General features: G+C 37.7%; 1 protein-coding gene across 1 annotated transcript; it reads left to right on the top strand.

The window, feature by feature from the left end:
* Window positions 1-4,853: 4,853 nt before the first annotated feature.
* DHX15 (DEAH (Asp-Glu-Ala-His) box helicase 15) lies at window positions 4,854-46,859 on the top strand. The gene is given in 14 exon segments (XM_010007303.1): window positions 4,854-4,875; window positions 5,486-5,898; window positions 11,125-11,318; window positions 12,442-12,601; window positions 13,002-13,220; window positions 23,527-23,694; window positions 30,010-30,096; window positions 31,634-31,783; window positions 31,945-32,053; window positions 33,189-33,380; window positions 36,383-36,505; window positions 38,028-38,218; window positions 44,944-45,113; window positions 46,294-46,859. Coding segments are annotated over 14 exon segments (2,316 nt in total). The 3' UTR covers window positions 46,412-46,859.
* Window positions 46,860-54,435: the final 7,576 nt, after the last annotated feature.

Below are 54,435 nucleotides of genomic sequence, written 5' to 3'. Positions count from 1 at the left end.
GGGGGGAAGGGAGGAGGGAGGGAGCCGCCGGCCCGGGCGAGCTGGGCTGGGCTGCGGGCGCGGCAGAGCTGGGGGCGGCGCGCTGCTCGGCCCACTCCCCCTGCCCGGCTTTGTCTGCGGCTCTTTGCCTTCTATGTCGCTCGCTCCTTTTTTTTTTTTCCTTCCTCCTCCCCCCTTTTTTGTTTATATTCTTCTTCCTCTCTCCGGTTTGAGATGTCTGGCAAATGTGGTCCTAAAGGTTAGCATGGTGTTTGTTTCCGTGCGTATAATTAGCGCCAAGCCTGGTAGGAACGTTATTCCTTTGTTAACGTCTTTCATTCATTAAGCGGTAGGGATATGGTTGACTCTGAGAATCGATAGTGAGGTGGATTTTGGGGTAGGAGTCAAGGGAGGGATTATGGTGTTTTCTCTTAGTTTGGGGAAAAAGAAAGTTTTAGGACTACACTGCACAAGCTTTAGCAGATTGTCATTAAGGTTAATGAAATTGCAGGAACACCGATAATACACTGTTACTGTCCTTTTATGCAAAGTTATTTTAGACTTCTGTATTATCTATCCTCTGGGGAGTGGTGGGGACAGGTGGGAAGCTGTTAAGACAAGTAAATACCGTGTTTATCTAGTCTGTCCTTCTTGATGGAGTCTGAAAGTATCAATTTCTAAAGTCCAACAGCATCATTTTGGACTAGATTGAGAAAAACGCTTAAGCTCAAGGCTTGAAATAACTAAAAGTTTAGCCTAGCAGTTAGTGGTTGCTATTAAACAGACTTTGCAAAACTTGCCTGTTTTTTTAAATGTGTGGTTATACAGCTTCAGTTCTTAGACCCTGAAGTTTGATGCGTTTTTTTCTCTGCTAAAAAAAGTGAGTGTTCATTATTGAACTTCTTTTTCTTGTATCTAGGATCACCATAATCTTATTTCTTAAATAAATGTATTGAGTTATCTCCTATAATACATTTTTGCATGGTTTACCACAAGTTGAAATAGCTCTTATGTATCCAGAAAAGTTGTACATAGTGCAGCTTTTTTCTACATAGATACTTTTGTAAAATTTGCAAATTGTTATGCCAAAACTCGGCATAAGTTAAATATGGTAAAACTGTTAAGATTGGCTATAAAGATGAACACAGGTCAGTATTTCCTTCTATGTCAGTGGGTTTTGTAGTTTTATTATGGTTTTATTTTGCATTGTTTTTACCGAATATCTACTGTCATCCTGAGCTCTTAGTATTTGTAAATACTATAATAATGAGTTCCCAGCAGTGGTAAAACTTAACTAGAAGTCCTTGACCTTTATGGCACCTAAAAACAAGTGCTGGTCTAGTGTCCCTTTACTGTCCTCTCCTCCTCTGCCAGTAAAAGCATTAAATGGCATAGAACTGAGAACAAGTCACTAGAAGCATAATTATTGAGCTTGATTATTTTTAATACTAATTGAAATCTTAATTATTGTAACACAAGCCATACTAATGTTACATTGTCTTGATTTTTTTAGGGTAGTTTGGTTTTACAGCTTATAGAAGGTTGTAATGAAGATGCACAGAGAGATTCTTGCTAATAGCATGTGTGTACATGTCTTAGTGCTAGGAGTGCCTTTGTGCAATTTGGTTGGTTTTGGAGCTGGATTAAGCTGAGTTAGCTCCTTGGATAGTTACTACTTCCCATGTAAAATAGTACTTTATCTTGCTTTCAAACTGGACCACCTGACTAAAACTGAAAGATGTTTCAAGGTCCCTTGTATTTTTTTAGTTCCTTTTTGAGACCCGTATTGATATGTGTGGCTCTACCTGGCAGTGATGCCAGGCCAATAAACTTGTAATCGTTAGTGTAACCTTAAGCATTGGAATGACACTTCTCTTCCAGTCTTGAAGTATTAGCTATGAAGGCAGAAACTTTCTGGAACAGTGGGGGTTGTATGGAAGGGTTTTGGTTACTGTGTTTTTGTCAATTGCATACGTGCAATTTAAAATATCTAGTTTTTTCCAAACATACCTCAGTTGTTGTCTAACATCGTGGTTACAGTGTTAGTGGGATGTCATTCAGACTAATTGTAATTTGTTTAAGTAGAAAATAAAAATCTACTTTAGCTTCATTTGCCCTTTTACATCAACTATTGCATGTGCAGTAATGGAGAGAAAACGCTGATGTTCTGTTAGATGTTCTTAGACTTTCACCGTGGTGGTCAGTGGTTTCACCTTGTGTTCTTTGTTCCCATTTTCATTTTTATGTGCTTTTCATCCTCTGATTTGGTGATTGCTGCAGTGTTTATTTTGTATCCATGTGTGTATATTAGATCTGTCTGCACATGAGGAGGTGAAAGCAGATGGACCAGACTGCTTCACCTGAAAAACAAAGCAAAAAACTCCAGCTCCTGGTTATGGAGGCTGTTACAGGACTCAGAAATGAGACAAATGTGATTGAATTATGATTATTTTATTGTTAATTTCTGGGTTTGAGATCTGTCTTCTCCGTGCAATAAAGAAAAGCAATTTAGCAGTTCTTAATTTTATGCACTGTTAAATCTAAGTTGCATTTTTAGTGTAGTAAAGTTTAGTAAATACATATGACAGCATAACTGTCATTAGGCTTATCCCTTATTGATCAAAGGAGTGTGGATGTGTCTGTTATTTCAGTATTAATGGGAGGCTGGGAAACACTTTTAGGGAAAAAGAAGTACTGCTGTAAAATTATAAGTATTAAAGACTAAGTTTGAGAGTGTATTATATGTTAGGTTTTTTCTATGTTGAGATTTCGTTGCCCCCATTTCTTTCTTTTTTAAAACGAGAGAGACAACTCGATTAACTTGTAAGTAGTTCTGAAAGATAGAACTTGATGGTTTAGTTTTTTTATTTGTATGATTAAACAGCTGTAAGAGTTCGTTGAAGAAACTGAGAAATGGAAGATTTAATAGGACTTTCCATTCTGGATTTTATTTGTAGTAAGTTTGATCCATTGTCTTGTTTTTGAGGTTGTATTTTTATCTATGCCTTAAGCCCTCCCAAGTTGCTACCAACACAGAAAACAGTACTTCTTTCTTCCTCGTTCTGCAAGTGAGTAGTTGGGAGACTAGATCGGAAAACTAAACCCGAATCAGAACCGAACTGAATCAGAGAAGATCAGTGGAGAAGGGTCTAGGGAAGGCTGATTCTTCACAAGGCCATTGAAATGCTTATACCAACACACAGTAGGGACTGTAAGCAAGGTGGGTGTGTATTCATTTAAGCAGTAGCACCGCTTTATGCGAGGATGAAGCATATCTGAAGGTGCATTTTCATCTGTAAAGTGGAAGCTTATGATGTCTTACTGTTCAAGGAAGTGGTTATGGAATAGTTTGTTGATGTGTGTGTTTTTTAGACTTTGACTATATACCTACAAAGAACAAAAATCCTTCAGAAAAAGACACATAAAACGAAAACCAAACAAAAAAAATCTTTAGTTGTGTCTTCCCTTCAGTGGAAGCTACCAGCTACCAGGTTGTTACAATTTACCTTGGTTTTGCTATTCTTATATTGCTTTTATACTTTTATTTCCTTCTCTTTTTAATCATGTTATGGTCTGACTATGCACTTGTTTATCCCAATATCTGCAGATATTTAATAATCTTATTGTGAACAGCTCAATTAACTACAAGTCCAAAGCTTCATTCTTTCCTGTTACGTGGTATTAGTCTCTTCTTCCATTAAGTGTAGCATAATGGAGCCTAGTTCCTTCAGTTTTTAGTAGGAATAGCTTCCATACTAGAGATGGTAAACCATTTGGGTTCTGCAGTATTTGCCTGCCATTTTACAGTAAGATGGAATGTGGAGCTTTTACAGTATTTGACTGTGCTGGAAGTAATGTTGAAGCTATGTTATCACAGATTTAAGCAAATTATCTAAAAGGTACTTCATTTTCAGACAATTCAGCACTCAGTATTTTAGGAAAATCTATGCATCTGTGTTAGAAGAAGTAGTCTAAAAAAAACCTTACTGCAACAACCTCTGAAGCCATCTTATGTTGAAATATAGAGGGGAAAAAAGTCAGCCTGCACAGAATAATTTATACAAGGATAAGAGTAGTAGTTGTTTCCAATGTGCAGCACATATTGAATTACAATTAATAGAGTCCGTACTAATATAGTCTGGATTACTTCATCCTGCCTGTAGGTAGGCATTTGCTTATTAACTTCACTAGTTATATTTGAATGCCAGCTGTAAAAAAACACAAAAGCAGTTGTGAAGAAGAGTGTTGAACAACAGTTTTCTTTAGAAATGCTCACTACTCCTTTTCAGGAATACCTCAGTGCTGCTAAAGGAGAGGGAGAGGTTTTGTTTTCCCTTAATGACTATTCCTAAGAACTTTTACATGTGCATTAACAGTAAAGCTGGTGTTGACTTAGTTCCGTATTTTGCTGTTTTTATGGTATTTCAGTTAACATGATGCACATAGTAAGCTGTAACTGAGGGTGTCCTCACTTTTACAGGCAAAGATACTGCTAGTGTTTTGACTTGCTTTGGCTTAAAATGTGTTGGGATGCTATTGTTAAGTGGGGCTTATTTCAAAGTCATGAGTTAGCGTTAAGTTTGGGATTTTTATTGAAAGCATGTAGCTACAGTCCTTTGGGTCAAACGGATTTCTTTGCAAGTATTTAAGTGTTTTGTAGGGAGGGTGAGGTTATGTGCAAGAATAAGTATAGATTTGCAAAATCAGAAACTGCCACTAAGACTGGGGCCAGAGATTGACACTTGAGTGGATAACTGGTGAAAAGAATACTGTTTTTCTTTTGTGAGTGCAGTGAATTTTTATTTGACTTAATATTTGGAACAAATGGTAATACATAAATATAGATGGTTTTAAGTGCGTGGTAGGAGGCGGTAATGGAGAAGATGGTACGAATTGGTAGGGCTAGGTTAACAGTTGGACTTGATGATCTTAAGAGTCTCTTTTCAGCCTAAACTATTCTGTGTACTATAGTGGCTGGTTTTTGGTCTGAAGATTCAGACTGAACAACCTATATATCAAAGTTGTGCAAATCTGAATTGTATGGGAGAGTTTGACCAAAAAAATGTACAGAGTGACTGTTTGATGTTAAAAAAAAATTTTCCAGGGTTTGCTTGTCCTCTTGAGTGAGTTTTTGTGGGTTAGTATGATTCTCTTGCTAGGTAGGCAGTAACACTTATTTTGTGTTCTGGTATTTTTCTGCAGCAGCAAGTAAAGATAGGAAGAATTGTGAGAGGAGTGTAGAATGTATGGGTGATTTCTTTCTAGTCATTGAATTAAGAGGGTTAAGATGGTGTTCTTTTCATATGTTAGATTTCTTCAGTTTTGCTTGTAGATGAGGAACTGTGGCAGTGCTTATGTGCAATGAGTGTGTATTTAATGTTCAGTATGCATCATACACTGTTACTCTCTGCTTATCCTTCCAGGTAGCTGTTCTCAAGGCTTTCTACAAATATTAGTTCATGTCCACTTTGTAGTAGATATTTTTTTAAGTTCTCATGTATTTCAGTTCCCACTCTGCATTAAAATATTCAAGTATCTCATTTTCTTCTGTGTCTCTTAACTTATTTTAGGAAAGATCGTGACCGGGACAGGGACCGTGATGACCGTTCTAAAGATCGTGACAGAGATCGTGACAGAGATAGAGATCGTGACAGAGAAAGGGACAAGGAAAAAGATTTGCGACCCACGTCTAACTCTACTTACTATGGGGCTGCTGGGTTACAGTCTATAAAACCGGCAATGATTCCACACAGTATTAACCCTTTCACAAATCTACCGCATACACCACGATATTACGACATCCTGAAAAAAAGGCTTCAGCTTCCTGTCTGGGAATATAAAGAAAGATTTACAGATATTTTGATTAGGCATCAGTCATTTGTGCTGGTTGGAGAGACTGGGTCTGGTAAAACAACACAGGTAAGTTCTTGTCTATATGATACTGAAGTTTTGTTTTAAAGTTGAGGCTGTTGTCAGGTGTGTGTGGTGGTGCAATTTGGTTTGTTGTCTTGAAGTTAATTATGAAAGAACACCTCACAAATTGTGAGTGAAACTCATCTAGTGAGGGTTTTATTTGCTAAATGAATACAAAAGTGAGGAGAATCTGTCAGTATTTTCCTCTTTCACGTCCAGTCCTGTTCACAGAATCACAGAATCTTAGGGGTTGGAAGGGACCTCGAAAAATTAGTCCAACCCCCCTGCCAGGCAGGGTTACCTGGAGTGCATCGCACAGGAACTTGTCCAGGTCCTGACACTCCCCTTTAACATATTTGTAAACATTGATGAGGTTGCCCATTAGTCTCCTTTTCTCCAAGCTAGAGAGACCCAGCTCCCTCAACCTTTCCTCATAAGGGAGATGTTCCATTCCCTTAATCATCTTTGTGGCTCTGCACTGGACTGTTTCAAGCAGTTCCCTGTCCTTCATGAACGGAGAGGCCCAGAACTGGACAAAATATTCCAGATGCGGCCTCACCAAGACAGAATAGAGGGGGAGGAGAACCTTCCTTAACCTACTAACCACACCCTTTCTAACACACCCCAGGATGCTCTTGGCCATCTTGGCTGCAAGGGCACATTGCTGGCTTATGGTCATCCTCCTGTCCACCAGGACCCCTAGGTCCCTTTCTCCTACACTGCTCTGGCAGTCTCTCTACACTGTTCTCTGGCCTTTACTTCTGTTAGGCTTTATGATTGGTAGTTAGCATTTTGATAAAGGAAGATGAAGGTATTTTAAAGACTAGATAGGAATGTACTAATCCACAAACTGAGGTGATTGTTCCAAATTTACATCTGTACTGAATTTAACTGTTTGAGTAAATAGCAGCTGGAAAGTAGGAAAAATATTACAGAAGTAGGTACTTTTTAGTCTTATGAAATTTACTACTACAAATATGAACTTGAAGGGAATTGAAATGTCCCACATCATTCTGACATTATCTGATTGGATCATGTGTTCTGTTTTTAAACTTAAGAGGAAGACACTTGTGTTTCCCTGGTACTGAAGCATCTCAGAGTTCATCAGGCTCATGGGTTGAGACAAGGAGGGTTCACTCACCATTTTTACAGTCATGGACAAAGCGGTCTCAACTTGGGGAGAAATAAATTTACCACTAATCAAATGCAAACAGGACACAGACAGACAACACAGACAAGGTGTTAAAAAATGGGTAGGCATGGTGCTTTGGGAGATGGTTTAGTGGTCACAGGGGTGTAGGGCTGATGGTTGGACTTTATGACTTAAAGGTCTTTTCCAACCTTAATCGTTCTATGATTTTATGATTCTATGATACAGCTTTCCAGTGCTGCAGTTTAAATAATGTTAGTTTTTTTGGGTTTTTTTTGTACTTTCATGGATTTAACAGTCTTTCTCAGCACTGAAAACAATGATAACAGATTTGTGGAGGCTTCTTGACCTTAAGAATTTTGAGGACCAGTAAACAGTCAAGATCTAAGATACAAGGAACACCACCACTTTGTGTTTATAACAGGACAAACTTTCTCCATCTGTCCTCTAATTTGCTGTTTAAAATCTGTGTGGAAAAGTGCTGTAAAAAGTTATTTGTTCTGTAACCTGAAATTTCTTAGGCAGAAAATAAAAAAGGAGGATATTTTAGTAATTATAAAATGGATTATAGTTAACTTACAAGTGAGTATTACAGAAATAAATTCTTAGTCACAACGTTTGAATGTCTGCAAAATATGATGTAGTACATTGGGTACCTTTTATAGGTACATGAAATATTTGAAGTTACATGCTCGTCTTGTTGAAAATTTTAAGAGCAAATATCTTGTTTGAAATTTTTCTTACCACATTACCTGTATTTGTCTTTTAATGTGTGTAAGATGAGACCAGGATTTTATAGAATTCTTCAGAAAAAATGATTCCATAGTTACTTAGAAGAGACAGTATTCTGAAGATTTGTATAAAAAGAAAATTTGTACTTACCTATATGAAAACAAGATTTCTCGTTGCATGATCTGAGAATTTGACAATCTGAAGCGTGTGTTCTTAATATCTGACACTTCATATGTATCTTACTGTCATGTCATTCCCCAGGCAAAAAGCTTTTCCTAAATTGTCTTTACTACTTCTTATTTTCTGGAAGGTCATAAGAAACTTAAGGCATATTTCCTAAGAATAGGACTTAAGCTACTGAAAGCACATAAGCTATCTTGGAAGCTTCACCGCTTCTGCTGAATACACTTAGCTTGAGCTTGCAGGTACATTTTGAAACAGTTAAGTCTCTGTAGGAACGTATCACTGAAAATTATCCTGTTGCCTCCTAATGAGTCTGGTTTTGCATGTGATAATATCAATTACTTTTTGTGATGAAGGGCTGTCTTAAAACTAGTTGGAGGCCTTTTAGTCTCCTACTTCCATGGATCAGAGCAAGGTAAATTATCTGTGGTTAAGAAACCCTCTGATTCTCAAACTGAAGGTGTACATGAGCTATTCTTTCATTTGTATTAAGTTGGCATTATTTGAAATACAGAATGAATGGTTCTTCCAAAATTATCTTCTCTTTCTTGGCAATAGTAGAAGGCTATACAGTAGTAGATAATCTTTTTGGGAGTGAGCTGCTGCTTGTCAAGTCCCCTTTCCTCATTAATATGGGCACATTTTCCTGTTAAGCCTTGGAAAATACCCAGGTTTGGGAATGCTTAGCCTTGACAGTGAGAACAACAGGAGATAAAGCTTTTCTGAAGGTGTTACTTTGCATAGACATAAAAAAGCCCACAGCACTGAAGAAGTATTTTGAAGTCAAGACCATTCATTTTAAAATCTTCAGTATTTGTAATGGCTTGATTTGTAACTTAAACTTTGCCTTTTAAGTTAACTGTTGTGTTTAAGTGATCTCAGAATATGCTCAGTTGTGGAATGGGTGAGCTGAATTTCTTTTATAAAGAGGTTAAGTACTTGCTATAATTGCAATATGTGCTCTGTTTTAAATGTGGGATCATATGCAGTGCTTGTATAATAACTTTATGCTGTATTTTATATAGGGTAGCATCTGCTTTCAGTTGAGAGCCTGTAAAGAGTAGGGTGTTTGTGGACATAACCTAAGGCATACTACTTTGTCGGAAAGTTTCCTTGGCAGGTGAAGCTTGAAGTAAGGTGTTTTTGCATATAGCTTGGTCTCCTGCTGCTCTTGCAGTCCAAAAGAGGACTGACATGGGTAAAAGTCTTGACACCTTTTCAACTAATGAAAATTTTGAGAATTCTACCATACAACTTTTAACAGAGAAAGTTTTAAGTAAATTTAAGTGGCTCAGAGAAGCCAGAGGACAGTGCTCTTCCCTCTCTTTACACATACCTTTATACTTTTAAAAACGTGTTCTTCCTTTGACTTTTGAGTAGTCTTTAACAGCCTGCAGTGCATTTATGTGTAGTACCTGCCTACTCATGTTTATGGTGGATGTATTTGAGAAAATGTCTCTTCATTGAGAAAGTCCTTGATTAAGGACCATGGTGCTAACTAAAGCTGTTCCTCATGCTTTTGATAAAATGTTTTGGTTTGGTTTGTTTTAAGGAAAGTCAAGGGTTTTGGTGATTTTAGGGTGTGGGTTGTTTGTGGTGGTGATTTTTGGTGTTTGTTTTTTTTTTTTTCCTTTTTTTTTTTTTTAGGGGTGTTAACTTTGTTAGGTTTTATAAGAAGTATTCAGTGTATTCCTGGCCATGACTGAAGTAGAAAATGTGTAGCACAGCCCTTTTCCTATAGTGTTTGTATATATTTTAAAGTTGGACATAGAAAGTGTGCTGGTAGTCATCTAAAACATCTCGAGATGTTGAAGTGTATATAGGCCTTTTGTTTGACACCTGTGCTGTAGGTTTTGCTGCTTACTGGAAAAGTACTTCTAAATTATTCTTATTTCAGACTACTGTGGCCTGGCAGACCTCTTGTTTTAAAGTTTATCTCAGGACATGCTCTGTTTAAAGTCAAGGAGCTTCACCTAATATGCTTAGAGTTGAGATTATATTAGTGTCTTGGGAAGTAAATTCCTTTCTCTACAGGGCACATTAAAGGAGTGTATGTGTGTTTCAGGATGTGGTTGCAGGTCCATGCTATCAGTGTTCATGAACTGCTGCTATTTTTATTTTTGAATAGGGTTTATAGAAATTTAAAATGCAAGTATGTTTTCCATTACAGAAATTCATTACAGTCTACACTTCTCTGCTTGTGGGTATGTTTTAGTGTTCACTTATGTCGATTTTGCTGTGGAAAAATGTTTCTAGAAGAAAGATTTTCCTGATTTAAATTATACTACTTTTCCTTTTATTCTGCATTGATGGAACATAGAAATTTATTTTCCTCTCTGTAAATGTGAGCTTTTAAGAGTATTTGAAAAGTAGTTTCTAAGGAGTGGATTTTATTTGATCTGTAGACTTGGAATTGTTGTGCTTAAAGATGTCCTCAAAAAATGTCACACTGAGAACATGTTAAGAAGATTCCATCTTCATGAAACTGTTACTAACCTTAGATTAGAAGTTATTCTGAATAAGGTGCTTATTTTGGGTTTTTCTTACTGTTTCCAAATTCCTAACTGGAGCAAAAACTGCTGACAAATTAAATGAGTGCTAATAGGAAGGAAAACATAGGGGTTTCGTATCTCGTTGATAAAATTTCCAAAGAACAATAATTAACCAAATGAATGTAATTATTAATTTTATTTGTTGGGATTCATGGCTAAGACAATTTTGTATCACTGAAATGTTTCTTTTTGCTTAGTGTACTAATAAGCATAACTTTTTAAAACGACAAGATATTATTTGCTTACTGCAAAACTTGAAAAAATGAACTGTACTGCCAATCTCAAAATTCTGAGTGTTAATTTTGATGGCTTTAGAGCATGTTGGCTGGTGCTAGATATCTGTATATGGTACCACTCTTAACAGTGCTTAACTGTACTGTGAACCTATGAATTTCCTTGGTAACTTCAAATATAGTTATGTATGTGCCTAATAGGAATGTGCTTTGGTGGGGTTAGGTCCAGCTAACGAGTCTTACCTTCTCTCATGCGTGGTTTATCTTTATACATGCAGTTGGCATCTTTGTAGAATTAAACTAACTATTTGATACAATACAAGGCTACAGATTCCACCTGGGCATTTGAAATGTGTTTAAAACTGAGTTTCATTCTTGACAGATTCCTCAGTGGTGTGTTGACTACATGCGCTCATTACCCGGACCAAAGAGGGGAGTAGCATGTACCCAGCCTAGGAGAGTAGCTGCAATGAGTGTGGCACAGAGGGTTGCTGATGAGATGGATGTCATGCTGGGCCAGGAGGTTGGCTACTCTATTCGATTTGAAGACTGCAGTAGTGCAAAAACCATTCTGAAGTAAGTATGACAACTGTCAGGTAAAGGTATAACTCTCCCTACTCAGAGGTGGAGGGAATCACAGGGTAGCACAGAGGGTGAGTGAAGTTTTGAGAGGGGTAATAAGTGTAGTGGATCTACAGACAGACACTTTCTTTGAGTGTAGAAGAGAGACAGGATCCGTAGTGTGAGCTGAGAGAAACCTGGAGCGTGGGCCTTTTGGTGGGACTTGTTTTCAATCAAAACAAGTCATTCTTCCTAAAGAAATCGCTGCATTCTATGGAAATTAATTTTAAATGATCCTTGAATAGGGTTATCTGAAGAGGTATTTCTGTTGTTCAGGTGCTGTTCAGAAAAAAGCCCTTCGGCGTTAGCATTCAGATTTTATTCTGCATTCCAGTGTCTTTTGTCATATCTTCCTACTCAGGATAATCCTGGTGAAGTTCAGTAGCTTGCTTCAGTAAGGAAGACTCCCAGAAAGTTTCAAAACTGGCATATACCTCACTCTGGGACACAATCCATAGTGTTTTACTGTGATGTGTAGATGGAACCAGGCCTAATTAATATGTTGTTTGCAGTGATGTTCTGAATGCTTAGTGAAAAAGAATTTGACTTAGTGTTTAAGGAGTAGTATTTTTCTATCAAAAAATGTCTTCCTTTTTTTTTTTTTGCTTATGCAGTTGGAGGCTGGCAATAAAGTAAATGTGTAAAAAGAAATCTGAGACAAAAGCAGAAAGTAAAGAGGTGATCTGAAACAAAAAACTGATAATTACAGAAATAGCATTTCTATGATAGCAGAAAGGGTTTATTTCCCTTTCTTGTCTCTGTAGACAAGAATTCTACCAGTAATAGTCTACAGACTATACAGTTATAAATGTTGCTAAACTATATTTCCCCTTCCTTTTTTTTTTTTAACTTCCTTCTCTGCTTTTCTCCCAGATTTCACTTGCACCCCGTAGTAGTTTCTCTTTGAAAACTTCAAAATGTGCTTGTTACCTTGTCAGAAAAAAGCTATGGATGTTGCCATTTCTAAGAAGTTGATTAAAAGCTTAATTCAATCAACCTAGTGAATAATACAGAAGGGGATTCTGTATCAGACTTACTTAATAAAATTTGCGTTGAAATATTTTTTGTTTGTGTTCAGGTATATGACTGATGGTATGCTGCTTCGTGAAGCAATGAATGATCCTTTGCTGGAGCGCTATGGTGTTATCATCCTTGATGAGGCCCATGAGAGAACACTGGCTACTGATATTTTGATGGGAGTTTTGAAGGAAGTTGTAAGACAAAGATCTGATTTAAAGGTCAGTAATGATGGAGCCCAACAGCTTCTGCTTTCCAGGTGCAGGCATACCAAATGAGGTATCTTTGTGCTTACCATTAGTATATTTTTATCAACAAAAGTAGATCAACTGTTTTTTGATCCAGTGATCATCTGTATTGGAAAGATAACCCTAGGAAATTCTTAATGCAGTTTGTATTGAGGAAAATACTAGAAACAATATAATTGTAGCTTATCCATTCAGTATTTTGACTAGGAATTTTTTGGGGCCTTTGTAATGAGTTTTATATTCAGATGATACAGGCATGCTTCAATTAGTCAAGATTTGAGTTTAGCTTCTGGATATGACATATTGTATGCGTAAGTTGCACAAAATCTTTTTAACCTTTAGAATAACTTTTGCCTGTTTTCCAAACCTACAGGTTATAGTTATGAGTGCTACTTTAGATGCTGGCAAGTTTCAGATCTATTTTGATAACTGTCCTCTTCTAACTATCCCGGGTCGCACCCATCCGGTGGAGATATTCTACACTCCAGAACCAGAAAGGGACTACCTTGAGGCTGCCATTCGGACAGTGATCCAAATTCACATGTGTGAAGAAGAGGAAGGAGATCTCTTACTCTTTCTTACTGGACAGGAGGTACTTTTTTTTTTAAATTCATCATTCCATACATAAATGTTTTAAATAATTTGTTTTGATGCACATTCTTGCAGTCAGTCCTCTTGAAAAAATATCCTTTAAAGAATGTGGAACACTTCATTGTCTTTACGCAAGGAAAAACAGTACAAGTAATGGTACAAACAACAAGGTCATGCTAAAGATACACAGGCTTCTTGGGAAGTTTTGCCACTTATGGCCTCTTAGTTGAGTTTTAAAAGACTTTGGTTAAAATGCTGCCATTAAAATGGTGGGTTGTTTCTTCCTTTAGAAAACCAAAACGGTGACTGTCACTGTAAAAGTGAACACTCTATCTTCCTTGGTTTGGAATATTGATGTGAGTTAAAATACGGTCAGGGAAAAATACTTTTGTTAACAATTGTGGCTTTCAAACCTGCCTGTTTGGTTTTAGTTAAAAGATTTAGCTTAGGCCAGTCTGGCAGATAAACATGAGAATTAGTGAAACAACTGTTGGCAAGTGGGTAAATGAACCAGTGAAAAGAGAAAGGAACACTGCTGTCCAGCTGTTCCAGCAGATTTTTCTCTTACCAGGGTACTAAATTGGGTTGTTTTCAACCTTTCATGTAGAACAAATACTTATCCTTCTAATTATCAATTTTAAACTATGCCCCTGCTACATCAATTGCCATTTATTGCTCAAAATAGTTCTATAATTGTGGGGAGAGGGAGTGAGATGACTGCCTTGATGTTCCAAACTCATGTTATCTGCACAAGTTTTATGTTTTATGAACAAGTTCTTTGATGCCCAGTGGATTAGTCTACAGGACATAATGTATTATAAAGAACTTATAAACAAAAATCATGCACCTTAGACATGATCATACATACAGGTGTAATTATGCATAAATGCATCTAAGATGTCTTAACGTGCCTTGCTGAATCACTTAATTTGTGTTGGTAAGCCACCATTCTTCTGTTTTTTTTGTCTAGAGTTCTCCAACCCACGTATCTGTGGATGATACTATTGTTTAGGGCCCTGGGCTGGTTCTGCTGGTAGCTAGTCTGAATTTAGCTGGTTAACATTAAGTTGAACTCTGGTTCAGCTTCTGTAGAGAAGCTTTGAAGTGTTGCATCCATTTTGATTAATGTTGTTTTGAGGCCCTTGTTGAGGCCCATCTTTGAACCTCATAATACAATCTGTGTGCATACTGCTGTTGAACCTGAAATTATTTGACCTACTGTAATCCCAAGAATTGGAAGTGTGCTTTGGGTACTGCTACCACTATGTGGTTTGGGTTTAGTGGTTTTAGTAGCTCAAGTCTTGCCATGACTTTGTGCTGGACAGAAATTCTTTGTACTTCTTTTAAGAATGGTGCAGGATGACTTGATTTTCTTGTCAGAAAGATGCATTTACAAAGCCAAATGATGTTACATGAAGGGAAGATGTTCTAAGTGAAGCCATACAAGTGTGAACTGTTTTAAGAGGTTTCAGATGAGAAGTAGTTGTCCAAGGCAGAATGAACATCCTTACTAGCTACTGCTTTCACTTCCTACTAAACTTGTAAGTAACTGTATATGGGCTGTGTATAGCTAAGTTAAGACAAAGTTAATGATGGAACATAGAGAAAGTAGGGAAGATTCTGTGGTTTTGGGCTCCTCCCCCCAAAAAAAAGTTTAAATACATTTGGAAACCAAAGGAGTCTTAAATGTATACGCCTGTTACTGGACGGTGTTAATGGTGCAGAAATAAGTGTTCAATAAAAACTTCCTTTCTGAATCCTGAAAGGAGAAAAAGTACACGATTATGTTGCCTCAGCTGCATTTCAGCCCATTAGTAATAAGAGGATGTTTTAAAAACAAAATTTATTAGGAAAAAGGACTTTTATCTCACAGTTGCTGTAAGATGGAGAGCTTATCTGTTGATGTAAAAAACCAGCAAACTCAAACAAAAAACCCCACAAAACAAAACAAAAAAACAACCAAAAAGCCACAACCCCATGAAAATCCACCCTGGTGTATCAGGGAGATTCCAGAGGATGGCAATGCTGTTAGTGTTTTATGCCAATGTTCAAAAAGGTATAACCTGAGTAACTGTGAGCCAGGTTGCCTGATGTCAGTCACAGGCAAAATTAGAGTCATTTGTCTCTGACAGGGAATTCTGTTTACAAGGAAATAGCATAATTTCACTTCAGTCAGTGTGCCTTTCTTAGACAGTAGGTTTTGTCAAACTTGTTCTCAGTCATTGAGATTACAGATTTTGTAGTCCAGTTGTGTAGATAGGCATACGTTAAATTTGACTTTAAATGTTTAAAGACTGGCTTACCTGCAGATAACAAGAGGTAGCTGGTTTATTTTCTACTGGAGTTCTGCTAAAACAGTATATTAGATTTCACACACCATTTAGATCAGTAATCTGAAGGTAGGTGTAAAATCCTTACACTGGAAACTTGGGTGGTGGGGGAGCTAGAAATAATGACATGAACTGTATAGATTTGTTGTATGTACCTTGGTAACATAGACATTTGAAAATGCGAAATATGTTCTGTGCCACCCTTTTCTGCATGAAGCCAAATGCATTGTTAGACGCTTAGGAGGAAGAATCCAGGCTGCATCTGGAGATGTGAAGTATGGATCAGTAATGTTGTTCTTGATTGTGGATAGGCTGAAGAATATTGTTAAGTTTTCATGTCAGTGTGCTGGGGTGCATTGAACACAAATTGTCTTGTTTAACCTTACATAGAAAGTATTGAGTTGGGGAGCATAAACTGAAGCAAGAGTAATAAAAATTGTGTTCAAGTGCTAAAAGGAGGAAGTTCTTTTTTCTCTCTTCATTCGAGAAGATGAGAATATTAAATATTTTAAATAGACCAGGCCAAAAAGACCATGAAGATAGGAATAATTTTGAGACAAGTTTAGGTCTGACTTGTTTGCAAAGCTAGTTCTCAGTTATGGTCAAATGTTGACTTCTTCAGTGGATGACTTTTTTTGTCTAAGTACATAATTTTAGAAAGCATTGTTTCTCTGAATTTGTATTTAGAATTTGTATTTAGAATTTGTATTTAGAATTTGTATTTAGAATTTGTATTTAGAATTTGTATTTAGAATTTGTATTTGTATTCAGAATTCTCTGAACTTGCATCTCCTGAAATAGCGCAGCTGTTGGGGCCACATACTTTTTACTGTCATTACCTCAGTTTATCTTGTAGCGGTTTTCTTTCATTCTTGGAGGAAGAAAGGGAAATGGGTCAAGTTCAATACAGCTTTAAGGACAAAGCCAGTTTCTAGAAGGTTCATGTAATCAAAATTGGATGTGGCTGGCAATGCCCCTATTTGTGATAGGAGCTTGAAAAAGGGGGACGAAGGTTAAGGTATCTGGTGTCTGCCTGTCATTTCCAGTTTGGGAAGTGGTTTTTATGCAGTTCGTTTTTGGTTTGTTTGTTTTGTTTTTTTCCCAGCACACTCATTTAACATAAGTTAATAGTGCCTTATACTTTTTTGCATTATTTTCCTTCAGCGTTTAACAGTTATGTCTACTTGACTCATTATCCAAGGTGGTGCGCTAAATGTAGCTGTTCTGTGTAGCTCCTGATCTGCTGTAGACAAGACAGTCATCTTCTATTTATAAGAGCTTAAAGTATGATCTGCAATCTTGAAGTTTTACTTGCCTTGTGAGATTATTTGTAAGTGCTCCAAATGCAGGGTCAACTGAAGAAAAGGTTCCTGAAATAATGTTCCCAAGAACAGTGTTTACAACATCATTGCATTCTGTTATGCATGCCAAGTTCTTGAATTGTTCCATTAAATGTCCTTAAAATGACATTGCTACTCACCATCTTTTTGTAGAAACCATTTTTCTAAAGATAATGAGGTAAGAGTTCAAATCTCTAGATTGTGTGGAGCCTAACCAGCAAGTTAAGTGGATATTTACATATCCAGTTTGGTCTGTAAGCCAGAACAAATGGCAGCACTTCAAGTACTTTGGGTGGCCGTAGTTTGGTAACTGCTGTTTAGTATCTGTGTAATTTCAAGCCTTATCCATGGCAACGTGGGTAGGTCCCACACACAAATGGGAAAGAAATTCAGGTTATTGCATTGTTAGCTTAGTGGGAGCAATTTCTTCCGTAGTTTCTTTACTATGTTTGGGTTTTTTAGTACCATTCAATAGAAATTCTTTATTTAAGAATCTTGACAGTATTTGTTCAGCACAGACTTGCTTTTTAGAGATAAGGTGCACTAACTCAATATATGCAACTGCTCCTATAATTTCTGTTTCTGTTCTTACTAATAGTACCCTTTCAGTATGAGCACTCCACTTTTTACTGCAGAAATACCAACAGGAAAGAAGTGGAAGTGAAATTCTTCAGTGTTCAGTTTGAATACTGTAATAAAGACTTTATTTTCAATGGCAGAAAAAAGGAAGTTCTGTGCATGATAAGCAAAATTAGTCTCTTCTGTGGCTAATTTTATACACTTCCCTTTAGATGAGCTGCTGCTGCTGTGTTCAGATCCTTAGTTCTTGATGCAGAGATAGGGAATACTAAGTGATGGAGTAGTGATATAATAAACAGTGATGTGGTATTGGAGCCAGCTGGTGAAGTGTTGGTTTTTGGTTCATTTATTTTAGTCCGTCTGTCTTAGTTGTGTGTTCTGATACAGAGCCCAAAGAACCAACATGTTTCTAAATTAAACTGGTGCAGACTATCTTAAAAAGTCACACCTAGAAGATTTTCTGTGATAAGGCTTTCAAAAGTGAGATCTTCTAGGGAAAAAAAGGGTGTTACCAAATACTGCTTAGTATTACTAAGTCCTGTTCACATTTTCAGTCTTGCTAGTTTTTACCCATGCAAATCAAAGAGAAGGGGTGGGAGGGAATTGGGTAGGTTTTATGTTAGCCCTGTAAGTAAAGCTGTAGGAGAACTATGAGTTCCGTCCCTCTTGGTTTCAAGTACTGAGAGCTTTTCATATAGTTGTCCCGGATAACTTTTGTCAGGTTAAAGAAACAGGCTTCTTGAGACCTTCCTTTTGTCCCCTTCCCATGCTGTCCTTTGAGTAGTGTGGAAAGTTTGATATTTACTTTCTGCAGTGAGGGGTAAAAAATAACTTTAGCACTGTTGGCAGTGATAAAAGATAAAAGGATTTAGTTTTACAAATAAAAGGGGTAGGAATTAAACTCTACTATCTGTGTTTTGTTTTAGCTGAAGTTTTTCTGCATGTTCTGGGATGGGGATGCAAGTGATACTGGACAGGATGGAAAACAAAAGGGCAGACTGTGAAAAGACAGTCTTCAGTGTTAAAGAAACTAACCTGCAGCTGGTGCTGTCTGTGGCTAATTCACCTGCTGCAAAAGAGTAGGAAGCTGTTGAGAGAGTGGAACGTTCAATGCTTACTTTACAGAAGAGCAAATGCAGCCAGGTCTCTTTCCATTGTTATAATCCAGCAATTTGAACTGGTGACATGGAATGTGTTTATCTCACTGGACAGTTTTAAGTGTTTTGGAGTACTTAAATTTTGATGACAGCCTGAAGCATTAAATATACCACCTTTATGTGTGAAAATCACATATAGTACTTTTGTTTTCTTCATTGATACTGTAAAATGTATAATCCTTTTCAAAGTGTGTACATATTTTGTGAATTGTTACTATAGTCTTTTATAGTCTTTTAACACTGTTCATGAGTGACTGTGACTCAAGACTGTTGTTTCGGCTTTTGATTACTTTAATGTGTAGTTATACATGCCTAGATGAAGTATTCCCACTGTATTTCACCAGAGCTGGACCAAAAGTTCTGCTCTGTGTCAGCTTAATAACGTAACATAGCCAGTTATTTCACTTGCAGGTATATTGATCTGCTGTGAGAAGGGAAAAATAAAGCATTGTGCCTTTAATTCCTTGAAAGCTGAGTAGTAGGCATTGCTGTCCCCATCCAGAGGATGCTAAAATGGAATATAACCAGCAATGCCAGCATTCTGAGAATTCAAGGCTACTTTTGTCTACAGGCTTCAAACAGTTTCTTTCTAGTCTGGTGGATCTTTGCCTTTCTAGCTGCACAGAAACACAACTTCAGTGGAAGGAATAAAAATATTTTTTAGACACGAGTCATCAGTTGGTCTTTTCTTTGTCAGATTCAGGAGGCATAAGTAACCTACTTACTGTTACGTGAAAATACAGATGACTACACTACTTTTTCTAGGACATGAGAGGGAAACTGTGCACCCTGTTCTTGCTTAGCAGTGTCTGGTTTAGAAAACAAAGCATTGGTTCCTTTGCAGACTTAGGTCTTACTGAAATTTGTGGCACAGTGGAAATTCCAGTTGAAGTCCAGAAGTTTTTTTGGCGTCTCAGAATTGCTTTGTGATACTTCAGCTCCTGAATTAAATCCAGCATATTTGACAGTTATTTTGAATATTGCCTGTTGTGTACCGGTTGTTTTTAAAAGCCAAGTAGCCTGCTCAAGGTGGTATGTAGAACCATCCTTAATTACACCAGTTTCTTGGAAGGAATACAGTTTAAATTAGCTTAAATTTGATTTAATCATAATAATGATGAAATGATTTACCTAGTTACTTTTTTTTTTTTACTTTTGTAAACTTTGCCTTTTATAAACTTGTTGCTTAGCTGTAGGTACAAAGTATAAGTTGTTGACTCTCTCACTTGGATGTTTAGATGACTGTTTTTCCTGGTTGAAAAATACTACTCTGTTACCTCCTTAATCACTAGTATATCCATATAAAGAAATATTTTAGCTTTTCTCATTCTCTTTGGAGTGATTCCAAGGAGAATTTCTTAGGCTGTTGAGGGAATGGAAAAAAGTTGAGGACTCCATGTTAATATTCCAAGTGTACTACTACGGAGTTCCTAACAGCTGCTTGATTCTATAGTGTTGTGGCTGAACTATATTCATATATTGTATGTTGCTATGTTACTTTAATTGGATCAAGCAAGAAGTTTTTGAAAGCTTTAAGGTATGTAGTAGACTGTGGGGCAATTTTGATAACTGTATGTTGTGAAATGTATATTATTGAGTCTGTGGCACTGCAGCTTGAGATGAACCAGCAGTTTAGCTGGTGTGTAACATTTCTCCTTTTTGTGGTCTGTTTCCTATTTACCTTTTGGTAGTCAGCTCTTTTTAGAATGAATGTACCAATGGACAACTTCCTTGACTACAATTTTACTCAGGACTGTTAAACTGAAGACTCAGAAGTCTTCAGTTCTGTGAGGAGCTAGGATCAAGTTCAGTTTGGTAACTTGAGCATTGCCTAAGCCTACTTTCTTCTTCGGTTACTTCTGAAGCAAGTCTTTGTGCTGATGCATTAGGCAGTCATGGGCCTAACTGCGGCTCCTCTGATCCTGTATTTGTTCCTGATTTCTGTACCCTGCTGTCTGCTATCTCAGCTAGTCAGTGAGATAGTCAAGGCTCTTGGGTAATTTTTTGGGCATAATGTAAATGTAAGGCAAGTTTTCTCTACCGTCCCTCTTTTCTCTCTTAGAAGAAGAACCTCTCGTGTGTGGGTTAATGGAATAAACTCTCTTCATTGGACTTTGTATAGATGGTGTGCAAATATTTAAATGTGTGTGGTTGTTTTAAAAAACCCTCTCATACTTCAGTGAGTCGGCACTATTGAATTAGACTTGCTGAATCTTTAGAGGATTAAAGTTAGGATTGTGTCTTCAACTGTATTTCTTATATCTCCAGACTTGGATATTTTCATTTGATACAAACTAATCTTTTAACACTTAAATGACTCCTTAATACTTCAAAGCTATTGTTACTACATGTATACATTCTAGATTGTGTACTTTGAGATACCAGTTTTGGTTGTCTGCTGGAATTGGAGGGTGGTTGTGGATACAGCTCAAGTAGATGTACCATTATCTGCCAGTGTGGTAAATAAAAGCAAACCACCCTTTTTTCCTTTTTTCTCTTATTTTCCCTTTTTATTATTATTTATTTATTTTAATTTAAAACAATTCAGTATTTAAGTATTTTCTTTTACTGTCTTCAGATGAGTGGCAGCGAGTCTTGGTGACTTGTATCATTCCTTGAGCAGTCTGTAATGAGAGGGCCATAGCTACCTCTGCAAATCTGCAGAGAGCAATGGTTATATATGCAGTATGTTGAAGTGTTCTAATGAGTCCAGATCAGGGATACTTTGAAACTACATGGGGAAAACTCAAGGGAGAAACAGCACTGTTACCTCTTCTGAAAGATCATAGTGGACTATGAACACATGGCTTTCATAGTGGGCTGTGAACACATGGCTTGAAGAGTGTAGTGATTTCATTTATCACTGCGTGCTTGTATTTTACTCTCAAGTATTAAACTGTCCTGGAGTCTAGTCATTACTGTCCTGTCCACCACCAGAGATTTCCCAGTTACACAGTGTCATCTACCCAAATTTCATCAGGTAGTGACTTTCAGATCAGGAACTAAGGTCTGTGCTGTATTTTTACTTTAGCATTTGGCCTCTGTGTTTTTTTGGTGGTGTTTTTTGTTTGTTTGTTTGTTTTATTTTTCCTTTTAAGATACCATCTCATTTTGCATTAAATATTTAAGAGGCCCAAGTATCAGCCTGTCAGGACTTTGAACAGGTGTGAATTTGAGGGAGTGTTGCTGCCTAATTAGTAAACTATTTGCTTTTCACATACTGACTTTTTACATGAGCACCATTTTTGAAATTTCAGTTTACTGAGCTACTGTATGTGATCTGTCAATTAAGTTAGATTTTTTTTTTTCTTTTCACTGGGAGGCTGTTACTGAACTTCAAAAAACAGGGTTTATCAGCAGAACACCAGATCCTGACATCTGTGTAAATAAATTAATTCTCTCTTAATATACCAGTAGGGGGCATTTCAGCTCAGTTTCTTCTATGTCACGTTTTATGAAAGATGTATTGGATTTGTTGGCAAAGTGCACCTTTGTTTAAAAGTTTTTTTGTAAATCTCTGCAGTTCATGGAAATTGGCAAGATAATGCCAGAAAGCTTTAGGCTTACTATTAAAGGACTCTTGGACATCAAAGAGTCTTCATTTTGCCATACTTACATTAATTATATATGCTGATCAATACAGAACATAAGTATTGTATTGTCTGTGCTTCTTTAAAATATATAGTCCATACAGTTGTGCTAAACAGTTAGTCTGTTTAAAAACAAATGTAAAAGACCCAGATTTGTTGCAAGGTCTATTTGCATTTGTTTTCTAAAAAGAGGCTGCTTTTGCTATTTGAAGTACAGTTTAAAGCAGTAATTCTACTAAATGTTTATATTAACCTGTTCTGTGTATTGCTGAGCGTCTTAAGCATCACTTCAGCTTCAGAGTGGTGAATGATTTGCAATAAGGGAGGTCTGGCCTTTTTTTTCAGAGTATGTTATAGTCATTTTTTGCCTTTGCCTACTGTTGCTTCCTGCTATGATAACTTCATTTTCCCATGAGTGGTTCAGCTGGAATATCAGTAGTTGGTAGGTTTGCCTCTTAATTATACTAGTAGAGGCTCTGTTGTAATTACAAATTTGAAGTAAATGAATTGTTATTAGTTGACCTACATTTTTGTGCAGATTCATTTTATCTTGTCATAACTATAGGTCTAACCTAGATAACTTAAATATAGTTGTTTTAAAATGAAATTAAACTATAAATTATTGATCTGTGGTGAATTTTTTTTGCCTGGTAAGTTAGGCAAAAAACAAGTTAGCAAATATTGTAGAAAATACTAAAGTAAAAAAAGCTTAGAAACTTTCTCATCTTCAGATATTTAATTGACCTTTCTTAGGCTTAAATTGTATTTCAGTTAGTTTTAAAGTAAAATCTAAAACACTGGATTGAGAGATTTGATTTTGAGCTTCTATGTTTATACTGTAAAGATGTTTTGCTTCATTGTACCTAATGAGAACAATCTTTCATGTAACAGCATTAGTGATGTATGGCATTAAAGCTTAATTAGGTTATTTTAAATATCTTGCATATCAATTTCTTTTAGATAGTGAAAATTGAATAGGTCATGAGTGCATTTTAATATTCCAGGATGAGAGATTTCAATTTTAATACAATTTGTAGTGAATTAATTAGGAAACATGACTAAAAGAAAAAATATGTTGAATGCAAATTAGGCACTTCATTGGAGTATAGAAGCTGAAGCATCTTGAAGTATTGTGGAAATTTGATGGCCAATTCAGCAAGCACCTTTTTAATTTTTTTTTTATTTTTTAAAGTAGAAGTTATTATAATTGTTCTTCAGGATATAGGCTTTATGTAGTTGTTGTAAGGCACTGTAAAATAAAATGCATGGCCTTTCTCCTGGAGCTCTTTTAACCGATTTCTTGTTTTACAGGAGATTGATGAAGCCTGCAAGAGGATAAAACGTGAAATTGATGATCTAGGCCCTGAAGTTGGTGACATCAAAATCATTCCATTGTATTCCACCCTTCCTCCACAGCAGCAGCAAAGGATTTTTGAACCTCCCCCACCAAAAAAACAAAATGGAGCAATAGGAAGAAAGGTAAATAGTATGCTGTTTTAGTATTCTGTTCAGTAACTGGCTGCTGAGTTACACATGCAATTAAATATGAGCTTCAGCTGTTTTAAGTGTATTTAGACAGCAGCAAGAAGTTTTTTTGATGAAGCCTTAACCCAATATTTTATTATATTAAAGCTCTGGGTAGCTCAGAGTTTGTTTCTCAGTGCAATTCAAAACTGACTTCCATCACACAAGAGTGTCCTAGTAACAGTTTCATTTGACTGAATAGGGGTGGCTTTCATGTAAGTTTCTTATGAAAAATATGATGGCAGATTAAATACAGAGTTTGAGTGGCACGTGTTTTATGTGGAGGGGTGGGATTTTTTTCACTAAGTAATGATTCTGAGACATGCTCTGGGTATCAGGTTTTGCATGTTTCTCAAACTTTATGAAAAGGTGCAATTTAAGACAAGTATGTTGAAATTAGTTTTGTGTTTTTGGTAGTAGTAAGCAAGGAATAATTGAGGTTTGTTGGGCAAAATGGACTGAGAAACTGATAAACTTTAAATTACAGTAGTTGGGTGTTCTTGATAAAATTAATAGTTCAATTTCTGAATGCTTACATAAATTACATGGTTATTTCCCTAAAAGTGAACATTTAGAAGGAATCTTAATAGAGCTTCCTCAAGTTAAACTAATGGTGTATGAAACTGTAGCAGTCAGAAAATTAATATTTTAAAGGTCAAAGATGAATCATTATCTGCTCTAGATTGGTTTTGTTCCTTGTTTATTTGGGGTTTTTTGGGCAGTACAATGCATGTAGGATACTAGCAACAACTTGTTAGTGTTCTGGAAGAATAAATAACCATCAATGTAGTGAAATGATCCTCTCTATTGAAGTTGACTGCAGAAAGCATTCAGTCTGAAATCATGATACTACTGCTGCAAAATAAATTGTATGAACAAATTACTTAATGACACTGATTTTTCAGTCACGAAGGAGTGATAGCGGTGTGTTCATTGTGGTTTAACTGCAATGGGCAACTGAACCCCACACAGCCACTCACTCCCTCCTGGAGGGATGGGGTTAATGAGAAGACTTATGGGTTGAGTTAAAGACAGTTTAATAGGTAAAAGCAAAAGCCATGTGTGCAAACAAAGCAAAACAAGGAATTGATTTCACTGCTTCCCATTGGCAGGCAGGGGTTCAGCCAGCCCCAGGAAAAAAGGGCTCCATCACCGGTAACAGTTGCTTGGGAAACTGACTTTCAGTTTGAAAGTCCTCGGCCTCCTTTTTTCCTCAGCTTTACATGCTGAGCATCACATCACTTGGTATGGAATATCCCTCTGGTCAGCTGGAGCTCTCCTGCTGTGTCCCCTCCCAGCTTCTTGTGCACCCCCCCTCCTTGCTGGTGGGGTTGGGTGAGGAGCAGAAAAGGCCTTGACTCTGTAAGCACAGCAGAGGAGTAGCTGAAACACCTCTGCATTATCAGCTGTTTCCAGCATAAAGCCAAAATATAGCCCCATACCAGCTACTATGAATAAAATTACCTCTGTTCTAGTCAGACTAGCACATTCTCCATCCCTTACTCCATACTGTTTGTCATGCTTCGGTTCCACACTACCCAATATATCCCCATTAACCACCCCATCCCCTTCCCATCCTTTGATAAGTTAGATATTGTTCCTGTAGACCACCCCTGTGAAATGTCTGTAAAATGTCCACTGAATTAATTTAGTCCATGACTTTGGGCTTCTGTTATGGTGGTCACTAAGGGGAGGTGGTGTCATGTGCAGTTACTGGGCACAAAAGGCAGCTCAGATCACTGTTGCACTTGCACTGCCTTTTTGTAAGGCAAGTCCAGCATTTGTTCAGGCCATTCTTGCTATAGTAATTCCTTTAACATACAATTCAGATCCTGCGTTACAATAATTTAAAGGTGTTTCCATTACAGTCTCCACCTCTAGTTACTTTGAGCCAGATTCCTTATCCCTGCACTGACTGGGGCTTATCCATGGACTGTATGTACTTCCTTAGGGGTATATCTGCTCCAAGTGGAGCTTTATCTATGATGCACAGTCTCTCCAGGGGTATGTCTGCTGTGTTACAGACTTACCCACAGTTGTAATTGCTTTGAGATGTTTTAGTGTAGTTTTCTCCATGGGCCACTATGCCTGCTCTGGCATGGCTTTGCCCACAGTCACAGCCTCTGCATGAGTGACCTGATTGCAACGTGGCCTTTACCCCATGCCTGAAGTACCTCCTGGGGATGTGCCTTCTGTGTCATGGGTTTATCCATGGTTACGTGCTTTGAGGTTCTCCAGCATCACATCAGGCACAGCCACTGATGCTTCAAGTTTAATCAGCTGCTGGATGGACTTAGTCATAGCCACAAACAGCTGCTTTTGAGATATACCTTCTCCAGCATGGCCTTCTTGCAGAGGTAAAGCTGCTGCAGCATGGGCATAACTACTGCAATAGACATTTTGAGATGCACCTGCTCTGGCATGGACTGATCTGCAGCCACAGATGGTTTGGGGTGTCTTGCTCTTGCATGGACTCATCCACAGGTCACAGTGTTGTCAACTCGAGTTCACACTGGAGTTCCAGCTTGTCCATTGCAGCAGCACAAACAGCAGTGATGCCAGGGCCATCTGCCAGCCCAGGCACGTCGCCATTGCTGTTATCAGAATGTTTCCAGGCACAGCAGAATAAGATGATAAGCAGTACAGCAAGCAGTGAAAGCAAAAATCAGCCACTAACGAGCATTAGACTAATTTAAAGTAAGGCAAGTAAGCCCCAAGGCAAGCACAGGGGCCTGCCAATTAATAGCTAAACAGCAATAACAGCTATACATTCAATCTAGCATGTTCCAATCAAATCTGTTGTTATCTTGAAGCCTTGGAGCCCCATGTTGTGCACAAAAGAAGACTCTTGTGGTTTAATTTGGGCCATTAACTAAGCACCACATGGCCACTTGCTCGCTCCCTCCTGGTGGGATGGGGGAGAGAATCAGGAGGGTACAAGTGAGAAAACTTGTGGGTTGAGATAAAAACAGTTTAACAGGTAAAGCAAAAGCCATGTGTGCAAACAAAGCAAAACAAGGAATTAATTTCACTGTTTCCCATTGGCAGGCAGGTGTTCAGCCAGTCCCAGGAAAGCAGGGCTCTTATTGCACACAAACTCCATCAATCCAAATGTCCCCCAGCTCTATATGCTGAGAAAGATGTCATGGTATGGAATATCTGTTTGGTCAATTGGGGTCAACTGTCCTGCTTTGTCCCTTCACAACCAGCCTACTTGCTGGTGGGTGGTGTAAGCAGCAGAAGAGGCCTTGACTTTGTGTAAGCACTACTTGGCAATAACCCAAATATAGCTGTACTATCAACAATATTTTCAGTAACAAATCCAAAATGTTAGTGCTGTTCCAGCTAGAACCAACACAGTACTTCATTACATTTTCATTCAGGTTGTGTGCACTACTTCAGAATAGGCGTTTTCTTCTTTTCTTGGTAAGAGGGTAACAAATGCAGTGTGTAGCTTTTATTATGTTGAACTGACAAAGCCAGTACTTGTGTCTTAGTTTAGCAGCTATTTTGCTACAAGAAAAACTGCCACGCTGGAAAGATCTGAGCTATGGACACAAAACAAGCAACAGATTCAGACCTGTAAAGCCATTATGTTTATATATAAAAAAAGGACCACTTTTCCTTTTTGCCTGCTTTGACAGAAATGTTCTGGCTTCTGTGTTTTGGCTTTCGTTTCCATAGCAAATCTAGCAATGAGTGAAAGTGTGTCTCTGTGTTGTAAATTTCTTAAGGTGTTGTTGTAGCTTCAGTTAGTATTAATGATTAAGATATGTGAAATAAGATCATCGGTTGCTGGGCCTCCACTGTCTTAAAAAATCCTTTCACACAAAGCAGAACCTAGCTGAACCTAGTTTTTAGAACTGCTGAGGAGAGAGCACTAGCAGGAGGCCTGAATCCTTTCAAAGGCTCTGATGGACATAAAAACTAAGTGAAGTGCTTTCAGTATCTGAATACATATCTCCTGAGATTCAACTTTGTGAAAGAAAAGGTACTAGTAGTTGTGTGGCGTCTTGCAGTAGTAGTGATGGTAATATCTGTTACTAGTAGAGCTTGATAAGTTAACACTGTTTTGTCCTCTTGGATGTGCTAGGTGAGATCAGCTATTATTGCAAGAAAGCTTTAGATTGAAGATAAAAATGCTTTTACTAGTTACTATTAATCAGAGTATTTAATGGATAATCTGGAGAAAGATGATTTAACAAGGAGCCTTTCTACTCCCTTTCTTACCTTGTCTGTTCTTTCCAAATGGTGTTCTGTTTTTTTTTATTTCAGGAGTCTTAAGCATGACTGGTTAATATGTATGTGATATAGAGATATTTTTATATATAGATAATATGTAGATTTTAATATAATAACTGGTTTAAATTAACCTCTAAAGCTCTTTGGTGTATCCAGCTGTTAATTTGGTATTTACAGTAATTTTTAGCATAACATTTTCAGTAACTGCAAAACTGCAGTCAAAGCTAATTAAGTAAATTTTTTTATTTTACAGAGTTTAGCACTAATTTAATTTGTTTAATTTCTGGGTAACTGCACTTTGATTTAGGCTTGAAAGAGGTGTGGCAATTTCCTCAAGTTTTTTCCTAATTTTGTTTTGTTTTTCTGTTCATTAATTTTTGTTTTTAAGCAGTGTGACATTAACAAATGAGATCTGTTCTTATAACAGAATCCACTGTGTAAATAACTTTTTCTTTCTACCTTTGTGAAGTTCTGTACAGTTCAAGTACAAGTTATGTAAATTCAAGTGCAAGATAAATTGCTGGACTAAGCATAGTAACAGAATTGAGTTACGGGTATTGAAGTGCCCTAATGGAAATGGGCGAATAAAAACAAGACCAAAACATTTTGACACTGCTCTGTAGTTGGTATTTGAAGATTCTGTGTGTGGACACTTCATAAGTTAGTAGATGTGGAAAAAGCTGAGACTTTAGATAAAGCATGCTCTGTAGCAGCAAGCCAAGTGTGGACTGACTACCCTTTTAACACGAGTGCTAATTCAACTTGCATATTCAGTGACTTGCAATTTTTTAATGGAATTGTATTGTGCTTTGATGTCAGCATTTAACTTCATTGATGTTTGTGGCTTTTATCTCTGATTATACGGGTTACCTGTGAATAAAAGGTGTGCAGGATATTTTTTTTTAGTTTTTTGTAGCATGTTGTTTCAGGGTCGAACACCGTAAATTTAAAATTAATTTCAGATTTTTCTTCTACCGAAGTAGGGTGAGCTTAGACCTTAAGTCTACTTAATGAGAGACAAGCTGAGAGTCCGTAGCAAATAATGACTGGCAAAGTGATCAGCCAGGAGGAAGAGAAATTAGCCACATTATCAATCTAGTCCAGCCACTGGCTTAATTGTAATTCTGAGCAAATTGTTAAAGGTTTCTCAAATTCTAATTGCTAAACTGAAAATAATTATGACAGAATGTTCTGAAATTAAGAAGTAAAAGGTAAGTAGTTTTGATGAAGTTCTGAATGGATTTTCAGTCTTTCAAAGTAGTTTATTAAATATGCTATAGTAATGTGATTAGTGTGGTCACTATTGAGTTGTGACCTAATGATATCTAAAGACTGTTACACTGCATTTCTGTACATAACATTTAAATGATGGCCTCAGAACCTGGACAACACCTTTGTGACACAGCATTCAGAAAGCTTACAGAAGTTTAAGAATGTAGACTTCAAAATTTGTGAAGGTATTTTTACATGTAGTAATTTAAAAATACAAAGTTGAAATTCAGTACGTATTGTTTAGGATTTTAGCTGAAATATTTTGGCAACTACTTTATTTCAAACAGACTAAAAGAACTTACTGTGCTGGTACAGTTATATAACCTTTGATTTATTATTATTTAACCAGATTGCCCTGTTTAGGCTTTAAAAAAACCCAAGAAGTTAAAAAGCTGGAATTAACAGATTATGTTAAAGGGATCCAGTCTAATTTATTGTTTTGTGCCAGAGATGTGGATAAGATTTTGAATATCAAGTCTTTCAAGTGAAGTATTTGCACTTCTGTTTCTTGTTCTTGAAACTGAAGTTCATTGTATTGTTAATTGAGATGTAGGGGAACAGAGACAGTGTACAAAAATTGCTCTGATTTCAGTAGAAATTAATCTGGTTGCTATCAGATTGTCCTGTAAAAGTGTTGGAGCGCACCTATAGTACTTGTTGATGAAGTGCAAGCTTGCTGAAAATTCCTTGTACAGAGACAGAGTAAGAGCTCTTCGTATTCAGGACAATGTAGTTACATGTATTACTTTTCAACAGGTTGTTGTGTCCACTAATATTGCCGAGACATCATTAACAATAGATGGTGTTGTGTTTGTGATTGATCCTGGTTTTGCAAAACAGAAGGTAAGTACTACTTCATTTTCTCTTTCTTTACAGTAGGAAATGTACTGGTTTGCTAAGGTAACTCTTCCCTTTATAGTCGCTAGTAGGTCTTCCCAATTGAAATCTAACCTAGATTGCTTTGGTTCTGTTTAGTCACTTAGTCTGAAATCTTTAGATATTCTGGAATAGTCCAAAACAGTGCAGAAGAATTTTTATTTTCAAAAAATTGAAATGTGAGAATTTTTAGTTAGACCTGGCATATGCATTTCCTAGATAGTTCATGAATGGTGATTTGCTACTACGTGTCTAGGCTTGAGAATACTCGAGTAAAAACAAGAAATAATGTGAAAGTAAATAGAAATGGTGCTAGAAGCCACCTCTTACTTTCAGTCATGTTAGCATAAAAAACTAGCGCTAAAATGAGGAAAGATATTATAGCAAGGGTAGTTCTGTTTCTTGTCAGTGTTTATAATGTACTGTTACATCCCTGATTGTCATCGAGCTTGTATTGCTCTTCCTAGAACATCATGGGATGTTCAGAGAAGCTGACATAACTTGCCTACAGTGAACTAAATACATAAAGAAAGAATAAAATAACTTAATCTTTACTTAGTTTTTTGACTAATTGTAACTGTCTTTATAACTTGATTTCATAGTTTTCCTTTAATACTTACACACATTGTCAGCCTTTTAAACTTTTGCAAAGTGACAGATACAGCAGAATGTGAGTACAGTCAGTGCCTCTTTATATACAAGTTTCTGTCACCATTTAGTCTGAGTCTTTTTCACAAGCAGTAGTTCTACTGGAAGAATACTTTCTGTAGTAAGATAAAAAGCTTTTTGTACATGTTTATACATGCCAGAAGCGTGTTTACACTTGGACCAAGGAACATCTTCAACTGAAACTACTACTTGGCTACTGCTTTTTTTAGAATATGTTCTTTTCCCTGAGCCCTAATGAGTTGACAAGGCTTCTATTTATGTATGATTGCAAAGGAAATTTTGCACTGTATTCCAACATAGATTTTTCTTCTGTGGCAGTCTGCATGTACCCTTGAAACACAGTCTTGCTTTGTCATCAGTCTGATTTGTACAGGTGCGTTCAACCTTAGTGTTAGATTTTTCTGACCTCTAGAACGTGTTTATTCAACCTTATAATTGTATCAAGACAACTTGTTGTAATGAAATTATTTGAGCATCAAGAGTGTATTTAGCTCTTTGTAGAACAAATTGGACACATTCCTTCTGCTGTGAAAATCTTATCTAAAAATACACACATTTAAGGAGGACAGGGAGCCTGGCAGGAGTTGTTAACAAATGAATAAAAAGTAAATGGTGTTCTCTAGGCAGTTGTATTTGAAGCTTTCTGTCACTGATCCAAAGGCTTTTTTAGCCAATTTTTTTTTCTTCTTTCAGATACATACAACTTGTGATACCCTAGTCAGGAGCTCTGCTTGAAAATAAGTTTAAAGCAGTCTTTGTTTTTAGATAGTTGTCTTATCCATGAGTGGTGTTCATTCTTTTCCTTCTTCCCTGCTCTGATTCTACTTTCAAACAGGTGTATAATCCCCGTATCAGAGTGGAGTCTCTCTTGGTGACTGCGATCAGTAAAGCTTCTGCTCAGCAGCGAGCTGGCCGTGCTGGTCGTACTAGACCAGGCAAATGCTTCAGGCTGTACACGGAGAAGGCTTACAAAACTGAAATGCAGGTAAGATGACTTCTTTTAGGTTGTATATATAAGAACATCTGAACAATACAGGTAGCAGAGTGCAATGCTACCAAACAAACTCAGAATTTGAATCCTGTGTAGTTTCAAGTGTTTGGAAGAACAAATGTTCTGAATTTTCTTTTTTCCCCTCCCCCATCCAGGACAACACATACCCTGAAATTTTGAGATCTAACTTAGGATCTGTAGTATTGCAGCTCAAGAAACTTGGTATAGATGATTTGGTGCACTTTGATTTTATGGATCCTCCAGGTATCTATTTCTATTTTATCTTGCCTACTGTAAATGTTAGTTTTAACTTCTGGAATCTTTATTTTCATGAATATTTTATATAATAACAACGTAGGATAAATTCTTCTGTTTTTCATTGTTTTTATTGCAATCCAAAAGAAATGTCTTTGTTTATCCTGAAATTCAGTACACAGTCTTACCAAAGGAAGCTTTGTAAGTTTCCATTTGCATAACAACTTTTAATGGAACCAAGGAATCTATTGAATGCCCCTCACCTGCAGAGGATAAGACAAAATCATGGGCATTAGAGAATCTATAACTTGATAGGGTTTTTTTTACTTAACACCTCGATTACATGTTCTACTAGTGCATCAGTTAACAACTGTATGTAAGTACAATTGGCTAGCGTTTTTAAGCTGGATACATGTTTTTGGCTCAAGCTGCATCTGCTTTCTAACAGTGTTAAATGTTAATATATGCTTTAAAAATCTATGGGTTATATTGTTAATTAAAAATGTAGATCAGCAATATAAAAGTACATGAAAGTGGCTTGGCTTCCCCCCCTCAAAAAGCTTAATCTGTAAGCTTTTAAATAGCTCCACAGAGTAGTTGCGTTCTTTACACTGTGCAGCATATATGATAGATTAAAAGGAAGTCTTTTGGATTTCCTTCTGTTTTTCTTTGTGGCTGTAATATACATTCACTGTAAAGAATGAGTGATTAAGAGAACATTCTTACATGCTCAGAATTGTGAAGCACTACAGATACCTAAAGTTGACATTGATGCAATTACATGATTGCATTGATGCATTTTATATGGAACAAGGGAAAACATATCAGTGCATTGTGGGGAAAGTGATATGATACTGAAGATTTCACAATGCCACTGCTGTCTGTATTTTGAAAAGCCGTCATCTTCACATATTAAAAGCTTTTGATCTAGTTAAGAGCTCTTCTAAATAAGTTTTTTTTTTTTTTTTCCAATTCATTCATGTCTGGATGTAAAGAACTGAATTGGTATAAGTTCTGTGTTTAAAGGTCAGTTGAATGGAGAATGAAAATAAGATGCCTTATAATAGCCTGTGCTTCCTCATTTTTTGCTTATTCAGAGCAGTTTGATTAATGTCCTTGCCTGATTTTTTTTTTTTTCTTTCAGCTCCTGAAACTCTGATGAGAGCCTTGGAGCTTTTGAATTATCTGGCTGCTTTAAACGATGATGGAGACTTGACTGAGTTGGGGTCCATGATGGCTGAATTTCCGTTGGACCCACAACTGGCTAAAATGGTTATTGCAAGTTGTGACTACAACTGTTCTAATGAGGTCCTATCTATTACTGCCATGTTGTCAGGTAATAGCAGGGAAAGTGATCCTAAACAAAATGCAGATCTTCAGTTTGGGGGAGATTTGTCTGTTCCACATCAAAACCATAAACAATATAAATACATTTTTAAGAAACTGAGAATTGTTTTAATACATATAGGGGTTTTAATCAGTCATTAGGGGTTTATGTAGAGACCTTGAACCTAATTAATAGCAATGTGAAGAAAGTAACGTACATAAAGTAGTCAAACGGTTTGCTCCTAACATTAGTTAAAAATTATATATATAATATATATATTTGAGTTGGTAGAGGGGAAAAAAATGGAGCTAGTGGAACAGAAATATTTTTTTAGCCTTATAAACAGGACCAGAAATGTCAGCTCAACCACACTGTTCTTAGGACAGTGAAATGTGTTTTGTCTTGTGCATTCTTCTGCACATCGATAAATCCCAGTATATCCAGAAGGATTACAGTGTGGTTTATATTAAACCATAAGCTTGTACATGAAATAATGACACATTTTTCAGTCATTAAGTGTCAAAGCTGAAGGACAGTCATTACTTCTAAAGGGAAGAAACAAATTTTGGGGGAGGATGTATAGTTATAAAAATTAATTTGTGTGCACAGCTGTAGTTGGCTGCATTACATGAATAGCGCTGCATTACATGAATAGCACTGCATCAGAGCAGAGGTGCTTGTCAAGAGAGCTTGATGAGAGAAATATGTTGTCAAGAAAACCTTGGGTTTTTCCCAGTTATGTAGATTTGATTTCAGTTTATAGTCATTATAGGACAAGCAGCAAGGTTTAGTCTGTTATGAAATTGGGGATGTTCCTACTCATAACTACTCTTGTCTCTTGGGTGTGCTATTTTACAAGGCTCTTCACAATGCAAGTGTACTGGTTACGTGGTTAACTTGGTTGAATAGAGAAAAGAAAAGTTTTTGCTAAGAGTAAAATCTATTGCTTCAGTTTAGTCTTACAGCATATTTATATGAAAGTGTTTTTTTTTTTTAAGAACAAGCTAAAATGTTTGTTGCAGAGTTATGATTGTTCAGACTCAGAGCAGATGGGCAGGGCAGAATTGTAATAATTTTTTAAATGAAATGCTAGCTTAATTGCGGAGGTGGTGGTAGGTTGGTGCCTGTCTTTCTCTTCCCTTTCCCCCTCTCTGTCACTACAGAACAGTATAGTATTTTTGTCTCTGGTCTTAAACTGATTTGTCTTACCTCCTTTTCTATTACCTTTTCCTAAGCCATGATAATTTCTTTTTTTTGGTCTTAAAACACAGGTAATGATAAGTAGCTTTTTAAAAAAATGGATTGGAGCTCGTTCATGTATGGGTTGTAACTGAAATTTTGCTCTTAAAAAAACACACCAGCATAGTTCTGGTATTTGTGAGGACTATTTCCCCAAATAAACACTTTCTTGGACCAGTGGCATGACTGCAAGTTATGGTGCCTTAAGTCCACATAAGGATGTCAGGCTCTGGATTGCAATCCATGTATTAACAGCTTGGACTGAATAGAAAACTAAGTACCAGAAAAGTGCAGAGAATAACATTGAATAAATGAGCAGACTAAATGATTTTACTTCATTTTATAAGAGCTGTGGTGACTCGCTGTGTGGTAGAAAGAACTATTACCTATTCAAAGCAGTGATAAAATTTTGAAATTGCTTTATTAGTCTGAGTTTGAAATGGAAGTAAACTTTTATTTGTGTTTTCAAATGCAGGACCTGAATACAGGTGTTTTTGCACCTGCACTTCCATTTTATTTAATGCTTTGATCTTTCTAATTTGTTACCATGTGGTTCACTGTTGCAATGTGGGGTTTTTTTATTTATTCCAAGTTGCATCCAGTGTTCAACTTAACATATTTTTGAAATGTAGTATTTTGCTTTCTGAGAGTTAAAGAATAAAATCATGTAAAGCCACATACCCCACAAAAAAACTCTGATCTGTTATGGACAGATGAGATGCAAAGAGTTATTCTCATGAGATTGGTGGGCTTCAGTAATGAGAAGGTTAATGTAGTCACAAGCAGCTGCATTACTTACTTAGCATTAATTTTATTGAAATTTAACCTCTTAAAAATTACATGTACTTAAAACCAAACTAATGTTTTTCTCCTGTAGATCTCTCTAAAGTGAAGAACTGTTATAGCTACTTCCAACATCTTGTGAATTAGTATCAATATTAAAAAATGAGAAGAATGTTTACAGACCATTAATTAAGCTGGCTGCAATACTGTTTGTGGTCGTTGGTAGTCTGTATTTGAAAAGGGAATGTTAAAACTTGATTTTGGGATTCAAATCACTCGAGTCAGATTTATGTAAGAGGATATAATGGTAGAGAAGGCTCATCACATGGTTATTTTTTTAAACTTTTTTTATTTCAAGTAGTGCCAAAGGACGGTTTAACCTTCCACCACTACCGCTACCATCACAACCTTTAGACTTAATACCTTCATTCACATGTTTCTGAATACCAGTGCTGATAACAATACCAACTGTGGAACAGGACTTGACTTTTAGTGTGTTCTGTCTGGTAGCAGACTTACGGTAAAGCTTGTGTTTAGACTGTGCTAGTGCAGTACAGTTTCAGAACTACCTCCTTCACTCTGTCCTTAGAGGCTTTCTGAGAAAGGAAATTGGCAATTGAAGTGTTTTGTTACATGGGATACTAGCTCCTGGTAGAGCTATCAGCACTGGGTCTTGAATTAAGATCTGTTTAGCCTTCCAGTACACATAGGCAATCTTGATGGCCTTCAGACCTGAGATTTTGATGCGTACATGTAGTTTAATTAAAATAATCAGGTACTCTGGAGTTTTGAAACCCTCTTGTCTTACAGATGTGGTTAGGTGTTGATGTACCAAATCAAGGTAGTAAACAGTCCAAGATGCAGTTGGAGGCCATCCTGCCCTGCCCTATGCTCTGTGAACTGACCTAGCTAGGCCTTGTTCCTCTGTCTGTGAATGCGTGACTCATCGATATGGGCGTTTGTGTTGGGCCCATACCAACCTTGTTTAGTCCCACAGTGTTTTGTTCGCCCCACGGAAGCAAAGAAAGCAGCAGATGAAGCCAAGATGAGGTTTGCCCATATAGATGGAGATCATTTGACGTTGCTGAATGTCTACCATGCTTTCAAACAAAGTAAGTGTGTACCTGTTTTCACAACATTATTTGGAATGCTTTGTGCTGTCAGCTTTTGTTCTTGGGTTCCAAGGACAGTTGAAAGGCTTGGGCTTGTTTTTGGAGCTATTGTATTGTAATCTTAAATTTTATATATTTTTTTAAATACATAAAAGAGCTGTTTAAGTGTTGCTTTCCTTTGGGAGGGAAACAAACCCAGAAAACTAGCCAAGAAACCATGTAATAAACTGATGAGTATGGAGACAAGCCAAGCTTTTAAATCAATGCTGGGTAACCTTGGACAGAAGGAAGTAAGCGTTCCTATAATTAAGAAGTATTTGAAGTTTGTTATCTGATATTAATTATAGAAAAATCTGCATAATTGCTTAGGAATTTTTCAGAGAGAGCAATACAGAAAATACTCTGAATTTGGAGAAGGTTGTGTTCCTAGAACCAAACCTTTATTGATCCTAACTTTTTAATATAGTTAGGAGTTCTGTAATGGATGGGATGGATTGAGATGGCATAGATTCTTTAATGGATGATGTGGATTGAGAAGCAAAGGGTGATGCATCAACAAGACATAGCTTAAAGCCATATGATAAATTTATTTCATTTACCTCATTTCAGTGTATGGATTTTAGGGGACATGTACAGTTGTCCTCAGCATAGCTGAAGTACATTTTAGCAGCTTGAAAAAGATGAGAATGAACAGGTGAAATTAGGAGTGCTCTTGAAAAAATGACTAGTACACGTTTTTAGCAGTGACTTTCCCTAGTAGTAAGTAAAAAGATTACTCTTAACTGCCAACCAGGTTAAATTAGATGTTCCAGTTGCATTTTCCTGTAAGAAAACAACAAACAACATGTTTTTATCCTAACAAGAATGGTGTAGTCTTGCTGTCTTAACAGATTTCTTATTAGAGCTATCAGCAGCAGAAACAGTAACTCTTTAAGTTAGAGTGCTGAGTTCTGTTACAAGTGCTGTGTTTTACCAGTCACCTACATTTACTTAAACTGCTTTGAGGTGCATTGTGCTTTATATTAGATTAGTCTGTTTGTGTAGCACTTAACTATTACTTGAATCCTTCATTTAAGGAGGGTTTGCTTTCTCAAATTCCATGTAACTGCATGGTCTTCTTGAGTGTTAGTTGTACAGTGCAGTTGAAAGTTGTTCAATGTTTCTTATGTTCAGTTGTGTTTTACACTGCAGGTTTGAAAGATGATTTTTCTAGTTGCAGGGTGTGATTTCTGACTTGTGTGGAATGTATTGGTGTGTCATTCAGCAAAACATCAGTGACTGTGCATATTACGATGGGGGGCAGCAGCTAATTTTCTTTTGTCCTGATCACATGCACAGAAAACAGTTTGGGCAAGTTATCTAATGCAAGAAATCAAGTGAATAAAATAAGCCTCTTGTATTTTATAAACGTTTATGGATATTTTTTTCTGGTTCATCTGGCTGATCAATCAGTTTGTGTTTTATTTACCTCTTCTAACTAGATGAAATAGTAATTTTTTATTCATGTTTTCTAATGTTGCAGATCATGAGTCGGTTCAATGGTGTTATGACAACTTCATTAACTACAGGTCCCTGATGTCTGCAGACAATGTACGCCAACAGCTGTCACGAATCATGGATAGATTTAATTTGCCTCGAAGAAGCACAGACTTTACCAGCCGAGACTATTACATCAACATAAGAAAGGCATTAGTTACTGGGTATTTCATGCAGGTATGTCTGCCTTCTTGGAGGGAACATAGTTCAGGGTTAATGTGGCTTTTAGTGTTAACTAATATATATATATAGTGTTATAATTTATCAAAGTTTTCTGAATGTTACTTAAATTACATATGGCTAACTTTGTTACTGCTTGGTCTTTGTCAGGTTTCTTGGTTATTAGTCAGGTAGTACATTCTTTAGTCAAATCTTACTTGTAAGAGAAGCTGTAAGCAGTCTTACTAGTATCAAAGTACTGTTTCTGGCATGACCGGTCAGGAAATGACCACTAACTTGTGAATAGCTGAAGAAATACTTTGTTGTATTTTATGAAGTTAACTGTAGTGTATGTAGTTCTTAAATTATTTGTAATCTGATACAAACAGGGAAAGTGTAGTTGCGAAAGAATATTAATTTGATGTAGTTCTTATAGAAGGAGAATATTTTCTTCTGCAAACTTTTCCGTGTTTATGTCACTTCTAAATTACATGAGTCCCAAGTACTAGAACAGGTCTGTAATCTCAAGATGTAAGTTATTTGTAAATCATATGCATCTTGAACCAGAGTGTTATGGAAGCCAGTCTCCTCTGCTACCTTCTGGATGCCTTGCATTTCTCAAGTGTGCCTCAAGCTAGAATGCCTGGAGGGCTTTTTGTGGCATGGCTTCTGGGTTTTTTTTTTGGTGTTTTTTGTTGTGTGTGTAGTTCCTTCATGCTTTGTGTTTTCTCTTTAGCATTCACCCCTGAGGCTCTTAAGAGTCCCTTTGCTGCCACTTGAGAACCCAGGGGTATGGAACTTGTAATTGAAACGGGTTGTCGTTCTCATTGATGCTGGATTGTTGTGATTTTTTTTTTTCCCAGCAAACATGTGTTCTGACAAATCTAAGCAATGTCTTTAGCTGCTAGAGCATAGTATCTCTCTAATGGAGAACAAATCCTTATCCTTAAGAGGCTGACCAGTTTCCACAGCATCTCCTGTTTTTTCACTTGAGCTGTACTCTAGTGGTGTTTGAGAACAAAAGCTTACCAGTTGCAAAAAAACCCATTGGTTAGTGCTGTGCAGCTTAGAATGGCAAGCAGATTGACAAATATGACCTTAGCACATCCTGATTGGGGTGTAGACTTGGGTACTAGGTATGTTTAAACACTGTGCCCACCACCACCACCTCCCAGGGAAGCTGCCCTCCCAGGGCCAAGCCATCCAGGCAGTCTGTAGCAGAACTAAGTTTCTGGGTTCTTGGAATACAGGAATATCTTATGTAAGCAGCTGCATTTCGTTGTAATGCAAATGGAAGATTAAGGCTGTTGGTTGCTTTTAAATATTGAAATGATTCTGAAGACTGACTTGTAACCTGTCAGACAAACAGGCTAGTCACTGTTGCCTCTTTGCTTTTGGGACATGTTTTCATTAATTTTCTTGGGGAATGCTTTAGTCCTCATTTCCACCTATACCTGTAGTTCTGTAAACATTTTGCAAGACAAAGAACAGTTCTGCCCAACAGTCTTTGGGCCCCTGCTGGTTGAGGCAGATCTAATTGCCACAGTTGGACTTCTATGGCTTCCTTAATTTTCTTGAACTTGTAGGAGGTCATGCCCTTGGAATTTTGTTCACTGTCAGTTTGTTTTATGTTACTCAGAGTGAAACTCTTCCTCTAGTAGATGTTTTCCTGCCATGGATGTGGAACTGCACTGTTGGTGTGGGTAGCTTTTTGATCTCTGCTGCTCAAAAGTTGGAGATCTGACTTCATAGTTTTGCTGTGAATAGAGTAGTGGAAACAAGAGCCTTTCCAGAAGTCTCCTGAGGCTTCTATGTTTAATAAGGCCAAGTGCTGGGTCCTGCACTTTGGTCACAAAAACCCCATGGAAAGCTACAGGCTTGGGGATGAGTGGTTGGAAAGCTTCATGGTGGAGAAGGACTAGGGGTGCTGTTTGACAGCCCACTTATCGTGAGCCAACAGTGTGCCCAGGTGGCCAAGAAGGCCAACAGCATCCTGGCCTGCATCAGGAGTAGTGTAGCCAGCAGGAGTAGAGAGGTGTTTTGTGCCCCTGTATATGGCATTGGTGAGGCCACACCTTGAATACTGTGTGCAGTTCTGGGGCCCTCACTACAAGAATGATGTAGAGTTGCTGGACCATGTCCAGGGAAGAGCTGCCAAGCTGGTGAAAGGTCTGGAGAATAAGTCCTGTGAGGAGAAGCTGAGGCAAATGAGTTTGTTTAGTTTGAGGAAGAGGAGGGTGAGGTGAGACCTCATTTCTCTCTACAGCTACCTGAAAAGAGGTTGTAGAGAAGTGGGAGTTGGCCTCTTATCTCAACTGATTCATGACAGGACGAGAGAAAATGGCCTGAAGTTGTGCCAGGGCAGGTTTAGACTGGATATTAGAAAGTATTTCTTTACCGAAGGAGTGGTTGGACAGTGGAACAGGCTACCCAGGGAGGTGGTGGAGTCACCTTCCCTGGAAGTATTTAAAAGCAATATATAGTGCTTAACAATGTAATTTAAGCACTGAACAGGTAGATTAGGTTATGGTAGGTGGATTTAGGTTATGGTTGGACTTGATCTTCGAGGTCCTTTCCAACCAGGATGATTCTGTGGTTCTATGGTCAATACGGTGTTCACTGCCCCCCTCACCCAAAATGCCTAATTTAGTTTTTGGCCTGAGAGATAGCTATGGCAGACCTGTTGAAGGCATTTGGATTTGAAGCCATTTTAACATTTTCTCTTCGCCTTTGATATGTTTTGAGTGTGTTTTGAGTTTCTTTTACTTTTCGACCTCCATGATAGTGTGATACTTTTTTGACATTGAGTCTAAACCTCTTATGAATTTTGTTGCCTTGAGTAACCTTCAATAGAAAACTTGTAAATAACTTAGAGAAAGTTAAAAATATTTGAAGGAGATGTTATTTATCAGCAGCTGAAGTACTTAAAAGTGTACTCTTGTGTGCACTGTGCCCTCTCTAAGCAGGTATTCCAGCTTCAGCATTTGAGGGTTCTAGCTCAGGAAATCTGGGTAATGAAATGCGTGTATCAGTCTCTGTCCTCTTAGTACAGCACGTGTGGAATTCCAGGTCTGGTCACCTACAAAATATGTGCACGTACAGTACCTGACACAGGTTGACCACAGAAGTTGTGGCTGCCTCCTCCCTGGAAGTGAGTGTTCAAAGCCAGGTTGGATAGGGCTTGGAGCAGCCTGGTCTAGTGGGAGGTGTCCCTGCCCATGCAGGGTGTTTTGATCTAGATGATCCTTAAAGTCCCTTCCAGTCCAAACCATTCTATGATATATCACTGTCACTACAGAGGATGAAAATAAATTAGCTGTGCTGTACAGAAAGTTAGATTTCTGACGATTAGACTACCAATTAAAATCTCATTCTTGCTGCTACTCAGTCTTTGGTGCTATTTCACATATGGAATGATGTATATTTTGAAGTATTTACATAATCAGGCTCCTACAATAATAAAATGGTCATAGACTAGACCTATGACATGAAGGTGGTCACCAGTGCATTTAATGGCACTCATTTTGCTCTTCAAGAATGCAGACGAACAGTTTAAAACTTTTAATAGCTTCAGAAACACTGTTGCATGCTCTGCAAGCAGAAATTTAAGGAATTAAAGCAACTGGCATTGCTCCTTTGGTGTGTGCTAGTGTTGTTTTTTCAAAAAGGCAAGAAACAATCATTTTTTTTTAACTGTCTGTCAAGGCGAGCCTGCTAAAATTTTTAGTGTTAAAACTAAAAAAGATTGGGTCTTGTGATACTATTCCTGCTTTTTCACTTTGAAGTGCATTTGGATTTACAATGTTTGACTAAAAACTCCTGGTTAGGCCCTCTAGGCTCAATATGATAATAAATGAGCGCAAGCACACAAAATTTTAGAGGAATGTGTCATTCTTAAAATGATGACCCCCTTGAAACCTCTGTTATGAGAACCTGAACTGAAACCTTTCTCATGGTGAAATGTGCCAAGGTGGCCACTGCTTCCATGTGAATTTGCCATGATGATAAAAGCATTGTAATGGTCTCTGTATCATCAGCAGGTGTACTTTCTCAGTCTGCAGATGATGCATGGGCTCTTCATAATCCTTTTAGAGTCATGTTTGTGTAGCTAATATTCTTAATTGCTTTTCCCTCCATTGTCGGCCCCGTTCTTTGGGTAGCCTAATTCACTATTATTTTATTCCTAATACGTGACAGGTTCCTTCACCTCAGGGTTCAAGTGTATTCCCTAGTATCTTGCTTACTACCACTAGTCATTAAAAAAATTAGCCCCTTTCAGAGACATGCTTTGATTCTATGGTTTCTGTGGAAGCTGTTGCTTTTTATATTCTGAAAAACTTTACAGAATCATAGTTTGAGATTGGAAGGGACCTCTGGAGAACTTCTGGCCCAACCACTGCTACATTGTGTTTTACAGACACTAGAATTGGTTGCATGCCAGGGGTTCAAAGGGGCCTAAGTGTATAAGCTGCCTCCTTGTGTCCTTGTTCACTCCCTTATGTCAACCTTGGTGCTTGCAGGAGCCGATTCTGAATTTTTAATCTAGTGCTCTGGCAGGCCACTTAGACCTTCAGAGAAGAAGCAAAATGGGGTCTTTGTCAGCTGTGCTGAAACAGCTCAGGCCAGGAGGCAGCAGGAAAATCTAGTAGCTGACAGATCCTCATTGCTTGCTGTGGAACCATAGCTTTTGTTAGTGTTGTCATTACTGAATCTGAAATTCCTTACCCATCTGTGTACATCTAAATAGGTTACATACTGTAGCTCAGTGTTAACTCAGGATTGAAATCAGTCACAATTGTATGTTACAACTTAAAAGTGACTTATCCCTGATTATCATGTTCTAAGAAAACGTTTTCTTTTTAATTAGGGTTGTTCCAGTTCTTGTCCTTCCCTGGAAATTAAAAGCTAACTGTACTTTCTGTAGCGTTTTCTTTAAGTATCCTTAGTTATTTTGGAATCTTTAACTTAGTTCAGAATTATACAAAGTAAACAAGAAATACAACTCTCTGCCATCATTATAAGTGGAAAAGGAAGCTGTATGTATTTGGGAAAGCTAGATGAGAAGACTTCACTATTTTAACACATCTGAGTGAGACTGAGGTGCTAAAGGTAAATTGTCTTGATGTAAATATAACAACAGACTGTTTTCTAGTATGAAACCAAAGTAAATTAATTATTCTGTCCTTCTGTAGGAAGAATGAAAGAGATGAAATACCCAAATATGTTTTGTATGCATGCTTTACTTGGATCTGAAAAATTTAATGGACTTCCAAAAAAAACCCCCAAAACTTTATTTAAAAAAAAAGCATACTCCCATAGCAACATATGTGCTATGATTGTGCTAGGTCTGTGGCAAATGAGTTTTTAGTGTGGTTTGCAACTCCGCTGCTACTTAATTTTGCAAACGTTGGGTTAAGCCCAAATTGTTACAGGCAGTGCACTGTTAATCTCCATTTAAAAGAGACTCTGATGGCTCCCCAGACTTAAAATAAAGTAGCAGTGTAATCTCTAAAATCTTGGGTGAAAAGATTAGCAGACTACTGAAATACTTTGTTCCACTCCTAAAGCATGTTCTGGATATTAATGTCATAAAATACAAAAGAGAAGCACACTCAAAATAAGTAATTTATTACTAAAGCGATATTCTGGCTTAAAATTTGAGGTAGCTATTGCTTTAGAAGTCCTGGGATTTTAATTTAATAGATGGAATTTACCTTTGACTAGGCAAAAAAGAAAAATATGAGATAAATCTAGGAGTTAAAAACACAAGGACATACACAGCCTATATTACAGGAAAGCAGCTAATGATGATCTGATTTAAAAAGTATTTTCACCCATTGTCTGTTCTGCGTAATCTTTTTGCAGTATTTTTGTGTGTATATATATATAATAGCTTCTGAGGTAATCTTGAATTACTAGTATCAGAAGGTTAATTTTAGTTCCTTGTTCTGTTAGACTAACTATTCTTACAGAGATATCCTTCTCAGGATAACTGTCTGCTTTACCAAATCGTAATGAGCCAGGTATCAGAGCATCTCAGCGAGGTAGGCATTATTCCCTTTCATAGAATGAGAAGCTTGGTCAGAGAGAGGTTAATTGATTTTTACCAAGGTCACAGCAGAAGCGTGTTGCTGAACCTACATTTTTCCAGTTCTGAAGCTTATGCTGTAACAAGACTGTTCTTATTTCTGACATACTAAATTTTCCATTCTTACTGGACTAACATTTTTTTGTGGGGCCACTGTGTGAGAGGATTTGCAGAACAATATGTGCATCACTAAAATAACTACTGAAACACTGCATTAATAAAAACTGGAAATGATGACATGGCAGCTTACAGGTCTTACAGTAGTTACTGCAGTGAAGTACTTGATGCAGGTGTCTATAGTAGACCACAGCTGACTTAGTGTGATGTTACAAACCTGTCCAATAGATACTCCCTTCCTATACATCTGCTGGCATTGCCATTGTTTTAGTAATGATTCTTTTGGGTGGTAACTTTTTTCGTATGTTGCTTGAACTGTGTATTAGAACATACACTTACTGTGGCATTTAGCAAAAACATCTGGCATCTTGATTGGATCCATAAAAAACAACAGAAAAGTCGAAGTGGTCAAGTAATGTGCCAAATTTAGCTGGGTTTTGAGAGCTGGTATTGTGTATTTTGTGTAGAACACTGAGGAGTTTGAAATCGCTTCATTTAATAATTGCTTCTGGTAATGAAAGAATGTCTCTTTACTTAGGTGGCGCATTTGGAGCGAACGGGGCATTACTTAACAGTAAAAGATAACCAGGTGGTGCAGTTGCACCCTTCCACTGTTCTTGATCATAAACCAGAATGGGTGCTCTATAATGAGTTTGTCCTTACAACAAAGAATTACATCCGGACATGTACAGACATCAAGCCAGAATGGTAAGCCAAAAGTCATGAAACAGTTGTGACTTACTGTAAAACCCTTGCTTTTCTTTCTCCTTTTTAAATTCAGGTAATTAATGGTTTGGGAGATGGCAATAGCATGGATTTGAGATGTTGTATTTGACTAAAGATTTTCCTTATGGATGGTTGTTTCTGTTTGTGGGACTCGTGTAAAATTGAGATGCCCAGGTATTCAGTGTGTTGAGGGATGCTTGAATAAAAACCAGTAAGTTTGTTGGGAAGGAGCTGCTTGGAGATGCTACGGTATATCCTAGTGCCTTCTTGTGTGCCTTAATTAAGAGACAATGGTAGATGCTTGTGTTGTTAAAAGTGTAGGACCTCTCTTGGCAGCAGGTGTCTGTATTTCTTCCAGAAGGGTCTGACCAGGATACACAGTGGGTTATTAAAATATGAAGGAATGTGGTATTAATACTGCAGCCTGCCTGATATTTATTAGTCAATAGAGTCTATATCATGGCAACTGGAGGCCTAATCCTTTGCAGACAAGCAGAGGTTTGAATTGTCCTGCCTGTCTTCAAGGTTGTACTTAAACTGCCAAGTTGTAGGCTTTGGGCACACGGGAGGCTCTTCAGTTGTTGAAGTTCTGTTCTGCAGAAAGACTTTCAAGATTTGTAAGTTAGAAAAGACCATAAATATGTTGTCTATACTATCGAAATGGTAAATGTGTTTGAATTCATACTTAAGAAATCTTTTACTCAACAAGTGATGTGTAGCCTAAAGAAGGATCCTATGGCCTTGGTTACATTTTTAAGCTTAAAACAGCTAAGGCTGAAGTGTACTCTTACTGAAACTGATACTCTGGCTTGTGGGCCTTGACTTTGAGCAGCAGGTCTGACTGTTCAGGCATGAATGTGCTGCTGCTGCTGTGGTGGGTCCTGAAGCAGCAGTGTGGGTCTGTAACAGGCACACATGGCTGAACAGGGGCATCTTGCAAGGCTCAAGTGTGTGCTTTTTACTTTGGATTTTGGCACTTGCACAGTCTGGGACTGATGCAAAATGTGTGTGCATGTGTGTACGTGTGTCAGCTGTCATTAACATTGGAATTGCAGAATGAGCTGAAAATAATAGATTATCTTGGTTTCCCTCAGTTGTAGTATTTCTATAAAATGCATCTTGAAGTCTGAGTATTAGTAACAAACTTTTCCTTCTTTAACAGGCTGGTGAAAATTGCCCCTCAATATTATGACATGAGCAATTTTCCACAGTGTGAAGCAAAGAGACAGTTGGATCGCATCATTGCCAAACTTCAGTCCAAGGAATACTCACAGTACTGAATTTATGCTTTGAACTGAAGTTATTCAGAGGACAGCTTTAAGAGATAAAAGGCTGCAAAGTTCGAGTTGTGCTCTTCACTTTGGTTCAATAATGGCCTTTATTTGAAAGCTTTTTAATTTTTCTTTACAGTAAATATTCCATTCTGATTTCATAAATTAAACATTTATGCCTCCCTTTTGTGTTGACACTGTAGCTCATACTGGAAAAGCTGATCAATGTTTTGCAGTTTATTGAAAGTAGTTCTATATATAACAATGTTATAAGCATTTCTTTAGAAATGGTTGAAAATGCTTCTAAAAATGTGATTATCGACCATGGTATGCATGATCGTTGTAATTGTTGACATTCCTTTTAGAAGTTGTGAAATGTTACAACTTGTGCTTATGTAGACACAATCTTCAGCCTCAGTACAAAGGTACTGACTTCAATAAAGTCTATTTATACTAATTTCGTGCCACAGTATGTCAGTATTTCTGCTGTTTTCATCAAAACATGAGAAGCCATTTAGTCTCCCGTTAAACTGCTGTATTATTGACATGCCAGTCTTCTAGTATCTCAATATTTCAACTGCAGATGCTTAAGCAGCATAATTACAATGACATCAGTATAATGCATATGGTGTTGATCCCATATAAACAAGTTTGGATTATGTAGGAAATTGTTTTAAAAATTAAATGCATGTGGAATTTAAGAGTGTGTTCTTCACATGTACTCCTAGGTATTTCTTGGATAAAACTGTAGTCCTGTGTGCTGTAAAGTGAAGTGTCTGTGGCCAGTTAGTAAGCCCCCTGCTGGGTAATGTTCAGATACAATTTTAAGATTAACACAATGCCTAAGTGACACTATAGGTCATGTTACATTGCACCATGGTGATTTTGGAGTGATTTTTAGTGATATGACTTGACAGCATTTCCAGTTTGGGAAAGGTAATCACATGGAATTTATAGTAACATATCATCAGAAGCACCCCTGCTATGAAGACAGGCTGAGAGAGTTGGGGCTGTTCAGCCTAGAGAAGAGAGGCTGCAGGAAGACCTCATAGCGTCCTTCCAGTACCTGAAAGGGCTACAGAAAAGCTGGGGAGGGGTGTTTTACAAGGGCTTGTAGTGAGAGGACAACAGGTAATGGATCAAAACTGAAAGAGGGGAGATTTAGATTAGATGTTAGGAGGAAATTATTTGGTGTAAGGGCAGTGAGGCGAACACGTTGCCCAGAGTAGTTGTGGATGCGCCCTCCCTGGAAATGTTCAAGGCCAGGTTGGATGGGGCTTTGAGCCACATGGTCTACTCAAAGGTGTCCCTGCCCATGCAGGGGGGTTGGATCTAGGTGATCTTCAAGGTCCCTTCCGACTCATACCATTGTGGGATTTAATGATTTTACATATTTGGTCAGATTTCACTGTTCTTCTCCTTCATATACGCTGAGATTTGGTCTTTCTGGCATAAAGAGAAACTAGAGCGGCTCTTGCTGAAACAGGTTACCCTGGAATGCGATCTGTGCATTTCAGTGCCATGCTGCAAGGCTGAATCGAAACCAGGTTATGCTTGGAGAGCTGGCAACTAACCTCATTTAGACTAACCTTCAGTACTCTGTGTGTGGGCTTTCCTATTTAAATCGTAGCAGTTGCCTACAAAATCACTTGATGACAAGTAATTTAAGGATTGTCCTCTTTTTCTAAATTGCCATTTACATGATGGGCAGTGAAGAAGTTTTAAAAATTATTTTTTTACTGATGAAAACTGCATTGTGAAGGAAAATGTCTGAAGATCAGAATTTTAGTTAATTTATAATATACAGTAGGATTTGTGCATCTGCCCCAAAAAGGAAGTGAGGAAGTGGGTAATCTCCCCCACTTCAGGCAGTGTGTGATGGTCTTGACTTTCCTGCCCTGTGAAACAGTTTTCAGCAGGGGAAAGGGAGGTTGACTCCTCATAAAATGTTGAACTGGATTATCATATTTTCTGGCTGCAGTTGCAAGAGTTTTTGTGTCAAACATAGAGGCCCTGAATTACTTAAGCAATTTCATTTCAAACTAGTATTCTGAAATGTACAAAGGTTTTACAAATTCCTGCTCTAGGATAACAGAAGTTCAGTATGTGGGGTTTCACGTTGGCGTATCATCCTCTTAGGGGGTGGAGGAGCCACTTTGTGCCATGTTGAAAAATGGCTGCTCCCCAGGTAAGAATTTCTCTAGTCTTCACATGCAGCCTGTAGCTAAACGGTGTAGAACCACCTTCTGTACAACTTCTCTGAGGTACAGCAAGGTACACAAACACAAGCCAATTCACAGCATGAAATCCCTTGAGGACCCCAGAACCAGCTGGCATAAACTGCAGCAGCTTCAGTACTTGGGAATGGGGGAGCAGATGGCTATGGCTGTGAGTGGAACGTGACACGGGAGAGACTTCGGCCTGGTTTTCTTTTTTTCTATTAATTGTCATACCCACAAACTCAGCTTGGGCTGTGACAGCCAACCTGGGATCTTTCACTCCCCTCTATCTTTGCTACCAGGAATGCAAATAACTGCAGGCCAAATTAATGTCCTCTGACAGCTGTGCAGCCCTGCCATCTTCCAATTAAGTCCGTGACACCTGTGCAATTCACCTAGAGGCACTGGGGGTGCACCAGTGTCACTGGCTTAATTGGAAGGCTGTCGGGTGTCCTAGCTGTCACCAGGGACAGAGCAGGCCCAATGCCCTTTCCTCTCCTGGCAGAGGGCATGTGAGCTATGGGAAGCAGCTTGGTTCTTGAGATCCCACTGGGACTGGGAAGAAGGTACTGAAGCTGAGGAGGGCCACAAAGGTGATCAGAGGGCTGGAGTACCTCTCCTATGAGGAAAGGCTGAGAGAGTTCTTCAGCCTGGAGAAGAGAGGGCTTTAGGAGCCTTATAGCAACCTTCTAGTACTTCAGAGGGGCTTATAAGAAAGATGGGGACAGGTCTTACTAGAGTTGGTTGTGATTGGACAAGGGCTAATGGTGTTAAAGGGTAGATGTGGACTAGATATAAGGAAGACATTTTTTACACTTGATGGTGGTGAAACATGGGAACAGGTTTCCCAGAGGTGTGATAGAAGCCCCATCCCTGGAAACGTTTCGTGTCAGGTTGGATGGGTCTCTTGAGTAAACTGAGCTAGTTGAATATATCCATGTTCATTCCAGGGGGGATTGGAATAGATGACCTTTAAAAGTCCCTTTCTACCCAGACTAGTCTAGTTTATGATTTAGATTAGATATTAAGAAGAAATTCTTTAGTGTGAGGGTGGTAGACACTGGCACACATTGCTCAGGGAGGTTGGGCTGCCCTCTCCCTGGAAGTGTTCAAGGCCAGGCTAGGTGGGACTTGGACCAGTCTGATTTAGTGGGAGGTGTCCCGGGCCATGCAGGGGTGTTGGATCCAGATGGATCTTTAAAGTATTTTCTAGCCCAAATCATTCTGAGTATAAACATCTGAGGAATCTAGGGGATGTGATATCTGTGTGACCTTCATACATGTCATTGTGATTTCTTGGAAAATACTTCTTTTTTTGAAAGACTGATAAGTAAAAACTTGAAATGCTTAAGTTTAAGTACTAAAGCATTTTTTCATATCAGACTGTGTGCTCAGAACCCAGTCATTCCTTCGCTAACCATCACGTAGTGGAGAATGGCCATAGGGCTGGAACGGGGAAGCTTTGTGCAAGCATCATGCAAGTGCCGTTCTGCTGCACAATACTGATCTCTGACCACTAAGAATATTTAAGGGGCTTGGGCAGTAACACAGTCACTTAAATCACTGTGGATACCTTAGAGTTACTGTGAATTTCACTTTTTGAAAATGCAGTTTTAGAGCCATATAGCAGTTGGAAGGGAGCAAGTTATCTTGGAGGTAACTCACCCTCTCTAAAGGAATACTGAAAGGGACAGCATTTCTCTTCTGAGAGGGAGACATTATCTAGGTCCTAAAAGGGAAACGGTATCAGGAACCCTTAACTACAGTTCTCTTGGGGATACAACAGATACCTGCAGAATAACTTGGTTTTGAGAACAGCCCAGATTTTTCCTAAGTTAAGTTGAAAGCTAAAGCCCCTTTCCCATTTTTCTGGTGGAAAAACTATTAAAAAATGTTTCCCAGAGAAAGGAAAGGGGAGATCAAGAAGGGAGGTGTAGGAGTGAGGCTCCTTTATAAGTGTAGGAAGGTCAGTGCCTCCCCTTTAGACAGCTAAAAACACCTTTGGTCCTGCTCATCATAACAGTTTTGGTTTTGGCTGCTTATACTGCAGACTGCAGTAAATGAAATAAAAAGCTGGAAATTGCTAAATATATGTACACAAGTTTGCTCATGTCAAATAGAAATTCAGCTTCCCATGCATTTTGCTCTGTGAAATGCCACAGCTGACTAAAATAATTCCAAGCTGCTTTTTACTTCTTACAGTTGTCTTCACTGGCAGCAGCACTCAGGAAATGATAGCTTGCTTTCTCCTGGAAGGGATTGAGTCTGTTCCTGGCAGTGTCAGTGGATGATTCTGCCCTGTGGCTCCTTCCGTTGGCCTGTGGAGCGAGGGAGCCTGAATCATGGAAGTTTCAACGGCAGCTGCCCTGACCAGCTTTAGCTCTTTGCTGTTCTGTCTTCCCTGCCTTACTAACGTTGCTTCAGAGCATTTAAACTACTAGCTAGGGTGTAAACACGTTTATTTTGGAGTACTGCGGACTTGCTCCCTTAGGATTTAGTTGGTTATCTGCTTTGGAACAATGCAAAAGGAGAAGCAATGCTTTGTTTAGAGTGTTTTGGGTTTTTTTTGACATGGGAATTCTGGTGGTTTTTGAAAATACATAGTTTGTATAAAATAAACTCTTTATAGTGTGGGACTTTTGAATATATTCAGTGGATTAGAGGATAGGAAAATAGTACTAAATGAAAGGAGTGTATTTTTTGAAAAGAGGAGATTCTTCCATCTGAATGGAACTTCTCTGTAATACCTCAAAGCAGGAAAGGGCTAATATTGATGTGAGGTGATACAGAGGTAGGTACTAACGACAGCACATAAAGCTGTGTTTAGCTACGCATCTGTTAACATTGTGGAGACATACAGAACTGCCTAATTATACTGTGTACAGCTTTGTAGGGATTTTACAGCATTTAGAGTTTTTGTCAGAGAAAAGAATAAACGTGGACTTCATGCTTTGCTATGTCTTGATGTCGTAAGAACCCCTGACTTTTTGCTTTCGGGAGATCTGTATGTACAACAGGCAAAAGGCAGTGAAATTCCTTTGGGGCTGACAGGACTTTGTTAATCCCTTGTACCCGTATTCTTTCACTGAGGTTGAAATGCTGTTGGTATAGGCCGGTTTGTGTTGGTATGCTCTGTATCAGTTTGGTCAGCTTTGCCTGGCAGAGCAATACCACAATTTCTGATCACCTTCTCCGCTTTTGGATCAAGGCTTGTGAAACAGCATTGGTTTGTGATGTGCCGTTTTCAGTCTGTGCTGCCACATGGTGCATATTGTAAAATGCCAGTTATTTGCCATAAGAAATGCAGCCTAAAGCAAAAATGCTGAAATTAGCTTTCAGTATTGTCATTTAAAAAGATACCTTAACAAAATCAAAGGGAAAGTATTCCATCCAGTCAAACTACAATTACTAATTTGTAATCAGATTACTAGAATTTGCTTCATTTTATGACAATTTAAAAAGCAATAAAAAGCCATACCATGCCATATTAGGAAGCAGAGAGTTGTATGCTAAAGTACAGGAATTTATTCACTTACTGTACTGTGTTGAGGTGCAGCTATTTATCTTGCTTTTAGAAGAGCTAAAGGTTTTAATAAACATCTTTTACTACTAGAAGTATTATCTTGTACCAGGATACTTAATTGCAGGACTGGATATGTGACATAAAATTTATGTGAAGCAGACAGGGGAAAAGAATCTATTTGGTCAACTTAGTTCATTTTTTTACTGATACATTGTACACGGGTTGCTTTCTTCTGTGGTGTGCTTCCTAGCACTGCTCAGACACAAAGCTGGGCCTCGTTCCCCAGTAATACAAACATCAGGTATTTCAGAGCTTGAAAGGAACAGCTTTAAATCTGGGATGAGACCATTACATGGAAGTGTTTGCCTTTCTTTTCATTTTTCCTTTTGCAAGTGATGAGCTTGGGCTGCCTCCAGTTTGCATGGATGTGTTTGAGATAAGTGGTTGGCGTCAAGAAGATTCCAGCTTCCAGTATCAGGGATTAAACTAAATATGGCAACAGCACTAAAACACCATTCCTGTAGCAGCAGGACTAGACTGTTCTGCTGATTGGAGGTGTTCTGATTTTTCAGTTTCCACTGAGATACCGTAGTTTCTCAGGAACGCTGGATGTATGTTGGACAGATGATAAAATAACTTTCATTTGTGTACATCTTGGCTCTGAGTGATTCTTGAAGCTTTTTCCAGCTATGAAAGCTATGCAGTAGTTATGTTGTATAGAAAAATAAAACACAGCACATATTCATGTTGATAATAAATATTTCCTGTGGCTCTAAACATGTATTATTTTGGGTTGGTCTTACTCTTTTAGCTAAAGTAGGCTCCTGCCTTCCATTTTAATTCAGTTTATTTTGTAAGCATATCCTGGTAATGTTCCCAGCCTCATTGCTTCCAGCAGCATAAACAACAAACACTTAAGGCACTGAGCACTTCCAGGGCTCCACAGAGTGGAAGGGTTGCTGGTGGACCTATTTCCTGACTGCCTTGTCTATCTAAATACTCAGCCATGTAGTGAAACGTCTTCTGCTCGTATCAGTAACCAGGTTTTTTCCTAAAAAATATGAGCCTTTTCAGCTCTCTGAAGATGCTAGTGTTTACTATCAAAATTCATGTGTGATGTTAAAGATTTACAAATTAAACTTGACATTTCAGACCTCAGAATGGTATCTCTATGGTTATTTCATTTTGCATGTTGAGTAACAAGTAACTGATAAACCTTTTCCTGTGACAGGGATAGTATTGTTCTTTTAAAAAATTTAACGCACATTTAATTTAACCATTCCTGAGAGGCTTATAATTTGTACAGCGGCAGAAGGTTAAATGCAGTGCAATTCACAAAATGTGTCTATGAGCAGCTAGTTATCCAAGAGGATATTGACAGCTTTGTTCGAGCGAGTTACTGGGTTATGCAATAACATGCAAGCAAACTTAAATTACTACTACTTTTACATACTTGAAAAAAATAATAGCAGAAATCAAAGCAAGAATGTAAAATTCTAGTCTTGATGTTGAAAATAATATGTACCCTGTTTGTTGAAAACAGTCATTACATTTTTAGTAAATTCATGGACGATGAACAGCTTCTCCCTATGAGCCAACTGGTGTTACAGAAAAATCCATACAAGAATGGAAACAAGAACATTAGCATATTTATTTAATGTTGGATATTAGATCAGGGCTGTGTTTTATAAGCTTTTGCTCTGAAGCTTCTTGTTGGACTCACTGCTTTTTAAATCCAAGCACTATTCAAATGTCTGTTCTCTATATTCTTGAGCATTGTCAAATAGGAGGTTAAACAGTAACTTGATGGTTGAGTTGTGATTTTTTTGAGCCTAGAGAAATCCTGTTTGTTTCTGGAGGAGAATTATGGAAGGAAAAGGGAACAGGAAAGTATTCAATTACATGAAATGGTAATGGCCTACTTCATAATCTCCTTCATAATCATATTTGTTCTTCACACAGTAATTGCCTGCAATGAATATTATTTTTGCAAGTAAAGCTTAAGAATCCAACCATTTGTAGTCTACTGGCTTGAGAGGAGACTAATGTTTAGATCTCTCAGTAGGTATAGTGAAGTTTCCGAAATTAATTTGTTTTTTTTATCAGTCTCTTGATCAAACTAATCTGATTATAAAAACAACTTTGTCAATGCTGGGATATCTAGACTTGGAACAGGACTTCGTAAATTAACAACAAAGTCAGCAGCAAATCTTTGTTCTTACTACTTCCAAAACTTCAACATTTAAAAAGTAAAAATTTGCAGAGACATTCTAATTACTTCTCACTGCATT

This window comes from Chaetura pelagica, unplaced genomic scaffold (assembly GCF_000747805.2).
Source record: "Chaetura pelagica isolate M959 unplaced genomic scaffold, ChaPel_1.0 scaffold261, whole genome shotgun sequence".
NCBI lineage: Eukaryota > Metazoa > Chordata > Aves > Apodiformes > Apodidae > Chaetura > Chaetura pelagica.
This window is presented reverse-complemented; position numbering and strand designations above follow the sequence as displayed.